Here is a 72089-nt window from a genome sequence, read left to right on the forward strand (position 1 = left end):
CAGGGCAGGCAATGCAAGGGGAAGAGACAGGAAGGGAGACCAGCCTTCACTGGGTGTCTTCGGTGGTCAGACAGGATGCTAGACAAGCCATCCCTGCTCTCAGCACCAGCCAGGCCAAGCAGTGAGCAGTTCTCTGATAAGAACAACTCTTGCTGATCATATGCCTGGAAAACATTTCTTCTCCCATGCTCCTTGGAGAAACGCTACAGCTTTTTTCATCCTTGCTCACATAGTACACTCTCCAGAAAGCCTTTTCTGTTCTCTTTTCTATCCCTGTCTAGGAGAAGTGCCTCTCTATGTTCTTGTATCTTCCAGAATTTCCTTCTCTTGTGCTTTAGTTTAACTTGCTGCTTACACTTTCTGAGCTCCTAGAGGTCAGGGACTTCACCTTTTCTCATCTCTCCTGCACCAACACCAAGCACATTGAGCAAGTGCTCAGTCCAATGATGTAATACATCTCTAATGCAGCTTTCATGGTGAACCTTACATACAACATATTACCCTTTCATTTCAAATGAAGAAATGACATAACCCCAGTAACAATTGCCCAAGAACACAATACTAATGAATCATAGGACTTGAATTAGAATTTTTATGATCACAGCAATAGTTTCAACTTACTGAACACATACTTTGTCTTAGGCATTGTGCTTGGATCTCACCTGCATGATTTCTGGTCAAATCCTGAAAATTAAACTTTCATTTCACTAACCTTGGAAGTTACATATTATCCCCATTGTAGAGACAGAAAAATTGAGTTTCAGGGACATTTATCAACTTCCAAAATTATAGTGTGGTGATGAGATGGGTTTGGATTCAGGTATATTTCATACCCATGCCCTTGATGCTTTTGTAATAGCATGTTTGCTTCCTATCTATCACTGGAAGGTTAAGTAGTTCCAACAAGGGAACAAAGAAGTGGTTGATGAGCCCAGGGAAGAATGGTTGAGTGTCTTCAACGTTGGTGTATACTATGAACAGACAGAGAATTATACAGCCTTTATTGACAATGGCTTGACCGTAGCTTAACCAATGCTAGAAAATAATTAAAATGAAATGTGTGTTCCCAAAGGGGGTGAATGAATAGCACAAGAAGGACTGCAATTGAGACAAGCAAAATTGGTCAATGTGTAGGACCGGGAGACATAATGCTTTTGAGCATGAGGGTGAATACAGTTTTGTTGTGACTCTCCTTGCCAGTCTTTTCTGCTGGAGTTTGAACTATCAATAGCAAGGTCTTCGTTGTTGTGTCCCTAGCATCCAGCACATGAATGATCCATAGTAGACATTCAAGAAATACATCTGCAAACACAAATGCGCGAATGATTACAATCCTGGTCACTTATGAGATGTTTTCTGATCTGGGTTTTTTCAAGTGGAAGTGAATTATTTTTGTCTTCTTCCAAACCCTTCTGTTTGTTATTATCTTTCCATACTCCATGCTGCTCAAGTAGTTTTTTAAAAAAGAGTTTTACTGAGGCATAATTAACATACAGTAAACTGCATATATTTAAAGCACACAATTGTATGCATTTGGCATATGTATTGTTATGGTTTGAATGTGTCCCCCAAAATTTGTGTGTTGGAAACTTAATTCCTAAGGCAACAGTGCTGGGAGGTGGACCTTTTGTTTAGGTCTTGTTTAGGTCACGAGGGCTCTGGCCTCATGAGTGGGTTGAAGCCATTATAAAAGGGCTTGGCTCAAGGAGTTTTGTCCCTTTTCACCCTCTGTCTCTTCTGCCCTGTGAGGACCCAGTGTTCCTCTCCTACGGAAGATGCAGCATCAAGATGCCATCTTGAAATCAGAAACCAGACTCTTACCAGACACCAAACCTGTTGATCTTGATCTTGGACATCTCAGCCTCTAAAACTGTGAGAAATACATTTAAGTTTTAAAAAATATAAATGACCCAGCCCCAGGTATTTTGTTATAGCAGCACAAACAGGCTTTGACAAGTAGACAAGGTGAAGTCATTATCACAATCAAGATAGCAAACATATTAATCACTCCAAAAAAGTTTGTTCATGCCCCTTTGTAGTTTTTCTCTTCTGCACCTTCTGCCATTCTCTCTCCTGATAACCACTAATTTGCTTTCTACCACTAGATGTTAGTTTGCATGTTCTAGATTTTAATATAAATGAATCATATGGTATATTCTCTTTCTTCTCTGGCTTCTTTCACACAACATAATTACTCAGAGATTCATCTGTGTTGCTGAATGTATCAGCAGTCCATTCTTATACATTGCTGAGTAGTATTCAATTGTATGAATGTGCTATAACTTATTTACCTGTTTCCTGTTGATGGATATTATTTCCAGTTTGGGGCTATTATAAGTGAAGTTGCTATGAACATTCATGTGTAAGTCTTTGCATGAACAAATACTTTCATTTCTCTTGGGTAATACCTGCCAATGGAATGGTTGGATCATATAGTGGGCATATGTTTAACTTTTCAAGGCATTGCCAGCTGTTTTTTAAAGTGGTTATACTATTTTTCTATTCCCACCAGCAGTGTGTACAGTGCCAGTGCCTCCACATCCTCACCAATCCTTTGTATGGTAAATATTTTCCATTTGTAAAACCTTCTCCATTTGACTAGGTGTATAGGAATACCTCTTTGTAGTGTCAATTTGTATTTTCCTAATGACTATTGATGGTGAATGTTGAACCACCTAGTGACCATGAAGGTAGTTCATCCGAGGGGCAAGTCATCAGACGGAAGATAGCACATAGTAATATGGGAGATCCAGGGTCCTTGATAAAGTCATTGAGCTGTGCCTTAACCAGTCCTAGAATGCATACGTTGAGACGTGGGTTATGTAATCTTCAGTACTGCCGGAGCCATACTAAGTCAGGTGTTCTGATCCTTCCACCATCACTAATTTGCTAGGTTTTCCCAACTTTATTCTCCATAGGCTGGAAGAAATGAAAGCAGCAATGACCTTCAGCCAAAAAAAAAAAAAAAAAAAAAAAAAAATTCTCCCTAGTAAAAAAATCATGGTGACAGGGCAATTTCTTAGATTTCATTGGCTTTCTATTGTCCTTATATCTTCACTCCAAGCTCCCAAGATGGGGGTATTATCTTTGTTTTGTAGATGAAGAAACTGATGTTTTATTCAAATTAAAATGTTACAGTTTTGAGATAACAGCTTCAAGTGTAACTCCATTTAGGATGTTTTGTTGGAGTAGCAATCAAAACCCTGATAGTGAAATTTCAAGCCTGAGCCTGCAGGGGAGATAGAACTTGAAAAGAATTAGAACTATTCGCATGTCCCTGAGAAAAATTACATAGGAAATTGTGTGCTATGCTTATCTAGGTGGACATGCTGCCAGGAATCATGTAGATTTCCCTGGATGCTTATGGGCTCTGCTGGAGAATTACTTTTTGAAATTTGAGAATAGTGTGTGATTGTACAGAAAGCCTGAGAAGTTGGAGCAGAAAATAAGTTATCACTGATTTGGGAAGAGGTAGCCCAGTCTGATTATGACTCTGCTGTGAGGATCTTTGTAGTTCCTAGGAAGGGGCTTTAGAATAAGGAAATGTCTTGAGTCAGGGTCCTCAGCCACAGATCTTGGGATGAGGGCTCATGGGCAGGGGTTTATTTTATTTTATTTTTTTCTCTTTTTTTGAGGTGGAGTCTCACTCTATCGCCCAGACTGGAGTGCAGTGGCCGCTCCCGGCCACCGCAGCCTCGACCTGCTGGGCTCTGGCGATCCTTCCGCCTCAGCCTTCCGAGTAGCTGGAATTACAGATGCATGCTATCACACCCGGCTAATTTTTTTATTTATTGTAGAGATGAGGTCTTGCTGCCCAGGCGGGTCTCGAACCCGCGGGCTCAGGCAATCCACTCACCTCAGCCTCCCAAAGGCGCGGGATAGCAGGCTGAGCCACCGAGCCCGGTTGGGCAGGGGTTTATTAAGAAAGTGCTCTCAGTAGAAGCCAGTGAAGGAGTGTAGGAGAGAAGGAAACCAAACAAGGGTGTGATTTCAGCAAAGTCCTGGGGTGGACACTTTCAGTCTGATCCCATGAAGGAGCCCTGGAGCTCTCTCAGCTTCAGAGTGGCCATGTCTCAAAGCACAGGAGTGGGTTGGTCATTCTCTAGCACCCATGCTGGTGGTCTTTGACTAAAGACCACTACAGGGTGAAATATAAACTCTAAGGCACTTCCCACTCTCCTTGAGCACAGGGCAAAGAGGTTCCAACACTTCAAGGAAGTCTTCTTTTGAAAAGATTTAGGTTTGGGGTTACAAACACAAAAGCACATCAAAACCTGGGGGAGAATACACAGGAAAGAGTCTAGGGAGATTTGACTTACTTCCTTTGGGTGGGTCAGAAAACTAAGAACGAGATATGCTATGCTCCCCTTTTAGGTGTGAGGTGTAAAATAAATGCAAAGAGACACAGAGCTGGAAGGTAAATACTAGTGCTTGAGTCTTGGCTCTCTTGTTCATGATGCAAATATCTTGGACAAAGTAATTAATCTGGACCTTAGTTCCTTATCTGTAAAATGGGAACAATCACAGATTTACCTCCAAGGGCTGCTGTGAGTGTTAGGTCAGATTAAGTACTATGTATACCATTGTTTAAACATTAGATGTCAATGTTTTCTTTAATTTTTAAAATTGATATAAAATAGTTGTATATATTTTGGGGCTATATATGATATCTTGATACCCACATTCAACATGGAATGGTCAAATCAGGAGAATTGGGATAGCTGTCACCTCAAACACTTTTCTTTGTGTTGGGAACACTACAATTCTTCTCTTTTAGCTACTTAAAAATATCCAATGAATTATTTAAGTAGCAATGTTTTCTAAACAAAGTGACATCCTGAGATGCTAGTGGGAACTTTGAAGGTGGGAATCTACTGTTGTAAACCAAGCCATTTCCAGGGGAGCTCCCGGGTGAAGGGACATGTCCTGACCTGGGTCTGAGCAGAACCAGACAAGCACAGGGTTCTGGGTTCTGGAGAAAGAAAGCACAGAACAGCACCTGTGTGCCAGATGCTCTGCTAAGAGATTTGCATGCATTATTCTGTTGGCCTTTCTAGATAATCTTACAGTTATTGCTACTTCTATTTTATAGGTAGGGAAACTGCAGCTTAGATAGCATATGCTGGATGTCTCCTATCGTCTCTCCAATCCTTAGCTGTGTGTTCCCAGATGGGAATGCTCTGTTTCTCCTAGAGACTGCTTCTGTGACTCCCCTTGCCCTCTGGCTTCTGACCGGGTTTGTAAGTGAGAGGAGAGTGTTCTTGTAGTATTTATGCTGTGAGTTGTCCGTGTCCTTTTGCTGAAGACCTCCTGAGGCAGCTGTCCCCAGACAGCAGCCATTCCCTTCAGGCATTGAAGCTGTGAGCTAGCAAGTGCCCCTGCTTGTCACTGGTCTTTTTGGTTTCCTCAAGTCCTGTCCTTATCTACTAAGCAGTCCTTTGTTAAACTCTCCTTACATGATTCAGCTTGAGAGTGACAACTGTTTCCTGCCTGGAAACAGACACTGAGTAATTGGCCTGAGTCACCTGGCTAGAAGTGGTGGCACTGGGATTGGAGCCCAAGTCTCACTTTACGCCTACGCCTTTTCCACAGCATCATGGGACTTATGTCTAGGCTGTGCCTGGATGGCCATTAGCAGGCTGATTAGTTGGAGTTTCCCATTCTTGTCTACATCCCAGATGTCCTTGAATCCAATCAGGGCAAGGAAAACACACACACACACACACACACACACACACACACACACACTAAACCACTACTTAGAAAAAAGAAAGGAGACCTCAGTGGGATGATAGAATGAAATGAGAGTGGCAGATGGCCTGTCATTCAGGGCCTGTGCGTGTCACATCTGTAAAGTACAGCCTTCTTTAGAAGACTGTAGAATTCTGAGATGGGAGTTCCCCTGGGGCTCACCCCTGTGTTGATCAGCTGTGGCATTATCAGTTGTAACAGATGAAGGGACCAGCATGGCCAGCTGAGCTTTGCAGTGGCAGCCCTTCAATCTGTACAGGATAATCCTTCCTGCCCCACCGCTCCCACCCCCAACCCTGTGAGCATCCTTCAGCTGAAGCTGTTCAATGAAAAGATGAGGCCAAGCTGCCCTGAGCCTATGAGCTCAGCCTGAGTGGTTCTGAAGCCCGGGGAAGGACTGAGAGGGGCTGTGCTAACATCTGGCAAGGATGCTCAGGGCACTGACCCAAAAGCCCTGTGGAAGTTTGGGACCCTCAGGAGCAGGATCGGGCAGACCAGAAAAGCTGCAGAAGGAAGAATCAGGATCTTAAGGCAGCAACCTCCCCAGTTATTTAAGACCCAAACAGGCACTTTTGCCCTTCAAGGAAGAGTCTCTTGACACAGGATGGGAAAAAAGGGATTTTAATGGTTTAAGGGAAAACTACTACCACCTGATGATATTGGTCAAATTTTGTTCTATTTTTCAGGACAAGCCTCCTCCACTCCATTGAAAGAAACTAGCTTTGATACATTAAAAAAGAAAATGAATGTATATGTATGCATAGAAAGAGATGCAGAGAGACAGGGAAAGGAGAAGAGAGGTGGAGACACAGAGATAGAGAAAGAGGGAAGAAATAAACAGAGAGAAACAGCAGAGCAGAGATGGTGGGTTGAAGTATGAGTAGATGCCAGTTGTCAGTTGGGAATGTTCTGTAAGGGGGTGGAGTCCTCAGGGCAGGCAAACCCAGTCCAGGACAAATTTACTGCTCCTCAGACCCTACTTTCAATGCATTTGGGAGTAGTGGTCTAGAAGAGTCAAAGAAAATGTTGATAAGGTCAACTTCATAATAAGAAAAAGTTGACTTGCCTGTTTAATGTCTTCAGTGTTATGATGACTGATATTAAAATTATTTTTTAAAGATACATCGTATTCTTTTATTGTGCATCACAGCTGATAAAGAGCATAAGACCAATTTACGACAAGTTAGAAGTGAGTGTCCCATGTCACTTTGGTCATCTCTTGGATAAAAAGCCACCCCAGGCTACAGAGATGAAGACATGAAGATTTGACCCAAAGCTTAGCACTGCCATTCACAGATGGTGTGATCTTGGGCTAGTTGCTTCATTCTTCTCAATCCACTTTCTTTATCTCAAACATTAGGCATCATAAATACACAGATGGGAGTGTTACTGAGGAATAAATGGGATTGTGCTCCTCCAAGCAGGAGGTGTATTAGATTTAGAAAGGACACAGTTCTGATGAGTCTACTGACACCTTCTAGGGAAGTTTGCTCCTCTTCTGGGTTTTGTCATTCTACCTCTAGCTCAGTAGAAAAAATAAAACAAAGCAAAATAGAGACCTGGATTAAACTCTAAGTCATCATAAAACATGTGTCTTTTCTTCTTTCATGTTTGAGGTTCAAACTGAGGCAGTATATATACAAAACCCAGAAGTCAAAGGAGAAAGGACAACTTGATGACTTTGAGTAAATACTTTAGGATTTCTAAAATATGGGATCTCTATTAAACTGAATGGAAGACTATGGCTTCTAACTGAGCCCCAAGTGGATTTTTCTACCGCTTCTCTCTCAACTGAAGAGCATCAGTCCTGCAGAGCAGATGAACACTCACTCACCCACTCTGGGGCTAGAATAAAGAACCCCTCAAAAGGCCAGTTTTCTTTGGGTCTGGGTAGTGGAAAAGGAGGTTAGGCACTTGGGTCCAATTCATAAGGTCTATTTCCTGTATCAGCGTGGAGGGCTTCATGGTATTCAGATAAGTTCTATCAACATTGAACATCAAAAGATTCAGGATTGGAGTCTAAATCATTTTCTTCTCAAGAGGCTCTTAAGTCCCTAGGACAAGTTTTAAAAATCCCAGTCTCAGTGTACCCTTCCTACACTGCACTATTCCTACTTGTTTCCCATGCATAAAATTAAAATGGCCACTAAAAGTGGTTTAACTAAGGATTTGTTGTATTCTTTATAAAAATAGAAAAAAGTAGCAGGCAACTTTCAAATAGTACCAACTTCTTTTGCTTAAAAAAAAAAAAAAAAACTCAAACTCCAGTCTTCCTCATCAGATCTCATGCTCAATCAACCCTTTAAGACTTTGGACGACTATAGCCCATGTTCAGGAGGGGTCTGAGAAGGCATCACAGAGACAGAGGAATTGGCCATGTGTCCTCAGTAGGACAGAGGCATCAGAAAGGAAGAAAATAGAGTGGGACAGAGATTCTTGGAGACATAACTTCTTTAAGGCAATTCTCAGAACTGTAAATTTTCCATGTATGGTTGTAGAGGGGTGCTATGCAGACTGTTTTTGTTCAGAACACAGGGTGTGAAGAAGCACTGGCTCTGCTGGCAAAGCCTTGAAATTAGGAAAGAAGAAACTCATAAAAGTCTGTGATACCTTGTATTTCCAACCTGACTGACATCATCCATGGGGCACTTGGACCCAGTTCGGTCTAAAGCCAGAACCACCTCAGCACATCTCAGGATAGGAGTCAATTAAGTATCTTTCTTTTCAACTCATTTGAGCTGGGTTTGGACCATGTGCAACTGAAATTGCTCTAATGATTTAGAAATGATGGAAGAGACCAGGGGAGTGTGTGTGATGGCTCTGTAATAGGGGAGACATGGGAAAAGGGAGTGAACAGTCTCTAACTTATCCCTCCCTGTCTGAAACCATCAAAATATTCACAGACGGAGTGTGGTAAGGAGGAAAGGCATGTCATTCTACAAACATGGAGTTGATTTCTAATTCCCTGATTCCTAGCTGGGACTCTCTGTGAAAGCCATTACAATAGTTGAGCCTCAGCTTCCTCATTTGTAGGATGGAGGGAATATTGAAATGTGTATGTTGTCTGAGGTTGAGATGAAACAAAATGTGAGTAGGGGCTTGGATGCTTTGCAGTGCTGTACACACTTGCAGCAACTCAAACAGCAGACTTCTGGGGCATTGAAATTTTTCTTTGTATGATGCCTGTTTCTCATTTTCTTCTCTTCAACAGTAATAGTGGTGGCTACACATTACACATTAGAATTTTATGCACCTCAAAGCACTATCCCATTCAGTAATTTGTCTTCTCTCAAGAAAGCATTTTTTTGGGGCTCAGATGGCTGTCCTGCCAGGGTGAAGTAGCTGGGGGAGACCTGAAACTGACATTTAAAGATCATCTATCATGATCTGGGCATTGGGCATAACTTGCTTCATTTCCTTTTCTTGAAAACCTCACCAAACTGGGTTTGCTACCTCCATTTTTGGATGGGAAACTGGATTTCTGCAAGGTTGGTTGACTGGCCTTGGTTCACACAACTGGAGACTGGTGGAGCCTGAATTCCAATCCGGCTTAAATGGCAGCCAAGTCCCACCTACAAGTGAGGGTGAGGGGTGGATGGTGTCAGTTCAGTGTGATGGCTTCAACCAAAGAAAGGAACAAAGCAGAAGTGGGATTGCCCTGTCTGCCTGTCTTCAGCCCCACCAGGACCCTGTTGCCTAGTACCCAGAATCTCTGCGGTGGGGTTTGCATGCAGCCTCCCCCTCACCTCCACCTGCATCTCTCTTTTGCCTATCTCAAGCAAGCAGGAGTGGCCCCAGTCTTTGCCTAATTAAGGCATCCTTTTCTCGATCTAAACACTAGCAAAGCTACCTCCCCTTCCTCCCACCTCTCACGAAGGCTGCTCAGAAGCAGTTGAGCTGACAACTCAGAAGAGAAAGCAACTCAGGCAGCAGCAAACTTTCTCTGGCAGCTGCCTGAGGGAGCCTGCTGCAGGAGAACTGCTTATACCTGCAAGGAAACCAGATACTTTCCAATTGTTTTTGTGTCTAGAAAAAAGTTTAAGCAACCCCCCACACATCCTCTTCTTACATGGAATAAAATTATAAATGAATGTACTTCCCTGGGGGAAGACCGTCAGTGAAGTCTGCTCCTTGTTCACATCAGGGCTGTCTAGACCAGGAAGCCTGTCCTTATATGCATATATACTTTATATGTATCATCCCAACTACTGCACACTGGGTCTTGTGTTGGATATTGTGGGCGCAAAATTGAATAAGGTATAATTTTGTCTTCAAGAAAGTCATAGCTCATAAGGATGGAGACAATTAAGCAAATGGGATAGTAGTAAAAAAGGGCACATGTTTAGTATGGAAGGTAGGTGAGATGATCGCCTTGCCTCAGAAGAGAACCTGGGAGAGCTGGAAACTGAAAAGGTCCTGAGAAGTAAGAGATAGCCAGGTGCAGGAGCAGTGGGAAGGAGCTGGAGAGGAAAGAGTGCCCTGGTAGAAGAAACAGCCCTGCCAGAGGCTCAGAGGCAAGGAAGATCAAATTGCTTCCGGGATGTAAAAATAACTTGGTTAGTTCTCAATGTATCCCTCTTTCTAAATAGGTATGAGGCCCACTCTGGGAACTTTGTGGCTCAGTGTGAGTGTGAGAAAATGGAATGCTACCAATTGGCAACTTTGTGGCATTTAGCAATTTACAAACTCTTTCATGGCTATTCTCTTGCTGGGTCTCCCAAGGGTCCTATGAAGTAGGTATGTCTGATCTCATTGCTACAGTTCCAACTTTAGACTTGGGGAAACCAAGGCTCAGGAGATGGTCACGTCCTTTCTGAGCTTAACAGTGTTCTGTTGTTTCCTCACACTCTGCATTAGTTTTCTATTGATGCATAGCAAATTGACATAAACTTAGTGGGTTTAAACTACCCACATTTATTATCTCACAGTTTCTGTGAGCCAGGAGTGTGGGCATAGCTTAGCTGGTTTCTTTGCTTCAGAATAACACCAGGCTGCCATAAAGGGGTTGACTGTGCAGCATTTTCAACCGAGGTTCACGAGAAAGGATCAACTTCCAAGCTTTCTCATTTGTTGGGCAGAATTCATTTCCTTACATCTGTAGGATTCATGGTAGCTCGCTTCTTCAAAGCCCTCAAGGAGAACAAAGCCCTAGAACAAATCTGCTAGTAAGAAAGAGTCTTTCATAATGTAATTCAATTATAGGACTGACATCTCATTTCCTGTACCTCACTATATTAGTTAGAAGAGGTTCTGCTCACACTCAAGACGGGGGAATTACACAGACAAGAGAACCAGGAGTTGAGGATCAAGAGGGCAACTTTAACGTCTACTGTCTGCTGCACACTTCTACCCTCTTGCTTATGTCTGTGGAAAGCCCCCATCCATCCTTCAAATTGCAGCTCAAATATACCTCCCTTGAAAAGCCTCCCTGTTTCTTGCTACTTTTGCAATGCTGGTGACTTTCTCTCTCCCATCTTCGTTGCTGTGATTGCTAGGAAATATTGAACATTTATCACTGATTTATAAGTCTCTCTTCCTTTAGTAGGAAACCAAGTCTTCTCACATTTGCATCCCCAGTGCAAAGGTATGCATGGTGGGTGTTTACTGAATGTTTGTGACTGATGAAATTGACAATTGAAGTAATTTGCTTCAATTCTCAAGTCTATACAGGGTCCCGGTTCCAGGCCTTACTTTACCATATCACCATTCCTCCAACTTCTCAAAACCGAAGTCAAAACTTATTAGCATTGTGGATACTTCTGATGGAACTAATTAGGTTTAAAGGATCAGCTTCCCATAAGACATAAAAGCAATGGGATATATATAACTTTTTAATCGTGTTTTTTATTTTCCAAAGTACAATGGTATTTACTATGTCACATAATTCCTTCAATATCCAATTGGATTTGGTACCCTTACCTGTAGTTTAAGTAACTGAGGCTTAGCTAGATGAAATTATGTGCTTAAAACTACTCAAAGAAAAAACTTGCAAAACTGTGACTCAGTCCAGGGCTTCTGACTCTGATCATTCATCAAACGTTTACAGCATGCCCGTTCTGTGTTAGACATCACTGGGGACACAGATATAAATAGGATTACTGTTTTAGTCACACAGAGTTCATGCCCTCATGATGGAACTAGAGAGCTAACATTGTAAATATAAAACAAATTGTGAAGTGAAGTGACAGAGTTATGCTCTATAGGTTTTGGGAAGTAAGAAGAGCAATACAACACCTAGTAGAAAAAAAGATATCTTCAGAGTGTGTGCATAAAGTCACTAGGAGTTAGTAGGCAAAGGAGGGTAGAAAAAATATTCTTGACCTAGAAGAATCAGAGCAAAAGCCTGCAGAAGAGAATATCTGTACGATGTATTTGGGTGAATTGGGAGAAGTTCAGTGTCAAGTTGGAGACAAATGGCAGATAAAGCATCTAAGGCACCCTCTCTTCTCTCTTTCACTCTTGTTTCTAGAGGATCTTCTTCTCATCAAGGTCACTCCCTCCACTTGTACTCTGAAATTCATTCTCTCCTGCCTTCTCACAAGTACACTCTGTTGATTTTCCCTATGTCTCTAACATCTTCTGCCTCTCTCTCACTCTCTGTTTTCGTAGATTCTTTTTGACCCATTCTGAGCTGGTTTTATCCCCTCTGTCCTCAGCTTTCCATATTATGCCAGGACTGGTCTTGATAAGGTCACCCATGACCTCACACTGTGCTGAATCATTGAATACTTGGGAGACCTTGTCTTACAAGAGCTCTCATTGTGTTGTGGAATGCCTCAGTCTCTCCTTCCTGACACATTCTCCTCACCAGATTCCTGACACCACCCTGTCCTGGCTATTGTCCCACATCTCCAGTTGCTCACCATGAGTCTCTTTTGCTGTATTTCCCCCCTTATTCTTTGGCATCTTCTGCCATCTTCTCTTGCCCTCACCTCAGAAAGATAAAGGAGTAGCATGTAGAGAAAGGCTCTGAGGTGCAAAAGATCTTGTCATGTTTGGTGACCTGGCAAGGAATGGCCCTTATGACTAGAGCTCAGTTAGTAAGAGGGTGAGTCTCAGCTGATGTTGGACATGTCAGTAGAACCAGGTCATGACAGTTCTTGTAGGCCACTGAGAAAACTTGCATTTATTTGACATAATTGGAAGTCTTCAAAAAAGACTTGGAGAAGCAGGGGAGTGTTTTTAAAAGATTTCTCTGATTCTTGTGAGGAAGTTAGACAAGAAGGAAGCAACAGTGAAGGAAGACAGGCCAGATGGTATACTTTAAAGGTACAAGTGATAGTATGTCCTGATGCATTAAATATGGGGGCCAGTCAATGAAGGGCCTCCTAGTTCTGCCACACCTCTATTGTTCTGCTAATTGCACAAAGCACTTTTCTTCTCTTTGTTAAGCCCAAGGCCAAGGCAAGGCCAAAGGCCAAGGCCTGATGATTTGTTCAGATACAACAAGTCATGTTTAGATTTCAATAGTGAATTATTTACATAGATAATGAAATAAAGGTACCTGCTCACCATGATGCTTGTCCCACACATCAAGAACTCCCTCATGGCACACTCATGGCCACCCCAGTGTCGACCTGCTGGGCTCCAGAGATCCTTCCACCTCAGCCTTCCAAGTAGCTGGAACTACAGGTGTACGCTTTCATGCCCAGCTAATTTTTTATTTATTGTAGAGACGAGGTCTTGCCAAATTGCCCAGACTGGTCTCGAATCTGTGAGCTCAAGCAAACCACTTGTCTTGGCCTCCCAAAGTGCTGGGATTACAGGCTGAGCCACCGAGCCTGGTCACAGCTATGTGGTTTTATTCTCAGTCATACCCTCAACAGGGGAGGTGGAGGATGCCTTATATCTCATCAGAACCTGAAAGTTCATGAGAAATTGCCTTATGACACCCTTCTGGGGTAATGGAGATATAAGTGGACACAAACTTGAGTAGCTTCTTATGATCCACCTATCCTCTCATGTTCTGGAAGGATCCCAAGTGTTCCACCAAGACTCACATTAGCTGTGGCTTAAAGCTATGTCTGCCTGGTTTGAGTGGATATGTATAAGTTAACCAGGGCATCATGGAGGTGGCTGCATTCTTTAGTTAAACACAATTGGAATTAGTGTGATAGCAGACACATAGCATTTCTTATGCTCAAGTGCTTTACATATAGTAACTCACATATTTAATCTTTATAGCAATCCTAATGAGATAGGTACTATTTTTATCTCCATTTTCCAGATGAGAACTCTAAGCCCCACAGAGAATACATAATTTTCCCAAGCTAGTAAGAAGTGGAACTAAATTTAAACATGTGAGGGCAGGTATTATGTCCATTTTGGTCACCAGGATTTACCTAGAGCTAGAATTCATGACACATACAAAAAAACTCAACAAATATCAGGGAATTAATTGGACACTATGACAGAACTAAGAGATAGAGTTGATGAATGTAGGGCAAGAAGAAGTTGGGAGGGTCATGAGTAACTCCTCACATTCTTGTTTGGTCATCAGGGTGTCACCAACTGAGATAAGGTATTAAGAAGAATAATAAATCTGAGGGACAGATAATGCACTCATTTTCAGATATTTTGCTTTAAAGATGTCTGTGGACCACTTGTGTGGTGTGATGTTCAGAAAATTATTAAGTAAATTTTAAAAAAGAGATACATTTTCTTCTTTCAGAATGCTCACAGAAGTATCAGAGATATAATCAAAATTCAATGGTGCAATGAAACTGGGAAGAGAAAAGGAATAGAAAGGGTGTGAACAAGCAGAGTGAGCCTCCTGTTTGTGTAATACTTTATCATCCTACCTTAAAGTTCTTTCACAGTATTGACAAGGAAGTGGAATCATTGATCAGACTTCAGGGAGCCATTGTGGTTTTGACACTTACACAGTGGGGTGTGTGGAATTAAGTCTATTCTGGTTAACAGTTTTTCAAATTGTTCTCCCAATTAGGCAATGTTTCATCTCTCTGTCGTACTGAATTTCCTTCTCTTTTGAATAGAGCCTAAAATAACTAATTTTCCTTAATTAACTTAAAATGCCATTTGCTCACTTAAAATATCAACTTTCTGGTTGATATTTACGTGATTTTAAAAATTTTTTAATTTTAATTTTTAAAATGTGAGATATGATTCAGGGTTAGGTACACAAATGGTCATTGTACATGTGAAGTTTTGGCCTCACTTTGGCCCCACTTCACCTGGTTTGAGATCAGGTACCCTTATTGATGAAGTACCTCCCCCGCCCCCCAGCAGTTTCTTACTACTGCCAATCCCTTTCTTATAGTATTATGATAATTGTTCAGGGTCTGCTTATGAGAGAGAACGTGTGGTACTCAGTTCTTTGTTTCTGTGATAGATCACTGAGTATTATAGATTCTAAGTCCATTCAAGTTGCTGCAAATTTCATAATTTTGTCCTTCTTTATGGCTGCATAATATTCCATTGTGTATATGTATCACATGACCATCATCAATAACTCAAAAAATAACAGATGCTGGAGAGAATGTGAGCCAAAGGAAACACTTCTACACTGTTGGTAGGAGTGTAAACTAGTACAATCTCTGTGAAAAACAGTGTGGTGATTCCTAAAAGATCTAAAAATCCTAAAAGACCTAAAAAACATGGAAACAACTGTGCTGCCCATTGAATGTAGACTGGATATCTATGTAATTTTGAAAGTCAGATCTCTTGAGGTGAACATGAGAGACATTCCAAGATGTCTACTGAGACACAGATCCAAAATGACTCCTTTAAGGGTAGGTGGTAGTTATCACAAGAGAGCCAGAAAATAAAGAAGACCTTTGAGGACAGATACTTCAGAAATGAAGAAAAAAGATCCTTCCATCATTTCTGACTGCCAGGGACCAGCTCCAGCCAGGTTCAGGGTACCCCAAAGGTGGAGACAGCATCGGCGATTGGGGGGAAGAAGAGAAAGAAAGAGACTGGACTCCAGTCTAGTGCAGAAGCGATGTGTGTTATTGGGAATTACAACAGGTCTTTTATACACAAAGTCAGATGTGGGAGGGGCGTCCCTCACCCATCAGAAACCTTAATCCATGAAAACTTAATCAATGATTGCCTTTAAACCCTTTTCATATGATAATCTTAAAATCCCATAACAAAGGATAACCTAATCCGTGACTGACATATTCTATAAACCTTTTTTCATCCTAAGCTGATTGATTTATGCCAAGTTAAACAATTCTACAGAAGCTTAAGTATTTACTTTACAAATGAAAGTGGCCCATTCCAGAATGTTTGGAATGTGGCCCAGTCCAAAGTTCACAGTGGGCTACCTGCAAGTAACCCAGCCGCATTCTTTCAACAAAATGGCTGTCTTCTAAAACTGTATTCTACAGTTTACACCTTCAATAAATCCTAAGATCATGACCCAGAAGCCTGTGATCAATACTAAGGCTCTTAGATGTGACACGAGTTTGAATTATAAGTTGTATGAAAGCCAAAACTGCAGTTTGAGGAAGAATGGGAGGAATGAGCTTCTAAAGATAGCTTGTGTTCATCCCGGTCTCAGAGTTTTTATGTTTTGAGCTCGCAGGAGCTTAATCTGGTTAGTGCTGAGTAGAAAGGGGGAGGAAATGGGGTCAATAGCTCCTGAACGCATCCTAGTGGTCTCGGGGTCAATGGCCCTTCCTGATCCCTAATGCTCAGTGGGCCTCCGTGGCTGGCTCCCAACATCTGACATATTCTCCTTCTTCCTTAGTAAGGGAAGGGGGTTTTTATCATGGGAGATTTTGAAATTGGGAGAGGACATGGAATGGTTAAAATGGAAGACTTGTTTAACCTGGACTGTTTCTGTGAGTCCTACGTGAGGGACCATATTTCTGTCTTTGTGCTGCTCCTTGTCTCTGGAAAATTACCCCAAATAACTACAGTCTAATGAGTATTTGTCTTCCAGCATCACCCTGGCAATCCTTGGGACATAAACTAATAAATGGGGGTAATAACACTTCCACTCATATACGTGGTGCTCCTTTTAGTCACACAGCCACACTGTGGGTATATTATTGTTTATCTCATTTAACTGAATAAGAAATTAGATGCTCAGAGTGCTAAGACTTCTCTAAGATAACACAGCTAGTAAAGGCAGAATCAATCTTGTTCTTTTTTTTTTGAGTTGGAGTCTCACTCAGTTGCCCAGACTGGAGTGCAGTGGCCGCTCCCGGCCACCGCAGCCTCACCTGCTGGGCTCCAGTGATCCTTCCGCCTCAGCCTTCTGAGTAGCTGGAATTACAGGCATGTGCTATCACGCCCGTCTGATTTTTTGATTTATTGTAGAGATGAGGTCTCGCTGCCCAGGTGGGTCTCGAACCTGTGGGCTCAGGCAATCCACTCACCTCAGCTTCCCAAAGGCGCGGGATTACAGGCTGAGCCACCGGGCCCAGCAATCTTGTTCTTAGCATTTTAAGTTGTTAGTCCAAAGGTTGTTCTTACTACACCATTGTGTGTTGGGGTCAGCTCATTGACAGAGAACTCAATTCCCTATGTATCCTCATTCTTTCTTTCGCTTGTCTCATTGGCTCACTTTCCCTAAGTATGTCAAGTGTTTTAACACTTTTGGTATGGAAGTTAAAGAAAACAGGATCCCCTTCCCCATGCCCATACAAGAATATGAACAAAACTAAGGTGAACCTGCGATGTAGGTGGGTCACTTTCTCACTGCACAATGACCGGGAGACAGATGCATATTTGCATGATACCCAGATAGCCACATTATGGGCAGAGAGCACGCTGGTAGAGTAGTTGGGAGGCCAAGGCCCCAGGTATGCTGTTTCCTCTTTCTAGTTGTATAAGCTGGGTAATATCTCTAGGGCTCAACGTCCTAGTCTGTCAATTAGGAAAGCCAGCCTGCCTGTTTCACAGGCAGGAGAAAGAACTGGGTAATCTATCAGGCTCTATACCACTCTAAAGCAGTGCTGCAATTATCCTAGAGGCATTTGAACCTGAAACCTGATATATAATTGCTTCTCTCCACATGAAAAATATGATGAGGCACTTGCTCATTTCTTTCACCCACTAGGGAACAGCAGTTATCTAGGGGGCATTTGGTTTGGTTTTTAATCATGCACAGGTGTTGTAAGATTCTGGCAGCACCGAACCTCTCTAGGTACCCCTTCACAATCGCTGCATGTAGAGACAGAGATAAGATTATTTACACACCATTCTATTATTCACAGCCTCTTGGAATGTAGCATTAAATAATTCAGAGAACGTACAAGCTTGGGGATTGATGGTGAAGCTGATAGTTTTACAAATACAGCATGCCGTAGATGCAGAAAAGCCCGATTCTAGTACAGTTGCACATGGGAACAATTGCTGGGTACCAAATACCCATCAGGACCCTGGAGAGAGGACTCTGCTGTGGTCTAAAACACATTCTGGATCACAGAAATGGAAAACTTCTTCTCTGGGGATGGAGATGTCTATCCTCCAGTCACTTTCTAATCTAATGCTCCTTGGAGACACTTGTGTTGAAATTCTCCATTGCACCTGGTGTAGGTCTAGTCCTGTACAAGGTGATTGATGATTTTTTTTTGACTGAATGATTTTCACTCCATTAGCTGCTTGTCGCCTATATGATAACAGAAATGGAACAAGCAGAGCCAATTCTTTCTCCTACAAACCTGGTGACCTTATTGACCATGGGAAATCCTAGAAGAAGAAGAGAAAAGAATCACATGAAAATTGGATCTAGAAAAGAAGCCAAGAGCAAGGAGGATGCCAAAGGGGAAAGAGTTTGAGGCAGGAAGGGTGATCAAGAAGGCCTAAGAGCAGGCATTTGAGGAGGAAGCGTTCTGGGACGCGACCACTGGGTTTGGCAGAGGGGAGGTTGTCTGTGCTCATCTCTGGCCAGTTAAATAAAGCCTTCTCAGACACATGGGCAGCGGGCCCACTTAGGCCCCAACACTTAGCTGCCTGGATTCCCACTCTCTGTGATTGAATACTGGACTCCTGGCCTCACATTCTGTCTCTGATACCTTTTCCGGCCCTCCCCTCAGCTTGGCAGACTCTCCTCAGGATTACAGACCTCTGGTCTCCACTCCTGCTTGACTGTGAATCTGCCATTGATTTCACTGCTGCCTGCAACTCTAGCCAAGAGGCCCTGCTTCTCTGTCTGTCTTCCAGACCCATGGAATCCTCCAAGGCCAGACCAGCTCCTTTTCCTTCAGGCTTTAGATGGTCATCACTGCAGACCTCCAAAAGGTAAATCTTTAGGTGACTTATTAGTTAGTCTGCCAGACTTTAAGGAAATCAGGAGTCTAATGATCAACCCTCATAGGTTGCAAGTGACAGAAAGCTAGTGATGGAGCAGATAAAGCATGGGGTGCTCTGTCAGAAGCCTCTTGCTGGGGTAAAGACTGTGGCTCCGCTGGATGAGTGCTGAACACTGGCCTGTTGCTTCTTGGAGCCAAAGGAGTTTGGACATCACAGCTGGGACATAAAGGGACAAACTTGAGGTGCAAGCCCAGAGAAGTTAGGCTGGGAGGCAAGAAGTGGGCTCTGGCTTTTGCAACAAATAAGACTAGGCTGGACAGAGGAGCACAGCAAGGAGTCAGATCAGGAGAGTCTCCTCACCCCAGGTGTGTTAAGCTGATGGGGGGATCCATTACAGGTGGCCTGCAGCCTCACTGGAATGTGAGGAGAGGGTAACAGGGAGAATATAGAATGGATTTGAACCAGTCAGGTCTGAAGGCAAGGGTTGAGGGGCTGGTCTTAAACAGGAGAAGGGATACCTCTATCTGAGATGGGACAAGACTACTGACGACACAGAAGAATTTCGATGGGAAGAAGAAGCCTGAGGAGGCTGCTATTGATGGGGCCAAGGGGCAGTTTAAGGGACATTGGCAGAATTCAGAGAGCAACTTTTGCAGAGATGGGCATGTTTCCTGTGTCAGGAAATGCTTGGCCATATGAGATCACTAAGAGCCTGACACTCAGGCATCCAGGTGAAAGGTGGCGAAGCTAATATTACTCACCAGCATTCAGACCATTTTGAATTCATGAGATTTCAAGCACTTGACAGACCATCTCCTTTAGTCTTTAGAACGCTATGCTATGGAGAATGTATTGCTCTCCCTCATTTTGCAGGGGAGAAAATGATGGCTCAGAGAGGTTAATATATTTCACTAAGATCCCACAGTTGAAAGTGACTAGATCAAAAAATCAGCCAGGCGTGGTAGCGCATGCCTGTAATTCCGGCTACTTGGAAGGCTGAGGCAGAAGGATTGCCGGAGCTCAGCAGGTCGAGGCTGCGATGGCCGGGAGCAGCCACTGCACTCCAGTCTGGGTGAGAGAGTGAGACTCCAACTCAAAAAAAAGAAAAAAGAAAGTGACTAGGGTGAAATTTTAATCCTAATCTTTCTGACTCTGATGGTCATGGTCTTTCTGTTATGCCCACACTAAGGGAATTGGGAGTGAACTTTTCCACGAGCAGAACATCACCATAATGTATCATAAACTCCATTTAACATCATGGACCAAACTAGAAGAATTGTGATGTCCCCAAATCAAACAAAAGATAAAAGTTGGAGGTGATGGATATTCTAATTACCCTGATTTGATCATTAGCATCATACATGTATCAAAATATCACATGTACCCTCAAAATATATACAACTATGATATATCAACTGAAAATATACAACAAAACCTGGCACGGCCCAGCTTCTGAACAATAATAATACAGTAGCTCACTTTTAGATGGTTTTGCTTTCTAAGCTCATCTCTGGCCTGTTAAATAAAGCCTTCTCAGACACATGGGTAGCAGTCCCACTTGGGCCCCAATGTTTAGCTGCCTGGCTTTCCACTCTCTGCAGTTGAATCCTGGACTCCTGGCCTCATATTCTGGCTCTGATAACTTTTTTTCCAGGCCCTCCCCTCAGCTTGGCAAGCTGTTCAGACTGTAATCAAAACGTTACATGTGATGTTTTAATAATATATGATGGTAATGATCAAATCAGGTCAACCGTGGTCCAAAAACATTAAATAGAAAATTCCAGAAATAAGCAATTCATAAGTTTAAATTGGGTGCCATTCTGGGTAGTATGATGAAGTCTCGCACCATCTTGGGAATCACTCTTTTGTCCAACACATCCAGGTTGTACACAATACTAACCTGTTAGTCACTTAGCAGCTGTTTCAGCTATCAGATCACTTGTCACAGTATCGCAGTGCTGGTGTTAAAGTATTCCATATTTAACTTAATAATGGCTCCAAAGCACAAGTGTAGTGATGTTGGAATATTGTTATAATTGTTCTATTATAGCATTAGCTATTGTTCTCAACCTCTTACTGTGCCTAATTTATAAATTAAACTTTATCATAAGTATGTATGCATAAGAAAAAAACATAGTATATATAGGGTTTGGTACTATCTGTGGTTTTTAGGCATCCAATGGGGGCTTTGAAACATATCCGTGCAGATAAGGGGAGATTACTATAATGACAGTTACAAGAATATTAATCACTTCCACCTTGATGTTTTTCCAGTGCTCGCAATTTACTTGCTTCCTCAAACTCTGATCTTTATAACATAAATTAACACAGGCTGAACACTATTATCCAGTTGAAAAGTGAGAGTAAAATTGACCAGAGAGGCCCAAGGCCACACAGGAAATTGGTCACCCAATTGTGACTGGGACTAGATCTTTTCTGTATTTTAATATAGGTATTTTTTAAGCCTCATCCCACCTCCCTCACATTATTGGGTTTACTAAACTTACAAAGGGTTGATTAAAAGAGGGAAGATTGTCTCAATAACTTTGTGCTTCCCTGTTACCAAACTCTGGCTTTGTAGGGTGCCATCATCTGCATTTGTGAACACAGAGGACAGGGATGGGGATGGATTGAATGCCCACTATGTGCACATTCCAAATAGTCCTGATCTCATTTAATTCTCAAAAAAAAAAAAAAAAAACGGGGGAAGCAAACCTGGAAGGTAGATCTTGCTAGCATACCCATTTCACAGATAAAGAATGGTGTGTCTGGTAAATGGTAGGGCCTGGTCTTGTCTGAATCTAAAGCCTATCCTCTTTTTACAGCCTCTTGATCCTGAACATTCTTCTGTCAAAATGCTCCCAGACATTGAATGTGGAAGATCTGCTCTCAGCAATGTAGATAAAAATGGAAATATCACCTTCTTGGCTTAAGAATTAGGCTTCCTCTGCCCGAATACTTATCAAATTGATTGTAATAGCTGATTTTATTGCTTTTTTTTTTTTTTCCTGCTAGATTGTAGGTTCTATGAGGCAGGGACTAAGTTTGTTTTTCTGACCATGAATTCTATGTGTCTGGCATATTACAGGTGATCAAGAAATATTTGTTGAAAGAATAAATCCCTTTTTATAGCTGAGAGGCCTTCATTCCCAAGAGGTTAATACAATGTGGAGTCGGGATTCAGATTTCCTCTCTGCTTCAGAGTTGGCCCACTTCTCACTGTTTTAAAAGATTTAGGGAAGGGGATATTGTTGATGCTTGTGAAGTGGGAGGAAGAGGCAAAAGTTGGAAATCAGTCATTAAATAAGGATGTCCTGGGGAGACCTTGGTGTCAGTACCTCTTCTGAGGGTAGCTCTGACAAGCTGACAAGAAAGATTTCCGTGGGAGCTGCTGGGCCGGGGATATGCAATTCCCAGCTCTGTTTACTGGGAGGAAGGGAGTCACTGATTTGAAATGTCACAGGGACTGGTTCTATCTGATGCCTATTTGCCTAAACTTCTGCTTGCCATAGATGTTAGGCTTCTGAGGGCAGTTTAGAAGCTGCTCACTTTGGGCCACATGGTAAAGTGGTAAAGTAGAAAGATCTAGAACATTAGAGATGGGGCTCTAGCCTCTAATTAAGACCCTGCCTGTATTCTCTGTGCCTTCTCTAGCTAGTCATTAAGACTTTGAGTCAATTTCCTGAGCTCCTGCCTCAGCTGGTCACAGGTTCTATCTGTCCCCGCGATGGCAGGGAGAATGCATTAACAGACCTGGAGTGCTCTGTTGACCCCCCTGGGGTTTTCATCCTCATCCTAGCAAGATCTCACGAATGTGCTTTGCTTTGTGTCATGTGGGCATGGTGCAGAGTGTGACCTTGGAGTGGGTCTGCCCATGTGTCAATTCCAGCTCTACCCTTCTCCCGCCTATGACCTGGGTTGGGTTACTAATGGCCCACTACCTGCCTTTGACTCTTGGTCTGCAAACTAGGGCTCTCCTGCAAAGGCCTGATAGGAAAAGTAAATGAAATTATCCATGCAAAGCCCTAACTCAAATGCCTGGCATATGGCAAATGCTCCATACAAGGACTGACCTTATGGACTTTGGGCTGTTTTAGATCAAATGAGATAACAATGGTGAAAACACTTGGCACAGTATCATATGTGGTGCATACAACCCTGTGCACTAGGGGACCCAGCTGTCAATTACAAAGTGGCCCCCTGCCCCCTCTTTAAAAGGTTTAGAGATGGGGATATTGTTTGTTGGTGTTTGTGAAGAGGGAGGAAGAGGCAAAGGTTGGGAATCAATAATTAAATAAAAGTATTCCCGGAGACCTCAGTGTCAGCACCCTCTCCGAGGGTAGCTCTGATAAGCTGACAAGAAAGATTTCCCTGAACCAACCAAGATTCTCACACCTTGTGACCACGTATTACTTGTCTTCTCTTGCAATGGCAATCAGCTACCTTGTCAGTCCAGCAAATTTCTACTCAGCCTTCAATGTTTGTTAATGTCACTCCCTCTGTGCAGCCTTCTCTAACTTCCTCAGGCATGGCTGCTTGTTCTGTCATCTGTTTTCACAGCTCCAGGTGTAGACATCCAGACTCACATGAGTTGCGTTGTCCTGTGATGGTCTGAGTGGTGTTGGCTTTTCCATGTCATAGGCTCTGAGCTCAGAGGACTCTGTGCACTTGGGGTTTCACTGATGATTCCCACTCAACTCTGTACCCAGCAGAGGGCCTGGCACAAGGAAAGTCTGTAGTCATGTTGCCTTGAACGGAAGGTTTGATGATTCACAGGAGACAAGAAGTAATTAATGACATTTGAAAAGAACTCCCTGATCTTTTGCAGGTCTCAGTACAGAGCTCTAACTGGACTATGAATAAGGATTTAAATTACTTGCTTTCTTTGACTTTTAAGAAACCTTTTTATAATGAAAGAAAACCCTCCAAAGTAAGCAACTTCAACTTCTGTGGAAAAGAGTTTGGCAATTTCTCAAAGAACTAAAAATAGAGCTAGCCTTTGACCCAGCAATTCCACTCCTGGGCATATACTCAAAAGAACACAAATCACTCTCCCAAAAAGACAACTGCATGCGTATGTTTATTGCAGCACTATTCACAATAGCAAAAACATGGAATCAACCCAGATGTCCATCGAAGGTGGATGGGATAAAGAAACTGTGGTACATATATACTATGGAATTCTACACAACCATAAAGAAGAACAAAATCACATCCTTTGCAGCAACATGGATGCAGCTGGAGACCATTATTCTAAGTGAATTATCACGGAAACCACTGAATACTACATACTCAGGACTGGGTACTAAACATCAGACACATATGGGCAAAAGGATGGGAACAGCTGACACTGAGTACTGATAAAGGAGGGAGGGTAGATAATGGATACAAAACCACCCACTGGGTACCATGCCCACTACCTGGGAGGCAGGGCTTATTAGAAGTCTAAACCTCACCTTCACACAATACACTTATGTAAGAAATCCTCACATGTACCCATTATTCTAATTTTTTTAAAGCCCATCAACAGGTTATGTGGATGTATGTAATTTTTTTCCTCCAAGAATTTGTTTTCTGTCTCATTAATAGAAATTCTCCCATACATTGCAAGAAGAACATTTCCCTCCCTTTGCTGGAAAATATAGTTGAGAAATGACTTGTGCTTTATTTTTTTCATGGGCTTGGAATAGATAATTGCTTGAAGCTGAATTTGGGACTGCTGATAATCCAATTAGGGTCTTGGGCATCATTGTTTCGGCTTAACCTGATGCCTTTTATTTTCTGTGGTTCTGACTTCCGAAGCTGGTTCTCTTGGCAACAGCATATCTTTCTGTGGGAGAAAGGAACACAGTCATGTGGGGGTATTCTTTGCTCAGCAGATAAGGAAAAGGTAATGCCTGAGAAACAGACAGGAAATTGTGGGCATTACTGTAATAAAGATTGAGACTTTTATGAATATGCAGGTGCCTCAGTGTTTGAAGCAGAGAGAAATGTCCCCGCAAGTGTGACGTGAGCCCGGTGCCTCTTCTCTCCACTGGTTATGTTCCAGTATGTCAGAAAGTCAGAAAGTGAGTCATCTCTTCTGTGCCAGGCACTGTGGCCACATAGCACTGCCAGTTTGCTGCAGGCTACGTACAATAGCTTGGAATGTACAATCTTCCATTTTCCAGTCCTCTCTAGAGACTCAAAGGAGAAGTGGAAGGTGCTATGGAAAAGGCCTGAACTGTGTGATAGGACATGGGACTCTGGTCCTGGAGGGAGAGGAGAGGCCTCTCCATTCACCCCATGGAACCTCTGTGTCCTAGCCTGGAATGTGGGAGAGGTGGGTTAGAAATACAGGGTGCAAATCATTGGGTCAGGGGACACATCTAGTTCTCAGAATTGTGTGATTGGTCTACATGGCACCCCCAAAACTGAGTTAATTGCCAACATTTAAAATTCAGAATAGATTTTGCAAAACATTAAATTTCTGCCTTCTTTTGGTAATGGGAGAAATCTGGAAGTCGTGGGTTCATATTTCTGCACAGAGCTAGAACTCAATAGTTCTTTTGCTGAGTCTCCTCAGTTAACCACAATCCCTACCACTCCCCCACTGAATTATGCTGAATGTATTTCACTCGTTATTTTACCCACCTAACTCCTATAGGCATTCCATTTATGACCCCTGGACTAAAGGATCTTGAAATTTCTTTCTAAATTTGTCAGTATTTGGTTAAGATGTATGAGGGTAACACTATTTTGTTCTTGATATCAATTCCCATTTTATAGATGCAGAAATTAAGGTTCAGCAAGGTCAGTGACCATGTCCATGGTTATCAGTGGTAGAGCCAGTAACAAGACCATGGGGGCTATTGACTCCCCATCAGTGGTCATCTCTGAGCATTACATAGCTTCCATTTTCTACACAAGATTTCGTTGGTCTTATATGGGCCTGCACAAAGGCAATCAGAAGATCAGAATGTGCAGATCTAAAATCAAGTACCCTTTAGAAACCATTTGGAATGAGACAGAGTTATCATTAGCAGAGCATTCTAGAGATGAAATGGCCTATTCAGATCAATTTTGAATCTGAGAAAAACCCCAACCACTTTGGATATTTAGAAAAAGTGGTAAATCTCTACATTTTGTGCACTTGGCATTTTTTTGTAGTGCTTTTAGCATTTAACGGCTCCACTTCTTGAATTTGTAAATTGTGTGTGAATTCTGACCCTGTCACTTTCTAGCTTGGTAACTTTGACTTCTTAGTTTGCAACACAGGAATGATAATAGTAACTTCTGACCCCATGGGGTTAGTATGGATGGTCAAGGGGCAGTGATATACAAAGTGTGTGCTACCTGCTTGTCACAGAATCTAGCTGATAGCAAGATCTGACTGTGTGCAGAATACTTGTTCCTTATTTTTCAGACATTTGCTCAGTGGGTAATATTGTCTCTATTTACATCTGTTCAGTTGCGTCTCAGTGCCAAGAAGACATTCATTTAAGGCTACAAGGCTAAAAAATATTAGGATTCTGCATAATTTCCAACTATATAATTTTTTTTTTTTTTTTGAGTTGGAGTCTCACTCTGTCGCCCAGACTGGAGTGCAGTGGCCGCTCCCGGCCACCGCAACCTCGACCTGCTGGGCTCCAGCGCTCCTTCCACCTCAGCCTTCCAAGTAGCCGGAATTACAGGCATGTGCTACCACGCCCGGCTGATTTTTTTTTTTTTATTTATTGTAGAGATGAGGTCTCGCTGCCCAGGCGGGTCTCGAACCTGCTGGCTCAGGCAATCCACTCACCTCAGCCTCCCAAAGGCGTGGGATTACAGGCTGAGCCACTGAGCCCGGCTGTCAACTATATAATTTTTTACGTTGCCCCAGTTTTTCCTCCTCTTTCTTGTTCTTATATCGTTTTCTTTACTAAATTCTAAATCAACTCAGAATTCTTAGTTTCTCTTCTTCCAAAATGAAAGGATTATGCCAAACCTGAGATTCTATGATTTAACTAATAATGAATGAGGAAAAAAATAGCATTGAAGAATAAAAAATGCAACCTTAAACTTAATCTTATTTCACTGCTGAAAAAGGATCAGATAATTAAAATAATTAGTGTGAGTCTAATGAAAAATTTTTTTTCTTACATTCCACTTTCATTTACTCTCTTCTGTCCTCTTTGTAAACTTATTTGTACAGGACAAACACTGGGCCCTGGTCAAAATTCCTCCTTCTGTTCCATGGCCTCAATTTTGATTCAGAAAATAGTTCCGACAAGCCATTATTGATAAAGATGAATCCAGAGTTACGGGAACAAAAGCCCAACTCCTTGAATTAGCACGCAGCCAGCAGGAGACAAAAGGGAAGTGACTATAACAGGAAATTTGAACACATCCTCTGATTTTCAAAATTAGTCACAAGTTCTTTTCTTTTTTCTTTTTTCTGGGGAGATTATTACAGGGGTAGCAATGAATAGTCCTCAGTGACTCCTTTTTTTCTATTTTTTTCTTTGTTTTGGTGGTAAAAATATTATTATATCAAGGATCAGCCAACTGGACTCAGTTTAGATGATCCCAAATTTCATGGTAACATTCAAAGCATCTTAGTCAGGGGCCAATTGAATGTAGTCCTTCTTCTTCACTCCACCCGGTCAGATCAAGGTGTTGACCTTGGTCAGTCAAGGTCATAGAGCTTCACAACAGCTTGTTTGATCTGGAGCTTATTGGTCTAGACATCCACAATGAACTGAGTGAGTTGTTGACTTTGATCTTCTTTGTGGCCATCTCCATTGTCAGATGAAATTTGATAATGGAACAGTGGTCAAGGTTGTTTCTGCTGGTGATGCTCTTAGAATACTCAGGCTGCCTTGAGAGCCAGCATATCTTATTCCATTGAAATAAGGATTTTTATGTATATTTTGGAGTGAGTGTCTTTCAGCACTGCCTTCTTGGCCTTTGTTTGGCTTCAGTTTTGGAAAAGGCAAAGACTTCTTTCTTTGCTTTTGTTACCATCTTTGTGAAATGTCTGTTTATTTGTTTATTTTTATCATAAAGATGTGGGGTTCAATTCAGGGTTAGGTATATAAACATTGATTTGATTATGCAGGTACCCTTGTTGATGAGGTATTCCCCTCCTCCCCTAGCAGTTTCCCTTAACTGCCAATCCCACCCCTGCCTCCCCTGACAGTTTCCCACTACTGTCAATCACTTTCTTATAGTATAATAATTGTTCAAGGTCCACTTACGAGTGAGAACATATGGTACTTTGTTTTTGTTTCTGTGATAGATCACTGAGTATGATCGACTCTAAATCCACCTTTTATTTATTTATTTATTTTTTTGAGTTGGAGTCTCACTCTGTGGCCCAGACTGGATTGCAGTGGCTGCTCCCGGCCACTGCAGCCTCGACCTGCTGGGCTCCGGTGATCCCTCCGCCTCAGTCTTCCAAGTAGCTGGAACTACAGAAGTGTGCTACCACACCCAGCTAATTTTTTTATTTATTGTAGAGATGAGGTCTCGCCAAGTTACCGAGGTGGCCTCAGGCAATCCACTCACCTCAGCCTCCCAAAGTGCCAGATTACAGGCTTCACCACCGAGCCCGGCTTCACCACCTGTTATTTTTAAAAATAACTTTTTCTCTCTATTAAGGTAAGTTAAAAGTAGTGGTATTTGTGGTAGAAATTTTAGAAAAACTAAAAGTTATTTTAAAAAATTATGAGCGGCCAGGCTCGGTGGCTCAGCCTGTAATCCCAGCACTCTGGGAGGCCGAGGTGAGTGGATTGCCGGAGCCTGCGGGTTCGTGACCCGCCTGGGCAACTTGGTGAGACCTCATCTTTACAATAAATCACAAAATTAGCCGGACATGGCAGCGCACCTGTAGTTCCAGTTACTTGGAAGGCTGAGGCGGAAGGATCGCTAGAGCCCAACAGGTCGAGGCTGCGGTGGCTGGGAGCGGCCACTGCACTCCAGTGTGGGCGACAGAGTGAGACTCCGACTCAAAAAAAAAAAAAATTTATGAGCATGTCACCAGATACAACCACGATATGACTATACTAATATATATGTATTTCCTTTCTTTATTTTATTTTATTATAGAAATGTGGGGTACAAGTTAGGATTAGCTACACAAGTAGGCGGCACGCAGGTGAAGTTTGGGCCTCCGTCTTGTCCTCATTTTCCCTAGTTTGGGACCAAATATCCTTTGTGTTGTTATGTGCCTCCTTACCCCTGACAGTGTCTAGCAATTGCCTGTCCCTTTCTTGTGCTAATGTGATTAATGGTCAGATGTCACTTATGAGTGAAAACGTGGTGTTCAGTTTTTTGTTTCTGTGATAGATCACTGAGTATGATGGTCTCCAACTCCATTCCATTTGCTATGAAGTCCGTGATTTTGTTCTTCTTTATGGCTATGTCATACTCCATCGTGTATATGTACCACATTTTCTTTATCCAGTCCACTTTTGATGGGCAGTAGAGTTGGTTCCATGTTTTTGCTATTGTGAATTGTGCCACTATAAACATATAAGTGCAGGTGTCTTTTTGGCGGAACAATTTATGTTCCTCTGGGTATATTCCAAGGTGAGTAATTGCTGGATCATATGGAAGGTCAATGTTTTGTTCTTTTAGGAATCATCACACTGCTTTCCATGGAGGTTGAACTAGCTTACACTCTCACCAACAATATAGACGTGTTCCCTTTTATTCACACCCATGCCACCATCTGTTGCTTTTTGATTTGTTAATGATGGCCATCCTTACTGGAGTTAGGTGATATCTCAATGCAGTTTTGATTTGCATTTCACTGATGATTAGTGAGGCTGAGCATTTTTTCATGTATCTGCTGGCTGCTGAAAAGTGTCTATTAATGTTCTTTGTCCACTTTTTAACAAGGCTGTTTGTTTGTTTTTTCTTTTTAGCTTGTTTGAGTCCTTGTAGATCCTGGATGTTAGGCCCTTGTCAGATACATAATTAGCAAACATTTTTTCCCATTTTGTGGGTTATCTTTCCCTCCTTGATGGTTGCATCTGCTGTACAAAGCTTTTCAGCTTGATGAGGTCCTACCTGCCTACCTTAGCTTTTATGGCATTTGCTTTTGAGGATTTGGTCAAAAATTGATTGCCTACTCTGATGTGCATAAAAGTGTTTTCTATGTCTTCTTCTAGAAGGATTCTTATCATCTAAGGTCTTATGTTTAGGTCTTTGATCCATTTAAAGTTAATTTTTGTATATGGTGATAAGTAGGGGTCCACTTTCATTCTTCTGCATGTGGTCAGCCAGTTTTCCCAGCACCATTTGCTAAATATGGTCTCCTTTCCCCAGTGGTTGTTACTGATTCTTTTTAAAAGATGAGACCTTTATAATTAACTACAAAATGCTGCTCAAAGAAATCAAGGATGACACAAATGAATGGAAAAACATTCCATACTCATGGATTGGAAGAATCAATATCATCAAGGTGTCCATCCTACCAAAGACAATCTACAGATTTCATGAAATACCCATAAAATTACCAACATCATTTTTCTCAGACCTGGAAATAACAATACAGAAATAAAAAAGAGCATGAATAGCCAAAACAACCCTCAGCAAAAGAAACGAAGTGGGAGGTATCACACTTCCAGACTTTAAACTTACTACAAGGCTACAGTAACCAAAACAGCCTGGTACAGTTTCAAGAATAGGCACAGTGGAACAGGACAGAGATTCTGGAACTGTGTATTTCCTTTCATTTCAAATATATACATATATAATTAATATATATATGAATTTTGAACTCAGATTTGTTTTTACTTAACTTTATTAGTATGTGTGAGCATGTCTCTCATGTCATTGTATATTTTTAAAAAATGATTTTGAGCTGTGCTCGGTGGCTCAGCCTGTAATCCTGCACCTTGGGAGGCTGAGGTGAGTGGATTGCCTGAGCCCATGGGTTCGAGACCCACCTGGGCAACTTGGTGAGACCTCATCTCTACAATAAATCAAAAATTAGCCAGGCATGGTAGCACATGCCGGTAATTCCAGCTACTTGGAAGGCTGAAGCAGAAGGATCACCGGAGCCCAGCAGGTCGAGGCTGCAGTGCCCGAGAGCGGCCACTGCACTCCAGTCGGGGCGACAGAGTGAGACTCCAACTCAAAAAAAAAAGAAAATGACCTGGATGACTACATCCTTCATGCATAGATCTGCTGCAATGTACTCATTTTTTTTGGTCTCATATTTAGTTTGTTTATAGTTTTTCACCATCATAGATGATGCTACCATGAATATCCTTGTACATTTATCTGGACTCACATCTCTGGTTACTTGAGCTGGCAGACATTTCTCAAGATTTTATTTTAAAAAATATTTTTATTTACTTTTAGTGCTATATAATAGAGGTACATAGTTTCAGGGTACATGTGCTACTGTGATACATTCATATAATGTATAAAGATCAAATCAAGATTACTGGGATATCTATTATCTTAAATATTTATGTTTCTTATGCTAGAGACATTTGAATTATTCTGTTCTAGCCTAAGACTTTTGAAGTAAGGGACCCTAGGGAGATAACGATCAATTAAACATTTAAAATATTTATTTTATTTTTTGTAAAGATTGGGATCTTGCTGTGTGGCCCAGGCTGGTCTTGAACTCCTAGCTTTAAGCAATCCTCCTGCCTCAGCCTTCCAAAGTACTGGTATTACAGGTATGAGCCACTGCACCTGGTCCCTATTAAACTTTTATGCATCAAGTTACATGGACAAAACAGGCGCATCAAAATGAAGAGATTAAAAATATATGTTAGTAATAAAGTTTACAGTTGACATTAAAAAGAGAAATAGAGGATATTATGTCAATAGATCTTAAAATCCATATTAAACAGACAAATTTATTTTTAAAAAGTCAGTTGTGTAAGAAAGAGCAATTCACTCCAGAGGAAAGGGGAACACCTTACCGACATTGCTCATTATCACCAAAACATGGTGGTCATAAATAGCAGATAGACATTTTGTCAACCTTACTGTTGGTTTTAAATTCTCTATGGTAATACAACCCTTATTACCCACAACTGGGGGACTGATCTCACTTAATCCCCACCTTCCACTTCATAGTAAAGAAAATAAGTGAATACCAGTTATATATAACAGTATGCCACTTGCTAGCTATGCGACTTCACCTGAGTTATTAAATTTTGGGGCGTCAATTTCATCAAATGCAAAATGAAGGAGTATTTTAACCACCTGAGCATTTCAGTATTTTAACCATCTGAGTTTGTTTTCTCTGGAAAATGGGAGTCATGTGCTTTGACTTCCCTTCAGTGATGTCCATGTAAATATTTAAAAACTGGTTCTCCAAAAGCAAACAGACAAGTTAAAACAGGAACAACAAAACTCCTGATTTGTAGCATCTGCCAACTTCCATGGTGTAAATACTTCCAATGATGGACGATTTCAAGCTACCAACATAAAGTCACTTGACTACAGGCTTGGGATGAGGTGTGCACATTCAGCTTTTATGAGCTGATCAGAGTCAGCTCCAGCATGACACTGCCACCCTCTTCATGTAGGCATCAGGAACAATATGATTGATAGTAGCTTTCACCCCAAAGGACATATTAAGAAAGATAGAAATGTCTGAGCCCCCAAATCAGACAAAGCTAAGTTCGAAGTTCAGTTCTACCTCAAACTCTAATCCTAGTTAAGTCATTTTGCTCTCTATCTCTAGTTGTCTTACCAAGAAAATGAAAATAATAATAGTACTTACAACACAAATTCCATTCATTCATTTATTCATTCGTTCAACAATGTTAGCTAAGCAAGATGATATAGCAGACATGATGGGAATATTGGGACCATTGCATTGGAGAGTTTAGCTAACTGTCAGTTGCCTTAACTTATCTCTACTGAGAAATTGTCCCTCTATTTAGTCTTTGACTGTTTTTCCTTCTTATGCTGCAGTCTTTCTGTGTGTGATATCATCTACTCCACCCCATGGCCTGAACCTACCTATGCTTGGGTGACTTCCTAATTATAATCTCCCAGGACACTTCTCCTCTGGGCTGAAGATGCTTGTATCCATCACCTATTAGCCACTTTTCTTGAGGCGTAAATAGGCTCACAACTTAACAAACCTCCAAATGAACTAATTATCTCTTTCTGTCTACTCCATCTACCCCTCCCCTGTGTTTGTTCTTTTTTTTTCCAGAGATGGGGCCACCAATTCCCTAAGTGCCTGAAACTGCAAAACCTTCCATGGCAAAGTGTTTCCTCCCATATGACGAGTAGCTCCTTTCAATATTTTTGTTTATCTAGGCATGGTAGACTGGGCCCAACTACAATTTCAAGTTTATTGCATAGAATTCTTGTCACAATCAATATTTGTTGACCTCAATGAGTAAACTAATGTTGAGAATTTTGTGCACCATAATGGGATTTGAGGGAAGCTGTTTTGGGGCATAAAGAGGGCTATCGAATTCTCTGAAATCACATCACTCAGACAACAGTACCTTTTGTCATTTTTAAGCTGAGAGCTGAGGCTTAATAGGCAATAAGATTGGCTCAAAATTGATTGGTTGATTGATTGATTGATTCATTCATTCATTCTTTCACCCAGTACGCTTATTGTGAATACCCAACTAATGTACCAAACATTAGAATCCCCTGGGTTCTGGGGATATTGAGAACAGAATACAAGTTCAAGGATCTCATTATCTAGTTGGGGGGAAGACTTGAAAGCATATAATGAAATAATGTGTTCTGGTGAAGGGTTATAAAAAATGCTCTGTGCACACAGAGGAGCGATTGACGGTTTTTGCCTCTGAGAATCAGGGTAAGCCTATGGAGGTGGTACTGTTTGTTTGGGGCCTTTTATAATGTAGAAGAGTCTGCCAGTTGGAGAAAAGAGTGAGGGTGGAGGATGAAAAGGAAATTCTAGGCAGAGGAAACAGTACATGTACAATACAGAGGCAGGAAAGGTCCTCTCATGAAGTATATGTGTATGTACTTCAGGAAGAAGGCCAATGAGGACCAAGACCTGTATATGTCCAGGGCAGGGGTTCTCAGTGCCAGCATGAGACATCATCTAAATAGGCAGACTTGTGACCCCACCCAGACCTGAGGAATCATAATCACTGGGATGGTGTCTGGGTATCACTATGTCGAAATTCTCCGAAGGGGATTCAAATGTAGATTTAAGCCCAGAGGCCAGCAAGGTTCAGTGACCTGCCCATGGTCACACAGAACATGGCAGAAGCAGATGTCCCATGTAGGTCCTTTGGGTGATTGTGAGAGATACTGAGGTCAGGGCTATTGGTCTTAACTGCCTTTATGGGCACTGAAGCTGCCTGCTGGACTCCACAAACTGTCACAAATCCTGATTTTCTTCGAAAGGCAGTGATTTCCCTTGTCTGCCTTGAGGTAAGGGCTGCAGCTGATTCCAGAAATTGGCAAACTCCCCAGCCTCATCGGGTCCTTAGATAATGACAAATCCCTTTCGTTTGCTTCCCATTATTTCATTGTAAATGAGAAAGTGATAAAGCTGGGCTGCAACTGGACTAATTAAATCAGCCATTTCTAATCCCATCGATCTGGGGAAAGAGGGTTGTGGAGGGCTGGAAGAGAGAGAGAGGCTTTTGACTCAGAATAAGCCAAATATATTTCTGTCACAGTGTGGGGATTGTGGAGGGAGAAAGAAACAGCTTTGGTTCTGGGATCTGAGCCCTGCAGGGGGAGAGGGACAGCAAACCTATGGATGGAAGGCAACGCCACCCCACCTGGGAGGCTGCAAAAGAACTGGAGACAGAAGGATGTTGTTTTCTTCTTACGACAAAAGGTGCAACATGTGAAAAGAGGCTTTAGAAGTGAGAATCTCAGTCTTTGTTGCTGGGGGATGAACAATGGGGGGTGTACTGTCAGTGCCAAAGGTGGCAAAAATAAGAACATGAATAAATAAATAAATTTTTAAAAAGAGACCTGCGGGAAGCCAGCTGGTGAGGTTTTTAAGGGCTAACGAAGCAGCACTGGAAAGTGTTGAGTTTAGAAGTACCTTTTCTGTCCTTTTTAAAAATGGAAGGTCATTTTTTTTGTCAGTCACGTGGACTTGCCCAGTTCCTCCCAGCTGTGGTTCCTCATTCCCCCTCCATGGCCACCCCATTCTGAACTGCTTACAATTCTTTGAAGGTGCCAGAGTGATCCACACCTTCTTGATTTTATTCATGCTGCACCACCTGCCTGGACAGCTCTCCCCAACCCTCCTCTGAGTTTCTCAAAGTATAATCTATGCACAATTTGCTTTGGAAAAACTTAAGGATTTTGCTAAAAGTGCAGAACTCAGACTCCAGCACACCCCTGCTGAATCACTCTCTGGGGGCTGGAGCTCAAGAATCTGGATTCTGGCAAATGTGATGGGTGATTCTTAGCAACACCAGGGTGTTAGAACCCCCAGATGCCTGTTCTTTCTGTGTGGGAACACCTATTTGTCCTTCTACAGTTCCAGTGTGTTGAAATATAAACTGGGCTTCCTATTGCTTTAGGGTTAGAAATGGTCACAAGCATTTTTATTTGATTCGAACTTGTTGTAAACTTCTGTAGAAAGAAGACAATGAATTGTAATGTACATCTCAGAAACTAACAGATTTTATAGTCGTGGGAGAATAAACATCTTGAGAGGAAGAAAAAAATTTTATTTTTAACTGGGCAGTTTTGAGTTCAGCTGTGCCCAAAATGAATAATAGTAAGTAGAATTTATGAACTACCATTATCTCTTACCTTAGCTATATTTTATGACCTTCCGAAGTAAGCTAAAACATATTTTACAAAGCTTGACAACCATACAAACATAAAGATTTGCAAGTTAGGTGAGTAAAGACTGACTTTGTGATAAAATAATTTGACTGTATGAGTTCTTGCCTTTCCAGGGGATGTTGGCTGTGCTTCCTGATTGACTAGTGTCCGTCTGGGCTTGGGGGAGTTTCTTGCTGCCTGAGTTTCACATCATCAGCACAGAATGAACACACTTGATCTTGCAGTCTCCCTTGCAGCTCAGACTCAGATCATTTCCACTTTTAACGTGGTCCACTGATCATCAGCACCTGCACAAGATGTGATTTGCAAGTGGGCACTAGGACAAATCTGAATCCCCAGTGGCCCGCTTTGCTGCAGAAGGTGGTGGCAGAAGCTCCCAGGTTTGGGAGCATCTTGCACACAAATCAAACTCCTGGTTCAGAAGTTCCTTGTGCTGGAGCCCATCGGTTCATAGCCGTGCCCTGACATACGTCTAATGAGTAGTAGCAGCAGCTGCAGTGGTGGTTTTCTTACCAGCCATTTAGGATTTCCTACCTGGAAGTTTACAATGGAAGCTGACTCGCCCATTCCCTTTGGAAATCACTGCACTACCTCTCTCTCCATCCCATGTTTTCTAATATCACCTTTAGTACAATGATCAAAGTTAGGAAATTCATACTGATACAATTCTATCATCCTAATCTATGGACATTAATCAAATTGGACCAGTTGAACCACTGTCATCTTATAAAGAAAAGAAAACAAAAACACATTATTTTCTGATCCAGAATCCATTCTAGGATTACATGTCATATTTAATTGTCTTAAATCTGTAGTCTCCGTCTATCTGAAAGAGTTCTTCCGTGTTTCTTTTTCTATAATGACCTTGCCATTTGTTAAGAGTATAGACAGGCATTTTATTTTGTAGAAGGCTCCTCAGTTTGGGTTTGTCTGTTATTTCTTTGTGACTAAAGTTGTATTACACAATTTTGGCAGGAATATCACAGAAGTGATGTTGTATTGTTTTTAGTGTATCCTACTAAGAGGCATGTGATGTTGGTTTGTCTCATTACTCATAATATGTCTTTGATCACCTGATTAAGGGAGTGTCAGCCAGATTTCTTTCCCTACTGTAAAATTACTTGTTTCTCCCTTTGTAATTACTTTGCATCCAAAATCTTTTCAGTTACTTACTTCCTGCTTTATCAAGAGTCAGCATCTGTTGCTTGCGATGAAAAGTTCTGACAGCAGTATTGCTTTATAATAAAAGAAAAGAGAAAACCACAGAGGACATTTTCTACTTAGGATCAATAGCAGAACACAGTTAAGTCATACTCGAGACTTTAACTTCAGCTCAATTAATCCGTGTTTAGGGCAGATGCTTTGTTTGCTTATGTCTCCTTATCAGCATATCCTAAAATATTTTACAGTACATCTGCATAACAGAGTACTTTTAATCCAAGTGATTTGCCTCATCAGGTCCTTTTAATTAAAAGTCGGTTCTCTTCTTAGAGGGAGACTTACATTTTCGGTGAATAGTTTGTTCTTTCAAGGTGGAGGCTTATGTTATCCTGTTAACCACAAAGCATCTCCTATTCTAGGAAGCTCTCCTGACTGCTTCCCGAGGGATGACCCACCCTCTCCTCTGTGCTCCTAATCTGGAAACTTTAGGACCCGAGGACATTTACCTGTGGACCTCTCTGAGTAGACTGTCAGCTTACAGCAGGGAACTTACGCCTTCTGTTCCTGTGCACTCAGCACCTCATGAAGCACTTGCCTGGAATAAGTGCTCCGTGGATGTTTGTTGAACCGAAGACTACGTAAGAAGATGAGATTGCAGCAAGTTCTGGCACAGCCCATCAGAGCAAGTCCTGGGGAAATATTTAGAAGACAAAGTTTCCTCAGTGATGTCTGTACCCACCTCTTTATATTCACTTTGCACGGTGAATTCTGTGGTCCTTTGGAACTATTTTGGGGATATAAGCAAAGAAGTAGCATGATTGTGTCTGGGTTTTAGGCATCATTTCTTTGACTGCATTGGAGGAAGAAGGGGAAGGCGAAGCCTATGGGCCAGGAGCCCTGTCAGGTAATTATGCAATAGTCTCAGCACAAGATGGAGAAGTGGGGAAAGAAGCACTGCCTCACTCTCCCAGGTAGCTGGGATTACTGGCATGCACCACCACACCCAGTTTATTTATTTGTTTATTTACTTATCTTTTTTTTTTTTTTTTTTGAGTTAGAGTCTTCATCGCCCAGGCTGGAGTGCAGTGGCATGCTCATGGCCACCCCAGCACTGACCTGCTGGGATCAGACTATCCTTCCACCTCAGCCTTCCAAGTTGCCAGAGCTATAGGCATGCGCTACCACACCCAGTTCATTTTTTGATTTATTGTAGAAATGAGGTCTCACCAAGTTGTCCAGATTGTTCTCGAACCTGTGGGCTCAGGCAATTCCCTCACCTTGGCCTCCCAAAGTAGTGGGATTACAGGCTTGAGTTACCTGCCCCAGTTTTATCTTTCTATCTATAGAGATGAGGTCTTGCTGTGTGGCTTAAGCTGGTCTTGAATTCCTGGGCTCAAGCAATCCAAGAGATATTTTAGAAAGAAAGAAAACCACAGCAACTCATCAGTGGCCTACTCTGAACCAAGCCCTTGCATATGCTGTGTCTGTTCTTCATAGCAACCATTAGTACTGTGTTCGACGCCCCTGTTTCCTCATGAGAAAAAGGAAGCTACTAGATCTGTCTACAAACAGAGCTAAGAGGGTAAAGCCAGTGGTTAATTCAAAGGTGTCTGACTCCAAAGCCCAATCATCTTCCTGTGGTTCTCACAACTGACCCCAGTGCTGATCTGATGGTCTCATGGATGCCCTGGAGACCTCTACAGTGACCGGGGCAGTGACAGAACAGATGCAGCTTTTCTGTACAGATACAGGGCCACTAGGAAGAAGGACAAGAGGGACACTGCAATTTAAATGTGTGGTCACTGCTCAAGGAAGAAGAAAGCAAGAGACAAAGTCTGTGGCATTGGATACAGCACAGGACAGTGGCAGGGGCTGAGGGCCTCTGCTCCTGGTCAGCCCTGGTGCAGGGCTGGTTTTGCAAATGTGGCCAATCAGAAGTAGAGTGGTCACGGCAAATGCAGATGTACCCTGTGAGCTGAGATGTAACCTGGGACTCTTGTATCCAAGAGTAGTGCAGACTTAAACAAGAGAAAGAAAAGAGAGATTGGACAAAGCTCCTGTATTTTGCCATCCACTCTTGGGGCATCATGAAAGACATGCTCACAGCTCTTTACCCCATCACACTGGTGATCTTTTACCCAAACTGGACAGCAAAGCCAGGATTAGAGGCAAGTGAGGTGCCGAGGGGGCATGGTGTCAGGAAGTGCTGCTTCTCGGGGCTAGGCATCTCATGGTTTCACCTCATCCAGGACCATCAGGACCATCTGTACAATGGAATGAAGAATGGACATTCTGTAAGCTTCCTGCTAGTTGAAATTCTGTCACTCTACAAATCTTCTTTAAGTTTTTTTTCATCATTTTTTTTTACTGTTTCTTCTTTTTCCAATGTTAATTAATATTTCAGGAAACCTTGGTGTTTGAAGCTTAACCTTGTAATTTTGACTATTTGGAAGAGTCCCTGAAGATCCATGCCGTATGATAATTTGTAACTTTGTGGAGACAGAGTCTGAATTTCAAAGGCTGCAAGAATGGCTTGCCAGAGTGAGCCCTCAGCCGGTGAGCAAGCTTCAGGCTGTCCCCTTGCCACTCACCACAGCCACACAGCAGCTGCATGCCATCGAGTAATAATTAAGAATAGCTGCAACCAGACCTCCAGCACGCATTCTGGTCCCAGCATTGTGTTGTCACTCCATGCACCCTATCTCATTCGTTCCTCACAAACAGCTGGCGAAATGATAAGTGTCTCGTTTTTCAGAAAAATGAAAGCTTGGGGGCATTGGTAACTTTCCCATAGTGTTACAGCCAGTGAGTGGCAGAACCAGGCTTCGAACCCAGCTCTGCTTCCCTCCAGAGCCTGTGATTCACCATCGTTTCTTTTCAGGCTAAGGAGTTTCATGGTTAAGGCGACTGCTCTCAGGATGTCCTAGAATTCCTATATTCAGTAAATATTGAGTGCACACCCTCCATGTGCCAGGCACTTTTCCATGAACAGTGTTATTATAACAGTGATCAAAAAAGGACAAATGGCCCTGTCTTCATAGAGTTTTCATTCAAGGGGATGAAGAGGGGTCATAAACAACGTAAAAAAGAGACATTTCTGTGTGGACAGTGACAAGTGCTAGGGAGATAAATACAGCAGGGAAAGGTAGGGGGTACAGATTGGGGTTGATTGAGAGCACTGGTTCTGTTTTAAATAAGGGAGACAGACCCACAGAGAAGGTGACATGTGTGCAAAGGCTCAGAGGTGAGGGAATACACCATGTACTGGAGTATAAGACTGAGAGACCATGGGAGCAGAGCATGTGAGGCCGGGTGGCCACTTTACTGGCCTCAGTTTCCATGTGGAGGGAGACAGGAGGCCCCTGGGGAGTTAGAAGCAGAAAAATGCCTTGCTCTGACCTGTGTTTTGAAAGAATCACTCTGGCATGTGGAAAACAGATGAAAGAGGGGCAAAGACAGGAAGAAATAGGGGGTCCAGGTTGGAGGCCGTTGTAAGGCATCCATGGGAGAGGCAGTGATGGCCTGGACCAATGGTGGCCTGGACCAGTAGATGTGCTTGGATGGCAAACCCAACAGAATTCACTGGTTGTTTGGATGTGGAGTGCAACATTTAGTTTATTCCAGTGGCACCATTTATTTAAATAGCTTTTAAAAATATTTTTTCTGCTGTCCTAAAATGATCACTAGAAGCCTAACCCAGTCCCTTAAATACATTGATACGTTACTGCATTTGGAGGAAGAAACAATTTGCCACCACAAATGTGGGGACTAGCCAACATCTTGGCTTGCGATCCTCACAAGTATCTAAAGGATATGTGACTGTTACCTGGTCTGGACTCGGGTCGGGTATGGGGACCAAGAAGATGCTACCGGGATCTGAGAAACTGAAGCGGCAGTTCCTCTCTGAAGTGAGAAGCCAAAAACCACACTGGGAACAGGCTGAGGTGGTGACAGCCGCTTTCTGTGCTGGGAAAATCAGGAACCAGTTGTTCCAAGAACAAGGTGCTTGTGGAGGGGGTGGGAGTGCAGTCTTGGCACCATAGACCCACAGATGTCTTTAAGTCTTAAAGCGGCAGATTTAGGAAAGGATATATGGCTCAAGTAAGGGCAGGACTAGGCCAGACTCTGCTCCGCTAACCAAGCTGATTAGAAGGAACCTTCTCAGAATGGGCCCTCTGGGTAACAGTTTGCTCAGTAAGTGTCCACAGGAAGTTTGGAATTCTCCTTGGGTATCTACAATAGCATATCCAAGCCAGATGGTCGCTTGGATTCATCTCTGGTCATAGTGGAATGTGCCCTAGACTTAGAGTTTGAAATTCAAATGGCAAACCTCTATTCTGCCACCTTCTATCTGGGCAGCCTTGGACACATCGCATAAACTCTTAAAACTTACGCTTTTTCATCAGTGCAATGGGGTAGTAGGATATATCATCATCACCTCTGTTGTATGCCCCCTTCCTGCAGGTAATTACCGTTGTCAACATATAATTTGCTTTGACTAATGAAATGTGTGCAAAAGTGACATATGACACTTCTGGACAAGAGCTTTAAAGAATTAGTGCATGGTTTGCCTATTTTCTTTTCCTGGTCTCTGTGATTGTTGAAGTATGGATCTAGACAGAACCTTCACCAGCCTAGAATTACAATGTGCAGAACTCCCTGCTGATCTGTGATGATGGATAAGTAAGTATGAGTGAAAAATAACTTTTTTTTTTGTTTTAAACCTTTAAATATTTATAGGCTGTTTGTTACTACAACACAACCTAACCTATCCTGACTGAAATAACTGGAAATAATAATCTCTCTTCATGTATAGAGCATAGGATTGTACTGAGAATCGAATGCAATTCTTTGCTCTGGAACTTTCTATTCCCTTCACCACTCAAAGCTCTTGCTTACTATTTGAATGTCAGGTGAAATGTTCCTTCCTCAGAGTCTTTTTCTGCCCCTCGATGAGTTAGCTCCTTCTGCTATTAGAGCCTACATGTAGCACCCTGCGTCCTTCTTCTCAATCTATATCTCATATATATCCACTTCTTGCACAGTCTGTGACACCACTCTTCTGTGACCTCTTAGAGGGTGAGCCCTTGCCTGTCTTGTTCACTGTGACCCTCACTCTGCACAGCAACCAGCACAGAATTAAGTGCTGAAAGACTAACATACAGGACCAATAAGCTGAGTCCCTGGTACAGAGATGGCAGCCTCCTTTTTCTTTTTTTACCACCAAAGATTTCTTTACAATATTTCTCTTCTTCCCTCAGGGGCCCCGTATTTGACAATCTTTCTGCCTAACAAATAAACTGCATTTATTATAAAGCAATGCAGTTGACCATTCCTTATTCCTCATGTACATGTAGCAACTGATAAGAGCTTCTGATCAGCAGGAGATAATCACCATGACCACATCAATGGATATAATTCCAGCCCCAAGCAAAGCAAACAGATGCTTTACAGGGTCTTTAACTAACAGTTGCTTCAACCAAAAGAACACTTAATGTTTATTTAACAAGAGGTTTCCAGGGAGGCGTTTTCTGGTTCGGTCAAGAATCTCAATCGTGTTATCAAGGATGCTGGCTTCTTTCTTTCTCCCCTGCCGTTCTTTGCTTTCTCTTCATGCTTGTTGCCTTCTGGGTTCCCACAATGTCTGCAGCTGTTTCAGAAAGCATGCATGCATTTAAGGCAGGGGTAAAGGGTAGAGTTAGAAGATCGTGTCTCCTGTCTGTAGCTTTTACCAGGAAATCAAAGCTCTCCCAGAAACTCCTCCTCAGACTTTGCTTTACCAGTACGCTCTTTGTTTATTTATTTGTTTGTTTGTTTGTTTGTTAGAACTGGATCCATGGCCACCCCTAGCTGCAAGCGTTTCTTAGAAAGTGAGTGCTTGGCGAAGGGTCCTGGGAGTCACCCTGAGTCATCACCTGGGCCTAGTCTATGGCCATCTGGGACAAAGTATGAGTCCATTAGCAAGAAACAAAGTGGAGAGAGAGGCTTCTGCATAGCCACGAACAGTGTCTGCAGCACTTGCTGCAGTAATGAGGGCTCGTGGCCTCATTACTTCTTCCTCATTCATTTAGTGAAACCCACTCAGTTAACAGGTGAAGAAAACAAATACCCAAGGAGGAGGAAATGTCCAGTCTTGTCTTGATTTAGGGGCAGTGAGAAGTGAGGTCATAAGTCCTCAAGATCTGTTCATTTTTAAAAATAAATAATTGAAGGAGGCTCATCATCATGGCAGTTGCTCAGCACAAGTAGAAAGGGTAATCCCGTAAGCCCTTTAGGAAGGATGCCACAAGGCGATGACCTGATTTTCGGCTCCAGTCCTGCTTCTATCTAGCTGTACCTTTGGGCAGTTATATAAGTCACTTGAGGCTTGGTTTTGTTTAATTAGCCATCGTTATTTAATTTGATTTTCCAGATGAGGAAATAGAAAGCCAGAGAAGTGAAGTGACATTCTAAGGTCACACAGCTGGTAAATGGCAGGACAAGGACTAGAATGCAGATCTCCTGCCTTCCTGTGTGGTGACTCATCCTTGATAGACATGTCTGGGGAACTTCAAGGACTCCCTGAGTAAGGGGCTAGGGCTGGGCACCCTCCTCACTATTTAGGACATACGAATTCACCATATTAGGAGGAATTGTTGATCAGTTTCATGTGTTCAAACTGACATAATAAAGCTTGGCTCTCAAGTTGTGTTTATAAAGTGATTCTTGGTGAGTGAATAAATCTGAATATAATTAATTATTGTAAAAATGCCTATGTTAATCTATGTGTCAGAGAATTACTACTGCTGTCATGGGATGGTAAGTACAGAGTCATTTTGATTTTTAATAAGAACAAAGAATGTCAATGGTGGATAGCAGTGATTTCTTCATTTGTCTAAACATCACAATCTCTTGGAGCGATTTCTTTAGTTCAATGCAGCTTCCAGGGTCTCATCCCTTAGAAAGCCCAGAAAGGGCTACAAAAGTGTATTTTTAAAAAGTTTTGTACAGGGGATTCTGATAATCGGCCTAATATTTCAATCACTGAGTGAGTAGGATGGGATATCTTGAAGCAGCTCTTGGATGTCTTTGAATTGTTGTTTATTTGCTTTGCTTTTAAACAAAATGTGTATTATTACCAAGTGATGAAGTGACTCAGTGATGACTAGACGAACCCAACTGCTGAATTTCTCAGAAGCGTTATTGACAATAGGGGTGATTTGATTTTGCCTTGAAATATATAATAAGAATAATAAAGAAAACATCTATCTATCTATCTATCTATCTATCTATCTATCTATCTATCTAATCTGTTTCTTGTTCCTTATGAAGAATACTAAAGGTAAATATTAAGTGTCAATATTTTTCCATTCAAAGAGAATGCCATTAACACAACACTTAAATAGACACTGAGGCTGAACCCATGAGATGTTATCAATCATTACCTTAGTTGGATGGTTCCCAAAGGAGGTGTAGGTGCACTGGGGCAATGCCTGAGACACTTGTAGTTGTCACAAATGGGCTTGGGTGGGGGGGGGTACTAGTATCAAGCAGGTAGAGATCAGGGATGCTGCTATATATCCTACAATGCACAGGACAGCTCCCGCTTCCCCAGAAAGAATGATCTGGGTCCAAATGTTAACAGTACCGAAGCTGAGAATCCCTGCTCTAGGGACTTTAATCAGGCTTGAATATATTTTCCTCATCTCAAAACTTTTAGTGTGGGGTGTGTGTGTGTGTGTGAGACGCCAGTCATATCACCCATGAGTCCAGGACGTTCTTGTGTGAATTTATGTGTGGAACCTCTTGCTGTCTTTAGACCCTGCTCGGAAAGATTTTTGGTTGCTGCTTTGACTGTACTCCTGTGTGGCCATCACAACCACCAGGTAAACAGTGGTCTGTCTCCTTTTTGGGTTCCTGGAGCCTCTGAGACCCCCCCCAAGACTGCTGAAATTGCACAGGTGGGACCTGCAGACAGCCCTTCCTCAAGATGAAAGACTAGCTCATCTACCACTCCTCTGTCTTACTCTGTTGAGAGACCTCACTCACCCCCTTCTCTGGCTTGTGTCACAGCATCCACCTGCAGACTTTGGTCAATCAAGAATGACTAGAAAATACTTTCTTCTGTTTTTGAAGGGCTTAGGAAAAAACTTCACACAGTATAAAAAAGTTCAAACAAACACAGGAGGTGTTTAAGGTATCAGTGCCTAGAAGTGCATATTCCAGAAGCTGATGGCGGAGTTGTGCATGGGGAGTCAGGAGTCTTGGGTTGGAGCTCACTTTTCACCACCAACATGCTGTGTAGCCTTGGGTGACTTACTTTCCTTCTCTGGTCCCAATTTTACCCTCTGTGCAACAGATGGTTGGGCTGAGAAGAGTTCTCAGGTCGCTTTCTGGTCTCACAGTAAAAATTCTGAAGTTGGCAGAAGTTTCTCCCCTGCAAGGACCCACAGATCAACCAAAAAGGGCACATCCTGTGAGCCACAGCTTGCACTCATGTTTTCCTCCTAAGTACTAAGAGCAATGCTCAGACCGCTTGTTCTGGCAGAATCGTCCACCCACACCAACGGATGTCAATTCTGGCATTTATTAGAGCACCAGTAAATCTTGAAAACAATAAATATCTCATTACTTTGCTGATGATGTGTCTTTAAGTGCTACTTCAAAATGCCCATCTTTGCTGTGTTGATTTATAACAAGGACTCATTTTAATCTTGCAATCTTTCATTTTTTTGCAAGTACTTTGTTGGACTTTAATCAGATTTCTATAAATTCCCTAGAGCAACTGACAAGGAGGCCTAAGAAATGTCCCAAGGATGGTGCTGTCTCATATCCTGACAAGTTTGGCACCTGATTTCCTAACCCATGGTTTCCAGTGTAATGCAGATAAAATGAAATAGACTAATGACAGAGAGACCTGGATTAATATTCTGTATCCTATCCCAGTCACAGGCTAGCTGGGTCATCTCAGTCAAACTAGTTTAACCTCTCTGAACCTTAGTCTCCTCATCTGTAAGATGGCTAGTGGTATCTTTGCAGAGCTAAGGTAAAAAGGAAATGAGTTGACAAATGTAAAGTACCTATCCTGATGATGGGAATGGAGGAGATGCTCAGAGAATGGAGAACTATTAAATGATTATTACTCTGAAGAAAGAATTCAGAGCTTCTACTCAGAAAGCCCTGGAGGCCAATGTCAGGGATTGTAAATCAACTCCTCTTCTGTTTTAATACTGAATTAACAACCAGGCAGGGGGAAAAATGGAACATTTAAATATTTAAACCAAACATTTAATTTTTAAACATGAACATTCTTTTTATAACTTGGACTGCTCTTCAAGGCCTGTGGAAAATTCCCCAAGTCTCTGCTACCTGCCCTCCTTCTTAGTTCATGCTAAAAAACATTGTAACCTTGGATGCCTCTGGACTTGACAGAGGGCAATACGTTTATCTTATTAAGAAGAAGGCATATTTGTGTCCTCATAGAAGTATTACTGATAAGTTTATTTAAAGAAAGGGACTAAATACCTATATCATAAAATCTAAACTAAGCATAATTAATCTAATATAAAGAAAATAAATTATATTTTCTGTAACTCTCTTGATTCCTGTTTTCTGCCAGAAAGTGTTCTTGACTTTATACACACACACACACACACACACACACACACACTCTCTTGCAAGGTTTTATTTGCAATCGCTTTTTTTTTTTTTTTTTTTTAAGTTGGAGTCTCACTCTGTCGCCCAGACTGGTGTGCAGTGGCCGCTCCCGGCCACCACAGCCTCGACCTGCTGGGCTCCGGCAATCCTTCTGCCTCAACCTTCCGAGTAGCCGGAATTACAGGCGCGCACTACCACGTCCGGCTGATTTTTTTTTGATTTATTGTAGAGATGAGGTCTCGCTGCCCAGGTGGGTCTTGAACCCGTGGGCTCAGGCAATCCACTCACCTCAGCCTCCCAAAGGCGCAGGATTACAGGCTGAGCCACCGAGCCTGGCTGCAATCACCTTTTTGACCATAAGAAAACTGAGTTTTAATGAAGATAATTAGATAGCACAGGGTTATATATTTCAGATAGTGGACATTTATGCTTCACCGCCCCAGAATCCAAAAGCCTTTGACTTTTGCTTGGAGACCCAGTCTCCTTTCCTTCTTTGCTGTTGTTGTTTGTGGAACTAAACACATCTATCATTTGTGTATGTTCTAGGTCATGAAACTTAGAACAATGGCCACAGTGATTGGTTCAAGAATAGATGTACAGACCTATCATAACCAGAAAGATACACAAAGGCATTGCAGGGATGCTGGAAGAGAACACTGATGCTGCTCTTGGACATCTTGCCAGCAATAAGGAAGGGTCTGTTGAAGAGGAAGCCTATAGGTGCTAGAAGAGATTATAGGTAGTCCAGTTGAATTGCTTGGATAACTACTTCCCTTTAAAAAAAAAAAAGAAAGTATTCTTCTCCCCTTGATGAGCTATTATTTTTTTCCACTATTACTTTCACCTAATTAATTAATGAAACTTAATTAATTAATGAATTGATTAATTAATGAAAACTTCTGTGGAGTACTGGTTATGTTTGCAGGGCTTTGCAAGAGCTGTGAATAGCTAATCTGCCCCAGGTCCCACCAATCTTTTGCTACAAAATACCACCATACTTTCTGTTTTTAAACAAATTACTGCATAAACTCATCCTTCCTCAGTGAAGGAGCCACAGGACATTACTTTCTGTAGGGCACAGTGGTTCTCTCAGGTTAATCAGCACAGATTCCCATCTTGGCCTCAATAAAGGAAACCACATCTCTCTTCCCTGGGTTACTCTCGCTGAGTGTAGCACAGGTATTCCCATGGCAACTGCAGGTGACTTCCCTTGGAGTCCAGAGGCCTAAGCTCCATCTTTTTTTTTTTTTTGAGTTGCAGTCTCACTCTGTTGCCCAGACTGGAGTGCAGTGGCCGCTCCAGGCCACCGCAGCCTCGACCTGCTGGGCTCCGGTGATCCTTCTGCCTCAGCCTTCCGAGTAGCTGGAATTACAGGCATGTGCTACCACGCCCGGCTGATTTTTTTGATTTATTGAAGAGATGAGGTCTTGCTGTCCAGGCGGGTCTCGAACCCGCGGGCTCAGGTAATCCACTCACCTCAGCCTCCCAAAGGCGCGGGATTACAGACTGAGCCACCGAGCCCAGCTCTAAGCTTTATCTTACGGTCCCTTAGGAGCTGTCCCACTTGGCTTTGACCTGTCCTAGAAGGTGGGAGAAGTACCTCCAAACCTTCAACCAACATCTTCTCAGGACCTCCAGGCCTCTCTGAGTCTTAGAGGCCAGTCCAAAGACTCCTGGGCTCCTGAGAGGCCTAAGGGTTGTGTTCCCAAGAACAATGGGAGGGAACTTATCTAAACTTGCAAATCTATGAAAATCCTTCCAGGAAAGAAAGGCAATTTGTCTTCAAGACAAATAACTCTTCAATCTAGAGGACAGAAATCACTTATAAATCTTAAAACATCAACTTTGATAGCCTCAAAACAAAATCCAGAAGAAAAACCATACCAGGGAGGCCAAGGTGGCAGGATTGCTTGAGCCCAGGAATTCAAGACCAGCCTGGGCAACGTTAATGAAACCTCATCTTTACAAAAAAAATCAAGCAAATTAGCTGAGTGTAGTGGCATGTGTCTGTAGTCCCAGCTACTTGGGTGGCTGTGGTGGAAGGATCACTTGAGCCCAAGAGGTCAAGGCTGCAGTAAGCCTGTGATCATACCACTGAACTTCAGCCTGGGTGATAGAGTGATTCTCTGACTCAAAACAACAACAATAATAACAAAACCAAACAAACCAAACTAACCAGTCACACACAAAACAGCAATAATATTACAGAAATGCCAAGGTTTGGCCAGGGTTCTATTACTTGCTGCACAGAAAGCCAATCACTGAGACAAGTATTTCTAGGGAAAAAGGCTTTTTATTCAGGTGATGTCAGCCAAGCAGAACAGGAAATTCATTCACAAATCTATCTTCCTCTCCCACTGAAGTCAGGCATTTATAAAATGGGACAGAAATGTAGAATATGGGAATTAGGGAAGAGTCAGGAAGATAAGTTGTTAAACTGATATTAAGGAGGGGTCAAGAAGAGGGTTGATAAACAGGAACAGGGAGGAATAAGGAAGAGAAATTGGTAAACAGGAATTGGGAGGGTGGTTAGGAAGAGGAATTGGCAAACAGGCGGAGTCTGGCATTTTATTTTTGGGATGTGGCGATCTTGTGAGTTTCAGTTCCCTGATATATAGGCTTTAGAGTTGGTTTCCTGACAAAGTATCTCAGATTTAAAAGAAGAAAAAAAGTAAGCTTCAAGCTTAAGGACTGGGACGGTCAATTTCCATGTTTATTCAAAAACAAACAAACTGTAACCATTAGTTCCATGGGGAAGTTGTGTCAGTTTCAATAGCAACAGCAACTCCAGTTAAGTTCCCCCTGGCACTTTTGGGTTGACACACACATGCCTTTAAGGATGGGGCATCTTTCTTTTCCATTATTACTTCCCTTGTACTTATAGGCTATACAAGTCTTATAGGCGATATGCAGTCTTGGACACCCCAAACACAAGGGAGTTCTGTGTGACAATGTGGTTTTTTAAGTGGTTAATACTCCATTTCCTGTTATAAATCTGAGTTCATTGCAGACAATCTTTTTTCTTTGCCTCTCAATTAGTTCTGGCATCTCTCCCTCTGGGATTTTAGCACATTTAACCTTAGTTTTCCACTTAACTTCTCTACTCAGTCTTGAGTGTCTTGAGGCAGAAGCCCATCTTGCTCATCTTTGGGATCCTTCTCATGCCTGAATAGGATGTTTTTCCAAATTAGCTACTCTAGATTTAGAAGGAAGAGTCCTAGATTTCTGTTCCAGATTTTCTGCTTTTGTGTTATGTGGCCTTGGGCAAATCACTCACCTCTGAGAGCTCTAGTTTCCTCAGTCGTAACATGAGGATAACATCACTGTGGTAGAATGCAAATACTATTACTATTATTTGCACTTCTCCATATTCATATAATTTGGCATGTGATTCTGTAACTTTTTCCTTCAAAGTTGGAATCTGTGTCCCCACTTCTTGAATGGAAACAGGCCTTTTTGCAAATGGAATGCAGTAGAAATGACAGTGTGCCAGTTTGGAGCTTCAAACTGAAGATTTGTGTACTTCTGTTAGGTTTCTCAGACCTTGTCTTCTCTATGGAATGAAACCCACACCACACTGCTGGAGGATGAAAACCCACTTTGAACAGAGGTATGTTATCCTTGATGGGAGCTACATTTGACCAGCTAACCCCAGCTGACTTTTCAGGCACATATTAATGAGTGAGTCCAATAAGACCAGAAGAGTCACTTAGATAATTTCATTCTAAACTTCCAGACTGCAGAATCATGAGCTAAATAAATGGTGGTTTTGGAGATGACATGGGCTGACACCATTTTCTCTGTCTCAGAACCTAGGCAGAGATCTGCTTTAGCTCACCCAATACTAACCAACTTGCATCCTGAGATCGAGGGGTGATCTCCATACCCCTCTGGGGTTGACTATTATTGGTCCAGAAGAGATACTCCAAGTGCATGATACTGAAGAGACAGATGCCCCACCTCCCACACTGGATCAAACAGAGATGTGTGCAATTGGAGTGGAAGACTTAGCAGCAGATGAGTTGGGGTGAGTCCTGATCCAATTCACCCCCCTTCTCCCAGTAGCCCATGGGGCATCGATCCACATGGACAACAGCCTGATTGGCTGGTGCTGAGAGCAGAGGGAAGCGACTAAAGATTGGAGCCTGCTCCCTACTATGGCAAACCAAAAGTGGCAGTGCTTGGGACATACCAATTTAACAACAACAAAAAAAGGAAAGGAACCTGTGGTTCCAGAAATGCCCACAAGAAAGAGGACTTTTTAACTTTTTATGTTTTGCCCGCTGTCTTCATACGTATCTTTCTGTATCTTCTGATTTGATTTCCCCCTTTTCTCCCTCTTTTTTTTTGCATATGGGCATATTTGAGGGTGAGTGTCTTCATTTTTTTGATTTGTTTGTTTATTTTTTGTTTTTTAAATATGTTCATGTGCTTGCCTGTCTGTTTTGCTTCCTCTTCTTTCTCTTCATCTTCCTTTCTTCTTTCTTTCTCTGTTCTTTTCCTTTCTCTTATCTCATTTTGGTGGAGGTCTGCACATGTTCCCACCTCATGGACATATTGTAGGGTGGTGGGAAGTGTATAAGTGTATTCCAGGGGGTCCACACTCCAGTCAGCAGATACTGCAGTCTGCAGGTGATTTCTGAACTGTAGTTCTCCCCATTACACCTTAATCGAATCTAAAAACTGCAAAAAGGCAGCACAGCCTCCCATTCCTAGCCTGGCTTCAAAGTTAAACAAATTCAGAGACTTTACCTAAGGAATAACAGAGGGTTGAGCAAACAGAAGTGAAAGCTATCCACCTATCACTGAGTAATGGAATTAAAAGGGTGGGAGGAGGTGGGAAAATCCATCACAGATGACAAAGGATCAATGGTACCCCCCAGACCCCTGGAAAGACAGTGCCTAATAATACAGACTTGGAACTCAAACCCCAGAACAACTGGTCTTGAACTACAAATTCAAACATCAAGGAATTGATGGAGAGGATGAATAAAAACAAAGAAAGGCAAGAAGAAAGAATGAAAGAGTTGATACCTGAGATGATAACAATAAAAAATACAGTAAATGAAATAAGTAACAAACCACTGAGCATGGAAAGAGAATTAACCAAGCAGAAGATAGAATCTCAGAGATTGAAGACCAAAACATGGAACTAACACAAACCGCCAAAAACATAAGAAGGAAGTTTAAAAAGACAGAACAAAGACTCCAAGAGATGTGTGATTATATTAAGAGACCAAACTTATGCCTGTTTGGCATTCCTGAGGCAGTTAGAGTGACAGAGTCCAGCTTGAAACAAATATTCCATGATATGATCCAAGAAAACTTCCTTCATCACATCAGAGATGCAACCATCCAAGCACAAGAGGTTCAGAGAACTCCAGCAAGGCATCAAATGAGAAGACCAACTCCTAGACACATACTAATTCACTTACACAAAGTAACAAGAAAAAATCCTAAAGACAGAGAAAAAGTTCAGACTACTGACTGGGGAAGACCAATTAGAATAGTAGCAGACTTATCTATAGAAGTACTACAGGCTAGATGGGACTGGAGTCCAATCTTAAAAAATTCTCAAAGATAAACAATTCCAACCAAGAATTTTCTACCTAGCTAAGCTAAGCTTCATCAGTGATGGAGAATTAAAATTCTTCCTAGACATTCAATCCCTAAGAGTTTATACTGCCACCAGACCAGCTCTACAAGAGATGCTTAAGAAGGTATTAAGCACAGAAGAAAGAAAAAGAATGACTATGTTCTTCTCAATAATGCAGGAAAACAATCAACACGGCATGCATCATGACTGCAAAATTGAACACATACACATACCAACACCTAAATCAAAAGAAAACCAACATTAAATAAGTAAACAAATAAACAAATAGCAGCAGCAGCAGCAACAACAATAAAACTTTATAAGAGCCTCATGACAGGGATAAACTCTCATATCTCAATAATTAGCCTGAATGTGAATGGACTAAATGCAAATATAGAATGGCAAACTGGATACAAAGACATAGAATGCCAAACAGGATAAAAAACATAACCCCAAAATATGCTGTTTCCAGGAAATATCTCACTGCAAAGGACACTCACAGACTTAAAGTTAGAGGATGGAAAAAAATTCTCAGGTGAAGAGAATACAAAAGAAGGCAGGAGTCATGATTTTAATATCATATAAAACAACCTTAGAGCTAGAGAAAATTAAAAGAGATACAGAAGGACACTACATAATGACAAAAGGTTCAATCCATCAACAAGAAATATTCATCCTAAACATATATGCACTCAACACACAAGCACCAGTTTTTATAAAGTAGCTACTAAGTAAACTAAAAAAAGATATTGACTCTAACACTATCAAAGCTGCGAACTCAAATACCCCGCTAATAACCCTAGATAGAGCATCAGGGCAAAAAATCAACAAGGAGATCTGGAACCTCAACTTGATGCTTGACCAAATGAACTTAATAGATATCTATAGAACACTCCACCCAAGAACCATGGAATATATATTCTACTCATCACTACATGGAATGTACTGCAAGACTGATGACATCCTCAGCCATAAATCAAACATAAACAAATTTCATAAGATCAAAATATTGCCATGTTCCTTTTCAGACTACAGTGTAATAAAAATAAACATCAACACCAACATAATTTCCCTATAACTTACAAAGACAAGGACACTAAACAGCATGATGTTGAAAACCTCCTGGGTCAACACAGAAATCAAAACAGAAACTCAAATATTCCTGGAAAACAAGTAAAAATAAAGACACATCTTACCAAAACCTATGGGATGCCACGAAAACTGTTCTAAGAGGGGGAATTTACATCTCCATGAATAGACATCAAGAAAATAGAAAGACCACAGGTTAACAGCCTAACAAATTACCTAAGGGAGCTGGAAAGACAAGACCACTAAAACCCTAACTTCAGCAGAAGAATTCAGATCACCAAAGGAAAAGCCCAAATACAGGACATAGAAGACAAAAAAGTCACAGAAAAAAATCAATGAAACTAAAAGCTGATTCATGGAAAGGATAAATAAGATTGATAGGCCCCTAGACTGACCAAGAAAAAGAGAGACAATGCCCAAATAAACACAATCAGAAATGCAAAAGATCAAGTCACAACTTACTCTCAAAAAATACAAAAGATTATCAGCGATTACTATGCACACCTGTATGGAAACAAACTTTCTGACATCACACAACTTACCAAAGTTGAAGCAAGAAGAAATTGAGACCCTAAATAGACCAATAACTACCCAGGAAATTGACTCCATCATAAGAAAACTACGTACAATAAAAAGCCCTGGACCAGATGGCTTTCCAGGGGAATTCTATGAACATACAAGGAGGAGGGGCAGGCAATAGAGACAGTCCGAACTCTCCACAAATCATTTTATGAAGCTAACATCACACTGATACCCAAATTGGGTAAAGATCCAAAAAAGAAAGAGACATACAGGCCAATATCCCCGATATTTTGATCCCATAGATGCAAAAATTATCAACAAGATTCTAACAAATTAGATTCAATGACACGTCTCAAAAATCATCCACCATGACCAATTCAGCTTTGTCCCCTGAATTAAGGACTGGTTCAACATCTGCAAGGCCATAAATGTAATTAAGTACATCAATAGAAGTAAAAACAAGAACCACATGATTACATCATTAGATGCAGAAAAAGCTTTTAATAAAATCCTGTATCCCTTCTTGATAAAAACCCTTGAACATCTAGGCATAGAGAGAACATACCTTAAAATAGTAAGAGCTGTCTATGATAAACTCACAGCCAACATATTGCTAAATGGACAGAAATTGCAAGCATTTTCCCAGAAAACCAGAACAAGACAAGGCTGCCCACTCTCACCCCTCCTGTTCAACATAGTGCTGGAAGTCCTAGCTAGAGCAATTAGACAAGAGAAAGAAATCAGGGGTGTTCAAATAAGAAAAGAGGAAGTTAAGTTATCCCTCTTTGCTAGACGATGATCCTATGCCTTGAAAACCCGATCTATCAAAAACCTCCTTGCACTGATAAAGGACTTTGGCAAAGTCTCAGGTACCAAATCAATGTGCAAAAGACAGTTGCATTCTTTTATACCAACAACAAACAGGCAGAAAACCAAATAAAAAGCACAATCCCATTCACAATAGCCACCAAAAAAGTGAAATACCTCGGCATCTTCCTAACCAGAGAAGTGAAAGAATGAAAACTACAATGAAAACTACAAATCACTGCTTAAAGAAATCCAAGAAGACAAAAACAAATGGAAAAATATTCCATGCTCATGGATTGAAAGAATCCACATTGTTAGCCGGGCTCGGTGGCTCAGCCTGTAATCCGCGCCTTTGGGAGGCTGAGGTGAGTGGATTGCCTGAGCCTGCGGGTTCGAGACCCGCCTGGGCAGCTAGACCTCATCTCTACAATAAATCAAAAAATCAGCCGGGCGTGGTAGCGCACGCCTGTAGTTCCGGCTACTTGGAAGGCTGAGGCGGAAGGATCGCCGAAGCCCAGCGGGTTGAGGCTGCGGTGGCTGAGAGCGGCCACTGCACTCCAGTCTGGGCGACAGAGTGAGACTCCAACTCAAAAAAAAAAAAAAAGAAAAAAAGAAATAATCCACATTGTTAAGATGTCCATCCTACCAAAGACAATCTACAGATTCAATGCAATACTCACTAAATTACTAGCATCACTCTTCTCAGACCTGGAAAAAATACATTCATATGAAAACAGAAACGACCATGAGTATCAAAACAATCCTTAGCAAGAAACAAAGTGGGTGGTATCACACTTCCAGACTTTAAATTTTACTATAGCCAGGCACGGTGGCTCAAGCCTGTAATCCCAGCACTTTGGGAGACTGAGATGAGGGGATGGATTTGAGAACAGCCTGGGCAACTTGGTGTGCCCTCATCTCTATAATAAATCAAAAAATTAGCTGGGTAAGGCAGCTCGTGACTATAGTTCTGGCTACTAAATCTAGTCAGGATGGCCATTATCAATAACTCAAAAAGCATCAGATGCTGGAGGGGATGTGGGGGAAAAGGGAACACTTCTACACAGTTGGAAGGCATGTAAACTAATACAATCTCTGTGGAAAACAGTGTGGTGATTCCTAAAATATCAGAAAACTGACCTTCCATATGACCCAGCAATTCCCCTTCTGGGAATACATGCAGAGGAGCTCAAATCACTCTAGGAAAAAGATATCTGCACACACTTGTTTATTGCAGCATTATTTCCAATAGCAAAAACATGAAACCAACCATGCTACCCATCAAAAGTAGACTGGATAAAAAAAAAAGTGGTACACACACGTGATGGAATATTACACAGCCATAAAGAAGGAGAAAATTATGGACTTTGCAAAAAAAAAAAAAAAAAGGCGGTTTTAAACCACTAAGTTTTGGAATGGTTTGTTACTAAAAGCTAACTAATACTCACATCTCAGGTGATTGTGAGTATTAAATGAGATCATGTGTGTGAAGACTTAGTAAACTTAGAAAACTTCACCATCTCTCCCTCTTGACTCTCAAGTTCCTGTCCTTAGATGGGTTGGCTCGTATTCCTCCTGCCTCCTTAATACTGGAGAGCATCTCTGAAGGAGACCTGGCCATAGGAGGAGAATTACATCATCACCAGCTCTCTCTAATGCTTGGATCTGACGTTTCTAATGAACTTTGAGACCTTCGGTCAGCCACAGATCCTAGAATATATGCAATCTTTAATATTTGCTTTGTTTGACTGATTTCCCCCAAATTCTTTATTGTTCTTAGCCCCTGATAATTAATAGAATGAAAAGAATCTCAAAAGGATATTCCAAAGACTTTTGTTCAAGTTTAGGAATTTAGGGTGCCTTACTAACCAGTTGTGGGACCTTGGACTAGCTCTCCAAGGCTGTTTCCTCAGATGCATACATGGTACCATCCCCTTACCCATCCTTCACTGGGGTGTTCTGGGAATCATGTTATAATCATGTATTTGAAAGCACTTTTAAGCTATAAATCCTGTTAAAATTTATAGTATTATTTGTCCATTTCCCAAATATTTACTGAGTGCTGCCATCTCCAGGCACTATCCTAGAAGCTTGGGTTAGACCCAAGAATGAAGCAGACAGCATTCCTGCCCTTGTGTGCTCACACTACAATGCTGTGACCCTAGGCCTTGATGTGTTTTTCATTAGAACTCACCTTTGTCTTAGCGTGGGTTTCTTAGGAAGCAGAGCCTGAGGCAAAACACATGTGCTCAGGCTTTATTGGTGAGTAAGATCTCAGAGAAGCAAGACAGAGTAAAAGGAGAACTGAAGCAGGGAAGGAGGGAAAGCAAATATAAGGTGTGACCCTGAGTTGCACAAAGCTTCTCAAGAAACCTAGTCATTTGCTGGGTCATGCAGGACATTTCTGAAGGGACTACATGGAAACACTGCATCTTGGAAAAGTCCATCTAGGGAAGGAAGAGAAAGGTATTTAATACTTGCTCTTTTCTATCTCCCATCTCTCAGTGGTCACAGGTCATTCAACAAGAGTTAATTCTCCCCACTGCTGGCCTGTGTTACATGGTCCTCTGGGAAGCAAGGCACATCATAGCAGTGGCAACACTGATTGGGTATGAGTCTACAGCACTCCTTGCCATAGTGCATCTTGCATCCTGGGTGAAGGATGGCATAGCTGGGAGAGGCAGAAAGTATGAAAAGGTGCTGTTAGGGGTGTTATACCTTAGTGCTGGTGGGAAAACCCCGCACATGAGACAAGAAGCTCGTGGTAGAAGGCATGAGGCAGGGCACTGTTGAGTCATGCCACATGACATAGGGGACCATGGTCGCAGAGAGCATGGTTGCAGAGGGCTTGGCTAGTCAAACCAAGCCAGTGGTTGACAACAGAACCACTGTTGTGAAGCTTATGAGAATAACACAGCCCCTCTCTATGAAAATCTTATTTGGTCTCTAAGAATATGATTGGTGCCGGTTGATATTCCTGAGACAAATCATATCTGAGCCAATTAAGGAAAGTGAATGCTATTAAGGACCCAACTGAACAGAACACAAAGTGTGGAGTAGCAGAATGAATGACTGCAAGCCAGAAGAACCAGGTCCTCCTCTTCTGTTAATTTGCTTTGTAACCTCAAGCACATTTCTGAACCTCTATGTGCCCTGATTTCACATGTGTGAAATGAGAATGGTTTCCAGGTAGACTCCTTTGCAGCTGGAGTCCTAGGGCTTTGTGCAGATGCAAGGTCATCCTTCCTTAGTCCCTGCCCATGTACCTGGTTCTGTGTGTACAGGAAGTGAAGCAGGCTGGATGAAAGGCGGGCTCACCAGGAGAGAGTCACTGAGGGTAATGAATAGCCAAGGTCATGGGCAACTTCATTCCTGCAAGCGTTGTTACAGTCCAAGTTAAATATAGCCATCCACGACTTCCATCCAATGCTGACCAACTGCAAATATTTAACACGTCCCGCAGTGGCAGAAACAGCCACCAATCACCAAGCAATCATCAGCAGTGACTGCGAAGGAAGCTGAGGGCAAAATTTCACTGGTGTCAACATTCTCAGTTGGCATCTGTAATGACTGAGAAATGCCTGAAGCCCCTGCTGACTGTATGTTTAAATGTGACTATTATTTATAAGATTGTTGGGTCCTTTACCTTTTGAACTTTTTGATGGATTAAGCTAGCCAAAGCATGACTCCAGAAACATTTTGAATAAGTAATTATTTTTCAAAAAAAACCCTAATATCACTGATTAATACTTATTGTGTGTTCACTCTATGCCAGGCATGCATTTTTATGAGCATCTCTCTTTTACCTTCACAATGAACATGGGGGGTGTTCTAATGTGTTCTCACTTTATAGATGATGAACCTGAGAGTCATCAAGGTTAAATAATTTGCCCAGGGTCACCCAGCAACTAAGTGAAAAATTCAGAATACAGAATTCCAGCTTTTGACCACTTCTTGATTCTATATCTCTTCATCAAAACTCTGAATATAGGGTTACCTATAAGTAGGGTGACCATGGAGCTTATCATACAGACTAGTACACTCTTGGAAGTAAAGAGAGGAGGTTATCAATGATCACCTCCACATAACAGAAGTAAACAAGACTGGCCTCGAACACGGAGACATCTCATCACCCTAGGATCTAGGTAGAGGGACAGTAGAGTGAAAGCTGGAATCAGTCTTGGTGACTTTATTCCTCCACGTATTCCGGCTGGTGTTAGTCTTAGGCCATTAAGATCTGTCCTTAGCCGGCTCGGTGGCTCAGCCTGTAATCCCGCACCTTTGGGAGACTGAGGTGAGTGGATTGCCTGAGCCCGCGGATTCGAGACCCGCCTGGGCAGCGAGACCTCATCTCTCCAATAAATAAAAAATCAGCCGGGCGTGGTAGCGCATGCCTGTAATTCCGGCTCCTTGGAAGGCTGAGGCGGAAGGATCTCCGGAGCCCAGCAGGTCGAGGCTGCGGTGGCCGGGAGCGGCCACTGCACTCCAGTCTGGGTGACAGAGTGAGACTCCAACTCAAAAAAAAGATCTGTCCTTTATGGAAATGACATAAATGTGAAGATCCACTTTAAACTGTAAAACACTACAAATTCAATTAATACATGAAAATCCATCTATTAACCTTGATAATATGCTTGGCATGGTGACAGCACTTTACCTGGGTTATTTCATTTAATCCTGATGGCAGCACTGCTGCCACATCTTATTCGATTTGGCAGACAAAGAAAGTGAGGCCAAGCCAAGTTAAAGTGAACGGAGGAGCATTGCAGCACAATCGGAGACACCGTTTTCTGTGTGAACATCTAGCGTCTGCATAATTTGCCTTGTTCTTAGAGGGGACTGTTGTACTTCGTATGAAGCAGAGTCCACGGATGAGAGATGGTGGTTCTATCTTCTTGCCCCATCCTTTTCTGACATGTCAGCGGTACAGACATTAAGTGATGGGTCTATTCTCACCAATGTGCCAGTGATCAATCCTTATCTTCCCTGGGGAATTTCACGCTGTGACTCAGAAGGACAGCTGTCAGTGTTTAGAATGCCATAATATAGGCGAGAGGTTTTCAGGAGAGGGTGGGGAGCTATTGCAGGGTCCGTCAAACACCCTCGCATGTGTGAGGCAGCACTGGGTTCTAGAAAAAGTGAGAGGTTCTGAGTGGGAGAAACTGGCCGCAGTTCTGGTCCCAGTACGAACAGGCTCTGTGGTCTCATGTCCCTTTCCTGGGCTTCAGAAACATCATGGTCAGCCTTTACAAGACATTTAGGCAAGAGCTATAGATATGTTCATAGCCGTTGACTTCATAATTCCTTTTCTGAGAATTTACCCCAAGGAGAGAATTCTAAGTACAGAAGTGGTTTCCTGCAGAGAGAGGAGGAGGAAGCCCACAGTGTAAGGAAAGTAGAGAACCCCAATGCAGGTCAGAGGGTCCTGGTGCTGCAGAAAGGGAATGGAATCTGGGGCCAGATTGATGTGGGTTTGACTTTTACTCTGCCACTGATAATACCTGTGAGATCATGGGAAGGTCACTTAACCTTCTGTTCAAAGGATAAGCGGGATTATTGATTAATTAATCTCTATCTTTACTTCACAAAGTATTTGAGGTATTCTATCAGAGTTTATATATAAAGTAGAAAGAGAAAACATGAGGAAGTGAGATAAGGTTGAACAAAATAAAGGGACATACATATACAGACCTGTTGATCTCAATTAATGATTAAAGTTGGGCCATGATTTGGGTTACTTGCCTCCTGTTGGCTAGTGCATGGCATGGTTCCTTTGATCCTTAATTCCAGAGGGGACACGACACATAAGAAGGTGCTGGCACAAAACTGGTACCCATTAATGATACTTTTTTTTCCTTTCCCCACCTGGCTTATAAATACCTGTGACCACTGGCCTATTGGTAATAGACTGAGTTTTTGTAGCTCAGAGGTGGTGTGGATACACAGTGAGGAAGGGAGGCTTTGGGAAGACCCCCAAGGTCTGTTTGTGGCTTGTTTTCTCAGCTGAGCCCACCAGGGATACCTGACAGAGAAGTTAGCCTCACATCCAACTAAGAGGGAGGTCGGAATACGGGTTTGTATTTATTTTTGTATGCCCCATTGATGGAGACTTCACACTGTCAGGCGAAACAAGCATTCCTGTTCTTCCTTGGAAGAGACAATTTTGTTACTCCCATCGTATACGCGAAAACTGGAGTCTCAGAGAAGTTAAATAACACATCTGATATTACACTGCCTGTGGATGGCAGCAGTGGGTTCCAGTGTGGGTCTCTGGTCGGTCTTTAACTTCTGAGTTGTGCTGCCTGCCCTTTTTATGTGTTAATTTGATGAAAGAGGTAGAGGGAGCATATCTTTTGAGCTTCGAACCTACTCCCTGGAGAGAAAAGAATCACACTTGCATGATCTGTTACTGCAGAGACATAAGAGTAATCTATCCATTCATTCTACAAGTGGCAGCTTTCATGTTCAGGTTCTGAGAATACAGCAGTGAACACAACAGACCAGATTCCTGCTCTCTAGGAAACTTACATTCTATCAAAGGGACTCATGGATTTCAGGAAAAAACCATTCTTGTTCTTTGTTACATAAAACCTATCCGTAGGTCCTGCATCCTTGCCACCGCTACCTCCATTCCCACTCTAGCTGTGGGGATAGCATAATAGTTACCTTATGCCGAACACCTGCTGTGTGTCAGGAAGGCTGTTAGGTGCTTCCTACATGTTATCTCACTTAAATACCCTTCTGACCCACATCTTTTTTAAGGAGGGGCAGGAAAAGTAAACCATATCTTTTTAAAGGAGGGGCAAACTAAGGTACAGAGAGGTTGGATTCATGCCCAGTGTCACGCAACTGTGACCGAGAGAGCTTTGGCTGGAATTTAGATCTGGCTGAATCTAAAGACCATGCTTCTCTATTATACCATGATACCTTCATCCAAGTTCTGGTCTCAGCTGTGCTGTTCGTTTGAAACTTCAATCATCGCTTCTATAAAGTGCTGGAACTTGACAAGATGATTTTTCAGGTCCTTCTAAGTGAGATGTTCTCTGATGGTGAGTCTTTGAGAAGGGCAAAGGTGGAAGTTCCAATGGATGCTTGAAGCTTCTGAAGAGACTTGTCTGATGGGAGAAGTGGAGAAACCTGCTTTTTAAAAAGCCAACCTTAAGCCACCTATTCCCAGAAAGCAAAGAAAGTTACAGTCTCCTCCATGAAGAGTCCTGAAGTCCATGGGGGTTTCCACCTTTTTGTCAAGGTAAGCCCATGTTTGGAATTCAGTTGGCTATCTGACAACTCAGGTGGAGACTTAATGGCCATCACACAGGTAAACACAGAGCTGGCTTTATTGCAACTGATTAGTGAATCCTTTTTAAATTACTCAGCTTTTGGTTTTGTTGTGACCTAATATGAACTGTGTGCATCTAATTAGAACTAATTAGAGAGGCAACTCTATGTATGAAGAACTAAACCTGGAAAGTAACAAAATAAAGTTGCCTCCACCTCTTCAACAGCCTTAAAGATGCCTTGGATAATCAGGGGGAAGAGGGGAAATTTTCCATCCACATGTAGCTTTGGGAAGTTTGCATAAAGATATGCTTTTATTGGTTTCAGCAAATGTTTTTATTTTCCTTAAGGAAGTAACACAGTATCCAAAAAACAGTCTTCAATTTTGACCCATTAGTCAGGTTTAAAATTGAATCCTGCCTTTTTCATCACCAACTGTGTGTGACAGTACTGGTTAAGGGGATACTAGCTGCTGTGTAGCAGGTTGATTGCAAAAATAATCCCAATTCTTGACCCCTTTCAATGTGTCCTTGCTGCTCCTTCAGTCAAGAGAATGGTCTCAATTATTTCCTCACTCCATGAATATGGCTGGTCTTGTGACTTACTATGGTCCATAGAATGTGACAGAAGTGATGTGGTTCAATTCCAAGCCTAGCCATCAGGAAGCCATGCATACTTTGCTGTCTTTGGCACTCCTGACACTGAGAACCAGCCTGGGTTAACCTGCTGGAGCGTGAGAGACCACGTGGAGGGAAGTGGAATTACCTCCACGCAAGCCACTCTAGACCATCTAACCCATAGCCAACCTAGCAATTCACCTCAGATGGACAAGAAAGCCCAGCTGAGGTTAAATAATTTCAAGTCAAGATAAGACAAACTACCACATGAATTATTGATTTGTGAGATATCACCAATGGTTGTTATTTTAAGCCACTGTTCTAGCTATCTCAGGCTTCTATAACAGGATACCACTGACTAAGTGACTTAAGCAACAGAGTATTTTTTCCCCTATAGTTCTAGAGACTAGGTGTCAGCATGGTCTGGTTCTAGTGAAGGCTCTCTTCCTGACTTGCTTTCTTCTTGCTGTGTGCTCACATGGTAGAGAGCAGAGACAGAAAGCAAGCTCTCGTGTGTTTCTTCCTAAGGATATCAATCCCAACATGAGACCTCCACTCTCATGACCTCATTATCTCCCAAAGGCCTCAAAAAGTACCATCATGCTGGGGATTAGGGTGTCAACACAAAGTTTGGGGGAACACAAACATTTAGTTCATAGAAGCCACCAAGACTAGGAGTTGTCTGTTTCACAGAAATAGCTAACTGACAGATGAGGTCTGACAATTAAGTTCATGAACTCATTCTAGAAAAAGTGCCACATACCTCATTGCTGAATATAACTATGGTCACCTTCAAAGGACTCCCCTTGGGAAGCTATGCACTGATGCCAATGCCTAGTTCACCAGTCAAAGCAATTTTGGAACTCTTTGACTGGAATGGCCATCGGAGCTATCATCATATTACCCTTGATGTCCTGAATGTCATCAAAATATCTTCGTTCATTATTTCCTTTTTCTTCGAGTAAAGAAAAAAGTTATTGGGGGGGGTCAGATCATGTGAGTAGGGAGGGCGTTCCAATACAGTTATTTTTTACTGGCTAAAAACTCCCTCATAGACAGTACTGTGGGAACTGGTGCATTGTTGTGATGGACGAGTTCCTTCAGGACCATTTTGCACATGCCTTTCTCATGCCAAGAGTTTCAGTTTAAGATTTTCGTAACTATTTCTCTATCAATATTTATTTGGTCTGCTAGGCTGCTCACAGTCAGCTGACTATTTTAACACACAATTCAATGAATTTTTGCAATGTTTTCATCACTTCTGCTAGTTACTGGCTGTCCTGGCCTCTCTTTATCAGTAATGCTTTCTCTCCCCTCAGAAAAAGGTTTAATCTATTTGTACACTGCCATTTTCTTCATGACATTATCCTGACAAATTTGAACTAACATGTCCCTGATTTCACTTCCACTCTTGCCAAGTTTAACAAGAAATTTAATGTTTATTCATTGTTCTAATTCAAACACTGACATTCTTGTGATGGCAGACCTGATAGCCATTCCAGAAAAAGAGTTCCAAAATTGCTCTGATGGGTGGACTATGTCCTGGCATGGGTGCATAGTTTCCCAATGGGAGTACTTTGAAGGGGACCATAGTGACGCTCAGCAATGTGCTATGTAGCACTTCCGCTAGGATGAGTTTGTACACTTAATTGTTAGACCTAAAATATACTACAGTAAACAAATTGCAAAATCTCAGTGATTTAACACAAGTGAGCACTCATTTCTTGCTCATGTGAAGTTCAATTGGTAGAACTCTCTGCAGCATGCAGACTGTCAGAAGCCCAAAGTGAATGATTTCAACACTTCCCTAAGCATTCAAGGCAGAAGATGGCAGGAGACAAAGAGTGAACAATAGATGGGTGTTTTGATGGGCAGCACCTGTGTTTGCTCTTGGAGACAAACATGTTACCTAAGTCCCACAGCATTTGCATCAAGTGGGCATTGTCTCCATTTTATAGACAAGCAGACTGTGGCAAAGAGAGCTTAACATAATAAGCTGAAAGTCTGTAGCAATCTACCTGGTTCCAAAGCTTCAGCCGTTATGCCTCTCTAAACATAGCTTGGCCAGGCTTTCCACCTCATCTAATATATCTCAAAGAAAGAGGAAGAAGGTATTGAGTATCCCTTTCTCTCTCCTATAAACAGGCAAGGGAGAGTTATCTGAATTCTGTTCACAGGACCAGAAAACTTTGAATCTGTAATGCCTTCTGCAAGTAGTGTATGAGATGTTATTATTAATCACTGCTCTTTCCTAATAGAGCTACGGAGGTGAATTAAGTGATCATATAAACTGCTAGACTCCAACATGGAACCTCCTGGAGACGCAGACTCTAATTTCATCACGGGGAAATTTGGTCTTCTTTCTTTTTTTTGAGTTAGAGTCTCACTCTGTTGCTCAAGCTGGAGTGCAGTGGCACGCTCATGGTCACCTCAGCATCGACCTGCTGGGCTCCGGCTATCCTTCCGCCTCAGCCTTCCAAGTAACTGGAACTACAGGTGTGTGCTACCATGTCTGGCTAAATTTTTTTTTTTTTTTTGTAGAAACAAGGTCTCAAGGCTGGTCTTGAACCCACAGGCTCAGGTAATCCACTTGCCTCAGTCTGGTCTTCTTTCTTTAGGCAGAAAAAATAACACTGGAGTACACAGCTGACTTGGAATGGGACTGAGACTCAGCCCCAGGTCTGCCTGGCTCTAAGCCTTTGCTCTTTTCACTTTCTTGCACTAGACACTTGCCAGTCTGTTCCTTGAGAAGTAGTTGCCCTGGGGTTTCAAAGTCATCTTGGTTTGCTTTCTCCAGTCCTCTTATTACTGTCTATCAGAGAAAGGGAGAGACAGTGGGAGAAACATTTCAGAAAAGTTGCCATTGGTTTTCAAAATGATGTCAGCAATGACTAGTACAATGGTTTAAAAGTTTAAGGAATCTGGGTCACCTTTGTAATAGAGAAGGGGCCAGGTGATTTGTTACAAGGATGTTACCTCCCAAATGTTTAATAAATTTAGGTATCTAACTAGAAAAGAGACAGCCCATCGTGCCTGTCTCTTCTCCCTGTTTCTTATTTTCTTTCTTCCTGAATCTTCTACCCAGAGAACAATCACTTCTACCACAGTTAGTTTAGGCTGGAGGTGAGAGTGGGTGGAATAAACTAGAACATTTCTCTATGCATGTTGTCCTAAATTTATTCTCATCTATAGCTCTTACCCCTCAGCAAGAGCTCTTCAACAATGTTCCTAAGAGGAAGGAAGTTTGAAGAAAAAACTGTTTTACTTTGCAGACACAGACACCAGGAAAGTGTTGCTCAGAGTTAAGACAGTTTTATAATTTTCCATTCAAATAAGAATACTTTTAAAAGCAAAAGAAAGCATTTTCACTAACTATACTTGGAAAACAAGCATAAACTAGGACTTTTATGGATAATGCAGAACTTATGGCCACTCTATTTATTGTGGGCCATGAGGCCAGAGCTCAGATATCCTGTTGAGAAGAAGGAATATACCTCTGATTCACTATCAGCTCTGCTGGGATGGATTGGAAAAGGTTCAGGATTTGGAATCAGTCCTAATGCCCAGTTAAGTACTTGGCAAGTCACTTATCCCCTCTGAATCTTGGTTTCTTTATCTGTAAAATGGGAGTTATGATGATCCTTACTTTAAGAGATATTGTCAAGATGAGGTGACAGGAGCTGAGAAAAGATTTTGTAATTGTAGTTATTCTCCAAATACTTTGTCCCACCCTGAAGTCCTCTCCTATACTTTTCTAAATTCCTTTGGCATTTTCCATCTGGACCACAGAGTCAAGGACTTGAATACACACTGGCTCATAGTCATCCTTGAACTCTCATATTTTTGACTCTAATAATAACCTAACATATATAATAACCCCTTTCTAAAGTTTATGCTGCATTTTTAGCCCTGTTATTTTGATTAATACTCCATGCTATTTAATAGGTGACTTTCAGTAAGTTACTTAATCTCTCTGTGCCTGAATTTCTTCACAATGGAAATAACCATAGTACCTACATCACTGGGTTATAGTGAGGATTCAATGAATTCAATATATATAATTTATCACACTTATCATAGCACCTATCATGTGTTTCACACTCTACAAACTCTAGATTTGATGACTATTGTTAAAATGGATTTCTGATCTTGAATTATGCTTATCCCACTGTTTCCAAGACACCCTCTGCCCCTTGAAAGACACCAGATATCTCCTGGGGTTGTCAATTTGTGAAGGGTCAGTCCATGCCCTCATGTCTAAGTACCATATAACCCCTTAGTTATTATCTTTCATTCACCCCAGAGAGGTCTTTTCTCACCAAGGAATATGCCATTGGAATCAGCTGACTGAGTCTGTTGCCTTCTCACAAGCCTATCATTTTTGTGAGGCATCTTGTTTTCAAATCAGGAAAGTTGAGCTAATGAAAAATGTGACATTGGAGGGCCAGGTGGGACCTCACAGCGGTGATTTGGTCACCAGCAGTTGGGAGTGTTTGTGATTATTTGGGCACCAAGTCGAGCAGAGGGAACCCATTTTGGCTGGTTAATTACCCTTGAAAGAATAGGAAGGTCAAAGGAGGGCTTGGCTGACAAAGCCCATTGAGCCTGCTGGACAGAGGCCAAATCCAATCACATTGACCTCCTCTTTGTCCTCTGGAGTTGGCAGTGATGGCTTAGGGTGTGGGCACCAAGCGGGCAGTTTGATTCCTCAAAGGTGGCTGGTTTAGGGAGTCAGAAACCCTGTTCTGTTTTCCTTTTCTACTACCTCAATATATGATCTTGAGCAAAGCCAGTTTTGTCTCTGGGCCCTAACCTTCTTCCCTAAAAGAAGGGGTTCATCCAAGATGATGCTGAGAGGGCCTTCTTGTTCCAGTATTCCTTGGATATTAATTTGGGAAAAGTAGAAGTAGCATATGATCAATCATAGGTTTGGGAATCATTTCTTAAAAATCTGCCAAGGAACAAGATTGACCATATGTTGAAAATGATTGAATTCAGCTGATAAATACATAGGAGGTTATCATGCTATGTGCTCTAGTTATATATATGTTTGGTTTTTTAATAATAAAGAGAATTTTAAACCTTTTAAAACTAAAACCGTTTAAAGTTAATAGCAAGAATGATTGTGAATGATCCAAATTTCTCATGCATTAGCTCTGGTAGGCATGGCATCACTCAATAGAAAACTATCTCTACCACCCACTTTCATATGGCCAGGTAGGTGCCAACATCTCTCCTTCAAGAGAAAGCATAATATGGTGGGAAAAGTATTGATTTCGGTCTTTCAGGTACACTTGAATTTGAATCCTGAGCTTAAATTTGTTTTTTTTTTTAAATCTGTAAAATGGTAATAATTGTAGCAATTTTGTGGGTTTTGATGAGAATTAGAGGTGGTATACAAGGTGCTATGACAATGGTGGCTCTCATTATGACACCTTGGAAGTTCAAAATAAAGATCTTTAAAATGTAAACACATCAGAGAAAGGTAAATTGCATTCAAGTTCACAGCAGTTTACAAACCGTGAAGTAGTATATCTTAGTGAAGATTGATATCCTTGATTTCTAGGGGTGAAAGGATAAAGGGAACCAGACAAGGGGCTAGAAATAGAGGGAGAACATGGGTGAGGGGATGTTGGGAGTTGTCAAGACACGTCCCCATGTGGTTGCACTGCCCATATGTCCTTACAACAAACGTCTATTTTAACGCTGAACCTGTGTGTGCCTCTGTTCCTTTCATGCTGAAGGAGCTTAAAAGCATCATGACATTGTTAAAGGAGCATGGATTTTTGTATTGAAGAGATTTGGGTTCACATCCCAAAGCTGTCATTTCTGAGCTCAGTGAACTTCATCAAAGTCAATTAACCCCTTTAGAGACTCATATCTAAAATATGGGAGATAATGCATTATTGAGAGCATTAAATGGGAAAATATCATATTATGTGATTCATGATAGATGCTCAATAAATGTCTGCACTCTTCTTCTTTGCCTATTACAGGAAGCTCCAATGGCTCAAATGTTCTTCTTTGTGCCACATATGACTTGTGCCCATGCATCATAATACTTCTCTCTGAAATTATTCAGAACATGTGTCATTCTTCTTATCCATGACATTTCTTTAAATATTTGAAAACAATGGTTATGTTTTACTAACCTTTTGTTTTTTCTAATATCACCCCCCCCTCCAGTCTTTACTTTTTAAGGTGAAATTTCAGCAAATTTAAACCAATACCCATGTGTCCAAGTGTGATAGATTTTAAAACTGAACACAAACTCTTTCTCTCCAACAAACTTAAAATTCACATAACTTTTTGTATTGTTTAATATAACAGTTTGTTACCACAAACTCTTCAAATTTACATAATTTTAAGCTCCTCCCATTAAGATGTGAGGACTTTCTCCACTCCTTGAATCTTGAATGGTCATATTATTTGTTTGGCCAGTGAGATGGTAGCAATCATGATTCTTAAGAAGCATCTTCTCTCTTAAGATCCTTGTCACCAACATGTGACCAATCCTGCCCTGTGGCTCATAGTAGGTCCCAAGACGCTAAGATGGAATACTGCAGCCAAACCTGTAAAGATGAGTCCAGCATACACTAGAAAAACCAGGTACTCTGACCCAAATTGCTGACCCACAAAATGGTGAGCTAAGAAAATAATTGTTGATTTAAGCCACTACATTTTTGTGCTATTTTGAAGAAAATCAGATACTTCAGACTTTCAGAACATTCATTCTCCTCTACCTCCTTGAATATGTCCATTCTGACCCCCTTTTTTTTGGCATTTTCAACCCTCCCCCCCTTAAAAAACTTTAAAAATTACTGGTTGCTTGGCACAAGTGGCTCATTTTGTCTGTTCTTGACTTCTTATTACAAACTTCAAAACATATGGTGTACAATTACAGATAAATGTCCAAAAAGTCTTTAGAACCTCTTTAGAAACTTAGAAAAAAATCCCACCTAAGAGTTTTGCAATGAAGTCGTGCTTGGCCAAGGAGAAGAGAACTTGAACAGCTTGAGTTCTGCTCAGTTTTTCCTGCAAGTGGGAAATGATTCTATACTTAGGAAAATTTCTTCTCTAGGTTTGAATTAATAAGATGGCCTCTGCATGACATCCAATGGCTCTGCATTAAATTTTAGAGCTCAAAGAAGCCTTCAGTTTTCTTTGGTCCAACTCAATCTTTTAACATGTGGAGAAACTAAGATTATGGCTGTAGAGTATAGACAGTGACAATGGAGTGGAAGAACTCTAGGTTCTCTGCGTCAAAGGCTAGTGCTTACAGTGGTCATATGTGAGTTCCTTTGGACATGGTATTCCTGATTTCTGAGGCATTAGCTTTCAGGTCTGTGTATGAAGTCATGGAGGAATGGAATGGGAAGTTGTTGGCATCCTGTTAGCCATTCATGCAGCTGCTGGGCTCAGCCATGGTCCTTTTGAGTGGATGTGGTTTATTTCTCACTGCATCTTAAGGCCTGGCATGATTCTAGGCACAGTGCAGACAATCAGAGTGTTGAATAAAGACATAGGCTATGGAACCAGTTCTCAGGGTTAGAACCTTGGACAAGTCTTGACAATCATTGGAACAGTAGTGTCTTTCTGCTCATTCTGCCTTGGGACCTTTATAATGCAGGTGGACATTTAAGAGAGAGACTGAAAAAAACTTCACAGAATTTATGAAAATTGTGTGTTTACTCTTACATGTTTAAACTTCAGTCACCTTCAAAGTACTCTCTGTTTGGTGCAATACACCTCTTGAGACACTTTGTCCACTGATCAAAATGGTCTTTGAACTCATCAAATTTTGATGCCTTTTAGTGCTTCTGCAGTTTTCTGTTTCACACCTTCCACATAGGCAAAAAGTTCCTTTGAGGACTTTTTAAATTCAGCGAACAAAAAAAGTTGCTTGGGGCAAGATTGGGTGAATAGGGAGGGTAGAGCATGGGGGTCATGTTGTTTTTGATCCAAAATTGCTGAACACTCAGCACGGTGTGGGCAGGCATGCTTGTTAGTCACCCATCATGACATGGGCAAACACATTGAAAAAATCTCCACAAACAACTCACTGAAGCTGAACACAGCTTCTCACAACAACGCTAGGTGGTGTGCTAACTCCGAAGGGTTCTTAGGACATTTGCCTCACCAGGAAATTCTGTATTAGGCAGCTTCCTCCAAGGAGCTCACCCTTCAAAAAATAATTTCAGAACTTTTTGAATCCCCTTGTATTCCAAATGCAGTTGTCCCATAGATTCAGAGGTGAGTAAGACCCAACTCTTGCCATGGAGGAGCTCAGGGTCTACTAGGGAAGACAGATGCATAAAAAAGATGATTAAAAGGGACTCAACAGAAGCACTGCATCTGAATCCTTGTGAGTAAGAATCTTCCGGGGCATGTAATCTCACTAAGGGTACTGAATCCTCAACGAGGTGATGTGAGATCCAGTTGGAGACCCAAACTTCACCTGCTTGTAAACCATTCATGTACCTAATCCTGACTTGTGTCCCACATCTTTATAATAAAACGAAGTAAAAAAAAAAAAAAAAAAAGATTCTTTCTTTCAATGGGCCTAGAGGTCAGTGGAGAGTTGTTTAGCTTCTCTCTTTACTGTGCTAACTGATCCCATCCTGTCACTGAGATACCAGTGAAGTTTGGAATTTTTGACCTGACAGAATCCTCTACAGATTGGAAAGCCATGAAAAGGAGAATGAATGAACTAAAGGCAATCATAAAGGTTATTATCATTCTTAAATTTCTATTCCCATATTGAGTTAGAATAGGAAAATAGCATTCCTGAATTTATTTAAACAAGCACTGGTTTTTGAGACAAACACGTATGGATTTGAACCCAGACTTTTGTGCCCACTGACCATTTGCATTTGTAAAGCCTTGATGCTTTCTTTTTAAAAAATGGGATGCCGATAGTTGGCTTGTATCAGTTTTTAAACACGTGGCCAAATGGACCACTATCTATCTGTTTTGAAATCCACATTCCTGGGCAGTATCTTAGAATTAATTTTAAAAGCAACAACAGTGTTCCTTACAACTCAATACAATTTAATAACTATTTATTGTTGTGGTCATGATTTTATTGGCTGAAGGAGAAAAGATTGTCAAGATGGTTTAGGCAAGGATATCTACTTATAATCAGGAGACATCTGGAAGAGAGGGAAAAGCTAAAGAAAGAACCACTGATTATATCATGATAAACCGGTGGGATAGGGGTACGTCACCAAGAGGGACATGACAATGTTTATGTTCTAGAAAGAGCACAAGGATTGGAAGGATGTATGGCAAAGAATGTTGATATGTATGAAACAATCATAAGCTGCTCTACATTTCCCAGGTTTTCTGTGAAAGTCGGTTGGAGCCATATTCTGGGGCCCTGGCCAAACAGATGTGAGCAGAGAAGGCAAGTCATTTCTAAGGTCTTTCTTACTAAAATCTCCATTTCTTTCTTCCTCTTCCATAAAGAACTTGGAGAACACATGCTTCAGAGAATACAGACAAAAGGTAGAAGAAGCTAGCCTGACTCACATCAGATGATGGTATAAATAACAATACCCATTTATTGTGTCAAGTCTTTGAAATTTTAGGATTTATCTGTGGCTGCTGTGGCAGAGTTTCTCCTACTCTGACTATCTCAGGGTACA

Source organism: Carlito syrichta, unplaced genomic scaffold (genome assembly GCF_000164805.1).
Source record: "Carlito syrichta isolate Samal-C Ts95f unplaced genomic scaffold, Tarsius_syrichta-2.0.1 Scaffold312078, whole genome shotgun sequence".
Lineage (NCBI taxonomy): Eukaryota > Metazoa > Chordata > Mammalia > Primates > Tarsiidae > Carlito > Carlito syrichta.